Here is a 60948-nt window from a genome sequence, read left to right as displayed (position 1 = left end):
ACTTAAATTTAAACCGCACATTAAAATAGGGTAAAATTGTGTTCAATTATCTGATTTTATAAAACTAAATTTAATCGTTAACGCTAAATTAGGGACAGCTATTGCAGATATCCCTCGTGTAGCTTTGCATAAAATTAAAATCAAATCTTTATTTCAGTGTACTTATATAACTTTTATTTACTAATTTTTATAAAGGCACTTTTTCATACTAGAGGGCAGGATTGGTTGTGATGGCGACTGTCGTTCTGTAACAGGTTTAATTTAGTACGTACGCTTGTTTATACAATTTACAAGGGAACTTTCTCAAACGATAGAAATATGTTTTGTATGATAGATAAAGTTGTAGACGATGGAGTTCAAGAAAAGGCAAGTAATGACAAGAATAGATCATCGAAGGTCAACAAAAAAGGAAAAGGTAGCCCGAAACAGAAAGGTAGGGGTTCCGAGGTCAAGCAGAATGACGACGTGTCAGAGAATGAACCGGACTCCAACGAGCCAACGGATGGGGGTTCGTGCTCCTTACCCAACGGGCCAATTAGTGATAATTTTAAAGAAAAAACCGCGGGTGTAAACGGTATAAGAGAAGATGGCCTTCGTAAGAAAAATAGTGAGCAGGTGAGTTTTAAAATTATGTCGTGAATCAGTTTTGATATCCTAGTTTGGGTATATCAGTATAATTACATGCAATCGTAATCATTATTAGTAATAGTAATTATTCCTACAGTAACAGTACAAATAACTTGTAAAGTTGTATACACAGAGAAAAAAAATAGTCGAAAATGTTAAATATTTGTGTTGAACTATAACTAACTTTTATCCAGTTCAGACACACATACAAGTTTAGTAATGTTCTTTGTTGTAAGAGCAATAACAACAGGTAATCAAATCAAGCCTTGTTTTATAAACATTTATATATTTTTATAGCGGTTCTCTTATTTTATTTATTATTGTAATTGTTTTGAAACACCAGTACAAATCTTTTAGAAAGCTAAGCTACGTGTAATAAATTGATCTTGAAGAAAAAAATATATACTGTAGAAAATTATGTATACACAGTCCGTTTTAAATATTTCACGTTTTTCTTTATTTTCATGAACTTATATATTTTTATAGTACTAATGTTTTAAAAACACATTTTCATACTAAAGGGCATATTTTTAAGCAAATATTTATCAGATGTTAACTTAAACAAGAAAATAAACATAAAGAAAGAAAGCGGGCGGACCTGTAAGTAAGAAATGAACAAGGATGCTAATATTGCGAGAATCTTTAAGATAGAGTTTTATTGGTCTATAATTAATACATGTAATCTATAACTATACAATAAATGGGAATAATAATAAAACGAATTTCAAGTAAATCTGTTATGTTCAACACCATCGATTCTAGTGTAACAGTGAAATGAAACATTCTTAACAGGGAATAAATTTAGCTGTAATCCTGCGAGGAAAAGACTACATTTATAATATAGGTAGTAGTCTTAACACCTTTATGCTAAGTAGTATGTCAGACATTTCTTCCAGTGATTTAGAGATTGTTGTGAAACCTGTTTTTAAGCAGAGAATGGCGAGCGTGGTTTTGGTTAACACGCAGTATGACTGTAAGACACAACTATAAATAATTTTATTTCATAAACGCCTTTTGGTTAAAGTTAAATGTTAATAATCACAACAGTATTTTTGTCGAGTGTTAATCTTACCTTATACGTAATATGACACAAAAGTAATCATAATTTTGTTCGCCCTAGTATTGTGAATTTCTGAAAAAGCCAATCGAACTCCTGGCTTTAATAATGCCACTTAACAGTACCCTATAATCTTGTAAATGAACAAAACAAAATAAGATAAAAACTAGTGTTGGTTGAATTACTTAAGTGATGTGTGTACTTGTATAAAACATTTCTGTATATTTCTGAAAACGCAATTCATGTAATAGTCTTCTTCAAAGTTTACCTGAGGCTAAGTCATCAACAATCAAACGGCCACTGACCCCTTGCAACGCAGCTTGGTGTGTGCGCGTGTGACTTGCAAGGCTACTTTAGTCTTCTGTCTTCTCGAATACGCACTGTACCAGACCTTTCGTTTGAAGTATTTCAGCGAAAACAGTTTTTATTCATTAACTGATATGCTTTCAATGATTATAACAGAGTGGTTGTCAAAATACCAATATTAAATTAAATTGGAGAAACAATTCAATAGTTATTTGAAACGTTTATATGAAAAAAGCTTTTAATGAACTGATTATTCAGTTTTTGATTATCAAATTTCATAATATTCTATATATTTCTGTTAAACTTTAATGTATATATTTAACGTTAGCTCACAATTTAATTATGTTACTTCATTTGTGGAAACCAATTTTATTTAAAATATTGTAATGACCTTAGACATTAGTTAGGATTTTAATATAGCCCATAACCTACAGAATGTTTATGCATTTAAAAAGTTTGGAAAAAATCCCTGTAGAGAAAAAAAATGAATGCCCAACACGAATAAAAATGTAGCCAGGTAAATTAATACAGTTTATGGACACAAACGACAGTTGTTTTCATAAGATAAGTGTGCTATTCACGTGGCTGTTGGTCATTCTCATCACAAAATAAGGGAGTTATACCTGTGAAGGTTAACCTGACATACGAATGGAAAGATCGCTCTCTACTTTGAAATGACACCGTAGGTGGATGACTTAGAACAATTGTTAGCTAGGGCAAAAGGAACTTAGCGATTTTCTTTACATACATTCTACGTTGAAACTACATTCACCTGTATAAATAAAAACAAACATTTATAATGAAGAAAGGGAGTAACAAACACATGATGTACTTGCCTTCTTGAAAATTAAATAATTTGAATTTTACACTTCATGATTTCAATTTGGTAGTCTATGAATTCTCGTTGTATTCTCATATTTTAGAGGTTTCCATTAACCACTATCTTAATTTGGAAACTTTTCACCTTCAACACAGTTCTCGTATTACAGCCTTCCGTCTTATCATAAAAGTAGGCCTACTTTAAGATTATTTTAATTGTCACACTTTTTAAGTTCATTTGCCTTTATGAGTGAAATACTATATACATGAAGCTAGTTTTATTTTGCCAGCTTCTTTGTTTTTTATATAGTTTCTTTCAAAGCACTTAGACACCAAGGCAGTGAAATGCTTTGTTACTATGGTAACGGACTTTTGTTGTTGTTGTTGTTGTCACTTGACCTCTGAGAAGGTGATAGTATGTTCAACATACTACTATTTAACATCTTCTTTATGTATGTTAAATATTAAATAATGTAAGTAATAGTCATTCAAAGAAATAAAAACATAACCCGGAAAGAAACAAATATCATAATTATTTTCTTTTAGTAGTTTTTTTTAATTGTGGAAGATATTTTAGAAAAAACAGATTGTTTTAAGAAAGTTTTATCTCATGAACTGTGACAGTTAAATAGCACTGCATGATTCGATGATGGAGCAGCAGAACGTTTACGAACACATGTAGTAGAGATCCGAGTTAGATTCCTGCGGTAGATAGAGAACAGACAGTTCATCGTGTAGCTTTGCATTAAAACAGGATCATTCTATATTATTGTTATCAAGCCCAAGTACGAGTAAAAATATTTCTCTAACAAAATCATGTATTAATGTCAGCATACAATTAATAATTGCTTTTGATATAAAATATGTGTAATAAAGTTATGTCGTTTGTAATTGATCAAGTACAAACATATCTTTATTTATTCGCTGATAGACTTTATTCACCTTTAATATTTGTTGATTTGTTTTTGAATTTCGCGCAAAGCCACATGAGGGCTATCTGCGATAACAGTCCCTAATTTAGCAGTGTAAGAATAGAGGGAAGGCAGCTAGTCATCACCACCCACCGCCAACTCTTGGGCTCTCTCTCTTGGGATTTGGGTAATCATATGTACCCTGGAGGGTCAGGTGCACTTTGACTTCATCCTCCTTCCTTTACTTTTATGATCATGCAGTGTTTGTTGGTATGGTTACTGCTTTAGGGTCAGAGTGGTCTGAGGTTACTCTGACCCTTTTCAATGTCAGTGTACTAGTTTCATACATTTATAGACATTATTTGTCCTTTCAGTAGGAAGTTTTGTTTGATGGTGTCCTTTTTTTATTCCCTTATGTATATATATAATATATATATTTATTATTTTATTATTATTATGTTTTGTGTGTGTGTGTTTAAAATATATGTTGATCAAGAAGAAATGTTTAGGACTATCTTCATCATTATGCGGTACTTGTCTAGTTCGCATAATAATTCATTTTTCATCCAATATTTATCAAAATACGTTATTGTACCATATATGAGTCTGCCTACTATGGTTGGTATGTTTGAATATTTGTGTATGAATTTTGATAATGTGGTTCTCGGAACTCTGTATACTGTTGTAAGGAATGTGTTTTGTATTGTTTGTAGCTTGGTTTTGATTATTTTGTCACTTACAGTGATCCAAGCTGGAGCTGCATAGTCAATTACTGGTCTAATGTATGTTTTGTAAATATTTATCATATTGTCTGTTGATGCTTCACTGTTCTTACCAGTTAGACTCCTAGCACAGTTGATTTTTCACCAGACTTTACTTTTAATTTCATTTAAGTGGTTAATCCACGTTGATTTTGAGTCACAGGTTAGAGCTAGAAATTTTACCGATGTGGCAGTCTGAAGTAATGTTCCATTCATATATATTTCCGGCTGTACTTTTTTGTGCTTTGTCAGTTTGGTAAATACGACTAATTGTGTTTTTACTGTATTTATTTTTATTATGTATTTTTGACAATATTTACTTATTCTATTTAATTGTGGTTGTATGTTTGTGGCTGCTATTGCTTGGGCTGGAGCACTTTTCCAGACCGCCACATCATCAGCGAACTGTGAGGAGAATCCAAGATTTGGATCCTTCAGTGGTATATTGTTTACATACATGATGAAGAGTATAGGGCTAACCCTCCCTCCCTGAGGGACACCAGCTTCTGGAGTAAAGTACTCAGAAAAGGTTCCCTCTACATTTATTCTGTATTTTCTGTTTTCCAAAAAAGTTAGATAACCAGTGAATAATTCCACGTTGTAGTCCCATTTCATGCATACAGAATCTCAGACCATTATGCCATACAGTGTCAAACGCTTTCTCGATGTCAAGAAAGCAGGTGACAGTGCACTGGTTTTTGTTAAAGCTATTTATTATCTCTTCTCTAAGTCTGACTAAGTGGTCAGTTGTTTGTCTAAATTTTCTGAAGCCATTTTGTTCTTCAGACAATTTAGAAGTTATTTCCAAGTATATGGAGAGTCTATTGCTAATTATGCATTCTAAACTTTTGCCTACACAGCTGGTCAGGCTAATTGGTCGGTAGCTATTAGGTTTATTGGCTGGCTTTCCTTCCTTATGGAACATTAATATGTTAGCGTGCTAACAAGAAACTGGTATGTATCCAGAGGACAGTGATAAGATGAAAAGTGCTTTTGGGTGGTCAAACAATTTCGGAGTGCCCTTTTTTTAGGATGATAGCTTGTATCTCGTCTTCACCCGGAGCTTTGTTTTTGTGTTTTTTATTGTTTCATGGAGTTCATGTATAGATATTTCTTTCGTTAGCATTGTGTCTTCGTAATTTGTTTTGCGTCTTGTATTTGTCTCAAATATACCTATTGGGCTACTCTTTTGGTTTGGTTTGAATTTCGCGAAAAGCTACACGATGGCTATTTGCACTAGCCGTCCCTAATTTAGCAGTGTAAGAGTAGAGGGAAGGCAGCTAGTCATCACCTCCCACCGCCAACTCTTGGGATACTCTTTTACCAACGAATAGTGGGGTTGGCCGTCACATTATAACGCCCCCCACAGCTGAAAAGGCGAGCGTGTTTGGTGTAATGGGGATTCGAACCCGCGGCTACTCTTTTACGAACGACGACTAGTGGGATTGATTGTAACATTATAATAAACGCTCCTCCCCCCGGCTGAAAGGGCGAGCATGTTTGATGTGACAGTGGGGTTGATCGTCACATTATAACGCCCCCACGGCTGAAAAGGCGAGCATGTTTTATGTGACAGTGAATCGAACCCGTTACATACAGATTGCGAGTCGAGTGCCCTAACCACATGATCATATGGTGCCGTCTTTAATGTTTAACATTCAATTTCTGTTTGCTATAAAAAAGTTTTAAAAAGATTTATCACGCTTTTGTAAATTCTGACGAATAACAGTTTCGGTTCGCATGACTTAAACCCTGTTAACCTAGAAACATGTCTCTGACAGACGAGTGGTACGTTTCTACACTTACAGTGCTAAACTCCGTGTTGACAAGAGCGCAAGTAACGTGTTGTTTATTTTTACGCCTTAAACTGACAACAACATCTACCAATCTCGATCAGTGTGCTGTTATTTTACATTAATTTTGGTAACAGCTATTCACTATATAGTTATTTATAGTTGATGTTATTTATGTGTCTTGCGCGGGGGAAGAGTAGATTTGTTGTTTGTTTTGTTTTTTTGAATTTCGCACAAAGCTACTCGAGGGATATCTGTGCTAGCTGTTCCTAATTTAGCAGTGTAAGACTAGAGGGAAAGCAGCTAGTCATCACCACCCACCGCCAACTCTTAGGCTACTCTTTTACCAACGAATAGTGGGATTGATCGAACATTATAACGCTCCCACGGCTGAAAGGGCGAGCATGTTTGGCGCTAGGGGGATGTAAACCCGCGACCCTCAGATTACGAGTCGCACTCCTTAACACACTTGGCCATTCCGGGCCAGGTAGATTTGTTTGTCACTTGTAAACCGTCATGCAAAATAACTTCCGACACACAGCTGTTCCTGATACTGAACTGACAGACGAGAGAAAAGATAGGTAGTTAGGTAACATTACCCATCGCCAACTTTTGGGCTGGTTTTATGCGACCGAATATGAAATTCGACCGCACTTTTATAGCGCATCAACGGGGCTAAATTGCGGAGTGCGTTTTTGCTGCAGAGAACACGAGACTCATTAGGCCACGCCCGTCTCGTGTAGGTAGAGGTATGGTTTGCTTTGAAATTCGCGCAAAGCTACACGAAGGCTATTTGCGCTAGCCGTCCCTAATTTAGCAGTGTAAGACTAGAGGGAAGGCAACCAGTCATCATCACCCACCGTCAACTCTTGGGCTACTCTTTTACCAACGAATTGACTGTCACAATATAACGTCCTCACGGCTGAAAGGGCGATCATGTATGTGAGACGGGGATTTAAACTTGCGACCCTCAGATTACGAGTCGAGTGCACTAACCACCTGGTCAGCTCGTAGTATTCAATGATAAATGCTTTTCATTTATATCACTCACTTGTTAAGTTGCTTATTTGAGGCACTTACGTGTAGAGAAGTGTAAGTAAGACGTGTTCTTAATCTGAACTATGACGTAAGTATCTCCTTTTGAAATATTCCAACTAAAATTTACAAAAGTTCGTGATTAAGAACCCCCCAGAAAAAAGGAAAACAAAAAGAAACCATGACCTGATTGTAGATGGTTCTTGCAAGACAGGTTATTATACTTAACTAAACTAGTTTTGTAGGAAGGAGAAAATATCAGACGTGTTGTTTTTGACACCATTGGAGAGAAAAATTTAAACAGTTAATAATAATTTCATACTGTGTTTTTGTATATATATTTTGCAAGCGGTTATAAGAGCCTTTGCTGTTAAAACATTCGAATGTGTCGCGTTGCGTGAATGACAGTCTCACGAGCATTATCTTATACATACTAATGAATGGTTGTCGTTATTTCTAGTAGCCGATAATTCAAATACCGCACCGTATTCGTCGAATTTTGATCGTTTTATATGTATCTAGGAATAGGATAATTTTAGTTTGGAATAAAACGTATTTTCGTTTTCCATTAAATTTTATGTGAAGAGAAGCATTTGGCATGGAAATATTAGTTCAGTAATATTCACGTTTCTGAGGCAAAATATCGATACATAATGTTAGCTATATAACTGTTCGGTTATATTTATTAACTATCTTCATGCTAGTTTTACCACAAATATTTTCTCTGTGCTCCAGTATAATTAAATACTGTGTGTGTGTTTTTTGTTTTTTTTTATAGCTAAGCCACGTGGGTTATCTGCTGAGCCTACCGAGGGGTATCGAACCCCTAATTTTAGCGTTGTAAATCCGTAGACATACCGCTGTACTAGCGGGGGGCATTAAATACTGAATAACGGTATAAGAAGGTAAAAATTCGCCTCTCTCGTCCGTTTCCCTGGTGGGGACAGCGATAAGTGTACAGACTTATAACGCTAAAATCAGTGGTTCGATTCTCCCCAGTGGACAAGGCAAATAACACGAAGTGATCTTTGCTCTGACGAAACACACATAAACACACTCACCCCTTAACAATTAACCCGTAAAGTAAACCTAAATTAAATACATACAACTCCGGATAGTAAAGGACATGAAAAACATATAACTAAAAGTGTTATGGGAATTGTGAGCCCTTTTTAACTCTCTATACAGTAATCCAAACTAAGTTATGTATCCAAATAATGTTAAGACGCTGTACTTAAACTGCAGCCACAGCACAGGGTGCGGCCAATCAAATAGCACATTAGGTTTTTACGTCACAGATTATGTTTTTATCTTGCCCTTGGCGAAAAACAATCTGTGATATAATACGTTCTGTAGAATAAAATTGTCTATGTAAATATGTAGTTCTAACCTTAATAAATCATTGAATAACAATAAGATATTTAAAAAAAATGTGCGATTAAAAGGAAAAAAAATCTTTCGGGAAGTTTTCAAGTTGAGTATAACTCGATTCTGTACGAAAGAATCTCGACTGTCAGTGGTCGTAGGAAGAAATCACCGTTTAATGGCATGACGTTTGTGTGTAAATTACTGGCTCCCCCTATAAATATTTAAGTTCGCAGTTTCATCATTCATTGTTGAACAGCGGTTTATTGTTTAAAAAAGGCGCCATTTTGAGCAAGTTGCCGCTAACATATTAAATGTAACTTTAAAATTTATTATGCTCTTGGATATTGGAATATTGACCCAAATTCTTGACAATAGTTATTCGTATCGTTAGCAGGTCACATAAAGTGTTATCTTACCAGAGATGACTGCGGCGACGTCACGCCTCCTATGTTTAATGTTCGCCATGCAGGATCAGACAAATATATCTTTCGGAAATAAAAGTATAATAGTTTCACTGTATTATTTTACACACACATAAATATTATCGAAACAGTGAATGGTAATCGCCTCAATGAAGGATATAACATGATATAATGAAAAAATATTTCTCATTAGCGTTAAAACACTTCGAATGAAGTTCAAATCATACTAGAAGTTAGAACCTTTTAAGTTTCCATTGTATGTAAATTAAAATAGGCATACTTGTCACGTACCAGTTACAAATGCCAAAAACTGATAAGCTAAATTTGAAATAGTGTCGTTTAATTAATGTATTCGGTTCTTATTTAGAATCGAAACTACTCGTCGTCTATTTGTAAGCTATTTACATGTTGTTTGTCTGGGTGTGTACACTTGGAGACCGTGCTTTGAGGTACGACTCAGGGCAGCGTCAGTGTAATGGTAAAGAAACGTCAGAAGGTTTATATATTAGTATTTCTGACTGTGAAAGTTGAGTACAAATATACAGAAAAAAGAGAAACAGGGTTATGTATAGTCGTGCAAGTAGTTTTCTAATGAAGTAGCAGTGTGGTTGATAAATATATAGAATTATTAAACAAGAATAACCTAATTTTATTATAGAACACAAATAATACTTTGTTTGCATTTTAGTAATTCATCTTGTAAAAAGGGTTTTATAGCCTTTGAAAACCGTGTTTTGAAGTTACCGCTTTCTTTTAATATAATTTAGATTGAAGTTTTAAGAAGGTCCTTATCATGATTTTATTTAGTTTGTTATAATTTTCCAGAACCAAAAACTGTAACAGCAACATGTATATATGCTGTGAAAGTGTTGTTGACACTGTTAAAGGTTTAATGGATTTTCTTAAATTTTCTTTATTAATGTTAGTAAAAAAAAGGATAATTTTGTTTCAAATTAATTTGTCTCTTCCTATCTTTTCTTCCATCCTTGATTATTCATTTAATTTTTAATTAGTTTTACATGTTGTTTATTACTTGCTTATGTGACAGTTCCTTCTGAATATTAAATTCTTGGAAGTAGTCTGTTTTTTTATTTCATTTTGCATTAATATAAACATTCCAGCCTTGATAACGGTGAATCACTTCCTTGAATATTCGTTTCTTTAAGGCTTGTTTCAATAACTATGTATGTTACCCAAGGGCTAGTTCACAAGTGATTGTGTGTTTCTTTAAGACTTGTTTCAATAACTGTGTGTGTTGCCCAAGTGCTAGTTCACAAGTGATTGTGTATTTCTTTAAGGCTTGTTTCAATAACTATGTATGTTACCCAAGGGCTAGTTCACAAGTGATTGTGTATTTCTTTAAGGCTTGTTTCAATAACTATGTATGTTACCCAAGGGCTAGTTCACAAGTGATTGTGTGTTTCTTTAAGACTTGTTTCAATAACTGTGTGTGTTGCCCAAGTGCTAGTTCACAAGTGTTTGTGTATTTCTTTAAGGCTTGTTTCAATAACTATGTATGTTACCCAAGGGCTAGTTCACAAGTGATTGTGTATTTCTTTAAGGCTTGTTTCAATAGCTGTGTGTGTTGCCCAAGTGCTAGTTCACAAGTGATTGTGTGTTTCTTTAAGGCTTGTTTCAATAACTATGTATGTTACCCAAGGGCTAGTTCACAAGTGATTGTGTATTTCTTTAAGGCTTGTTTCAATAGCTGTGTGTTGCTCAAGTGCTAGTTCACAAGTGATTGTGTGTTTCTTTAAGGCTTGTTTCAATAACTATGTATGTTACCCAAGGGCTAGTTCACAAGTGATTGTGTATTTCTTTAAGGCTTGTTTCAATAACTATGTATGTTACCCAAGGGCTAGTTCACAAGTGATTGTGTGTTTCTTTAAGACTTGTTTCAATAACTGTGTGTGTTGCCCAAGTGCTAGTTCACAAGTGTTTGTGTATTTCTTTAAGGCTTGTTTCAATAACTATGTATGTTACCCAAGGGCTAGTTCACAAGTGATTGTGTATTTCTTTAAGGCTTGTTTCAATAGCTGTGTGTGTTGCCCAAGTGCTAGTTCACAAGTGATTGTGTGTTTCTTTAAGGCTTGTTTCAATAACTATGTATGTTACCCAAGGGCTAGTTCACAAGTGATTGTGTATTTCTTTAAGGCTTGTTTCAATAGCTGTGTGTTGCTCAAGTGCTAGTTCACAAGTGATTGTGTGTTTCTTTAAGGCTTGTTTCAATAACTGTGTGTGTTACCCAAGTGCTAGTTCACAAGTGATTGTGTGTTTCTTTAAGGCTTGTTTCAATAACTATGTGTGTTACCCAAGGGCTAGTTCACAAGTGATTGTGTGTTTCTTTAAGGCTTGTTTCAATAACTATGTATGTTACCCAAGGGCTAGTTCACAAGTGATTGTGTGTTTCTTTAAGGCTTGTTTCAATAACTATGTATGTTACCCAAGGGCTAGTTCACAAGTGATTGTGTGTTTCTTTAAGGCTTGTTTCAATAACTATGTATGTTACCCAAGGGCTAGTTCACAAGTGATTGTGTATTTTTTTAAGACTTGTTTGAATAGCTGTGTGTGTTGTCCAAGTGCTAGTTCACAAATGATTGTGTTTCTTAAGTCTTTTTCACCTGCTCCAAAGTATCAGGTGGTAGGACTAATGGCAAATAAAAAGGAAATATAAGAAAAATGAGTGAAAGCATGTAAAATACATAAGTAGAATTCATAGTTTCAAGAAAACAAAAAATATTTTTGTGGAACTCTGTAAAGTTTGCGCTAACTTTATCAGCATGTTGTTCCACTCTGTTTGTAAGTATCTTAAGATTTTATGTACTGTATGAAAACAGTTATAAAATAAACAATGCAGAGTAGTCACTCAGAAGCATATGTTATTGCATTGTAGGTGTTTATTGGTTATTTTTTGTGATCATGTGAATTACATTTAATATCATTCACTATTGGTGTGGCCCATATATTGCATCATATTTAATTTCTTTGTGTTTTTTCCTGTTACAGCACCCAGTGTAAAGAACTAACCTGAGCAATTGGGCGAAATCAATTATTTTATGTTTAAAATATACAGGGTACCTCAGCCGTAAATGCTGTGATTATTTTTAGCACTAATAGTACTTTTTGTTTGATGTTTTTTTTCATTCATATGGTTTTATCATCCTGTAACAATCAAAGTGATGGACTGATGAACAATCATCTTGGTTTAAAAGTAGATTAGGAAAAATATGTTTCAAGAAAACTGATGAAATCCATGTCTACTGTCTTGGTAATTCTATGAATTAGTAAACTGAGGTTAAACAATGTTATTACTTAAATTGTTTTTCAATTTCTGTATATATGTTTTTATTTATATACATTAAACACTTTGAAATTTTTTACACAGACACTGTTAAACCTGGAGTCAGTGAGAATTCACTATAAGCAGTGATTGCTGTAGAAGCTAGTAGATACGAAACGCTATAATTCCAAACTTTTGTGTGATTTAGTAAGTCACTGGTCAGTCTTAATTTTGTTAATGGAATATGGTGTGGTTTTGGTCCAGTGCATTTATGTTTTGAATTTAAAATTATGTTGTTAGAAAAGATATGTAACTTAAAAAACTTTTAAGAATGGATCAAAATCACAAAGATTATTCAAAAGATTTTTGTTATTGAACAAGTGAACAATTAGAAAACGTGTAACTATGTTTATTCAGTTAATACATTTTTTTCACTTGTTCTTATTTGAATGGTTTGTGTTTGTTTCAGGAAGATGAAAGCTCAACTTCTGAATCTCACTCCAGTGATGATCAGGAATACTTTTCCACGTCGTGGCTGGGTGGTGATAGTAAGCCACCTACTTTTACATTTGAGGTTGACGCTTTAGCATTGGTAATGTTTTTCATTGCTGTAGCAACACGAATGTGGAGGCTTGAGGAACCAAGAGGAATTGTGTAAGTTAAACTCTATAGGTATACAGAATTTATACTTTGCATTTACCAAAAGTAGTTTGTTACTGTCTCACTTGGCTACTTTCTCTAGTTTACTCAGATTAGGCTTACCATATTGATATATTGTTTGAAGACTAGATATTATAAAATAGTGTAAAAATCTTCTGAAAAGTGTGGAAAAAAGTTTAAAAGAGTAACTACTACATTAGAATTATGAGGGGGTCCTTTAACCTTTCAACATAATGTGGGGTTTTTATTCTGGTACTTTAGAACACAGTCTGTCTTGCAGGTATAGTAATGTTTAGTTTGTCTATTAAACAAAATAGCATTGGGTTAATTTATATATTCTTTGGCTAGTTGTCACATTTGGAAAGTAGAAGTTGTGTTTATATTTTGTTGTAGACTAGTTTTTTTAGTAGATGTGCTTAGTTTTATCTTGATGTCTGTGCACTCTATGGTTACACAGATTTGATGAACTCCATTACGGAAAGTTTGCCATTCTGTACATGAAGAGAACGTTCTTCTTTGATGGTCATCCTCCACTGGGAAAACAACTTATTGCACTAGCTGGTAGGTGTTTATATGTATATTTGTGCTTCTATGCAGTAGCTGGTAGGTCTTTGGCTATGTATTTCTGCTGCTATGCACCAACTGGTAGGTCTTTGTCTCTGTATTTCTGCTGCTGTGCACCAACTGGTAGGTCTTTGTCTCTGTATTTCTGCTGCTGTGCACCAACTGATAGGTCTTTGTCTCTCTATTTCTGCTGCTATGCACCAACTGGTAGGTTTTTGTCTGTGGAGGCCCGGCATGGTCAGGTGGGTTAAGGCATTTGACTCGTAATCTGAGGGTCATGGGTTTGAATACCTGTTGCACCAAACCTGCTCGGCCTTTCAGCCTTGAAGGCATTATAATGTGACAGTCAATCCCACTATTTGTTGGTAAAAGAGTAGCCCAAGAGTCAGTGGTGGGTTGTAATGACTAGCTGCTTTCCCTCTATCTTACACTGCTAAATTAGGAACGGCTAGTGCAGATAGCCCTCGTGTAGCTTTGCACAAAATTAAAAAAAAAAGAAAAAACTTTATCTTGTGTATTTCTGCTTCTGTTAAAGAATAAAGGAATATTAAGTAATCATGAAATAGAAATACATAGCATACTTGTATGTATATTTATTTAACATAAATGTAGCTGCTGTCTATTAATCATTCAACCTATCAAATAACAGTAAAAATTATAACTTATAGAATGCAGACTTCATATCTAGTGAAACATTTTAAATTAATTTCTGTATGAAAAGCATATGATTTTCTTGTTTATCTAGTGTTTAGTCCCCCCCCCATGTTGTTTGTGAACTTCAGGATAGATTTATTGTTTGCTTAATTATGGTTGATGATGTGGAACAGTTTTTCTTTCCACTTAAATTTCTCAAGGTGGTGGGGTTATCTAGGAAACTGTATTAGTGAGGGTGTTATCCAGGACCCTGTGTTAGTGAGAAAGGCATCCTGGATCCTTAGTGGGGGAAATGTCCAGAACCTTTAATAAAAGGGGGGTATTCAGAATCTTGTATTAATATTCTGTGATAGTTGTTTCATTTTGACAAGACAGTAATAATGTTTATACTAGTATGAAGGACATTCATTATTTGGTCTAGATTTCATTTATACACACACTTTGAAGCTAGGTTGGTTACTGTGTGAGCAAACACATTTAATGTTTTAAGCCGTACTACTATTTTGTACTCAGGACATGAGTGCTAAATTTATCTGGAAAGCTATTTTGCTATGAAATAATATAGTATATTCTGAATAAATGAAATGTGTACTAGACTGTTTCCCACATTTAAAGACAAATAAAGGTCATTTAATTAATGTTCCTTATTACTGACATATTTTAGTTGGTCAGATGATGTCTGATACAGCTTGAAACTATAGTACTTAACTAATCATTAAAACAGAATCAGTGAGAAGATATGTTTCATATTTCAGAGCATTCATTGTGATGGAGAACATAAAATGTTAACAACATTTACGTCTTTTGGTTATGTTAATTCATTTTTCCTGAACACTTCATAAAGATTAATGTTTAATTGAAGTAACGTTTCGTATTTGTGTTGTGAGTTAATGAAGTGATAAGTTGTGCTCTGAATTCTTGAAGTAGAAATACATACTCATGTTCTCAGTTAGTGAAGTAATAATTTTTGCTTGTGTTCTGAACTAATGAAGTATTAATTTGTAACGGTTCTGAATTTGTAAGATGTAAGTTGTATAACAAAACTTAAAAAAAGAACTTGAGAACATTTGTCAGTCATGTATACAGTTTCATTTATTAGAATATCAGGTGAAAATTAAACCACAAAATAGATGAGTACTACATTTTTAGATGTGATTAGCCATGTGCTTAAAGACTGTAAAATGTTTTACAGTTATGTGTTTGTACAAGACTTTAATAGGTGTAATATTTTATTTCAGGCTACCTTGCAGGATTTGATGGTAATGTCCAGTTTGACAGAATTGGAAGCAGTAAGTAATTAATTGATTAATTTGCGTATAAAGTGTATCGAAGTCACTATTATATCTATTTTACTGTTTTGTAAGATGTTTCAAACCTTTCAGTATTTATGTAATTTTCTCTACCTTTGGTGTTTCACAGTATTATAACTTTCATGAGATAAGGAAAGTCATTTAACTAACTGTTCCACAAATATAGACCATGTGTTATAATCTCTTAAAGTTTTAAGAAGATTTAGTAATAATATTCTGTTTCTACCTTTTGTATGACACACTGGTCCTGGACATCTTTTGTAATATTTCTTATCTGTCATGTGTGTATGTACACTGTCTTTGTACTGTTATTACTGTAACCAATAAAAATATATACTTAATGATGAATTACATAAATAATGGTCCCTTGTTGGTAACATTAAGTAATTACGTAAATAATGGTCCCCTGTTGGTAAAATTAAATAATTACATAAATAATGGTCCCCTATTGTTAAAATTAAGTAATCATACAGAGGTTTTGTAAAACTAGTATATTTCTTTAATAAAACAACTATGAAATAGTCTTAACATCTGATGATGTCATAGTCTGTATTTGAAATTTGTTGAGATTTGGAAATTTTTGCAAAGAAGAAATTATTTTAATTTTGCGTGATAAATTGATTGTTTAGTGTAAGATGTAACTAAACTGTGAGACCTAAAATATAATAACTTGAACTGATCTTATCTTTAATAATGAGGATACTTAAACTTAGGATACAGTGAGCAATGCTGAATGTTAGGTATTTGAAATCTTTGTTATATTGGAATAATTTGGGGAATTAGTTTTTTTTTAGTTGTAATAGTTGAGTTTTTTGTGACCATCCATGAAGGAAGTGTTACAATTAACGTCTTCATTGATAATACGTTTTACCACAATTTATTTGAAACTGTATGCTTGTCATCTGAACAGTATAACGTATAGTACTTGTTTTCTCAGCTGTGTGGGTTTGTACTATTGTAACACCACAGTACAACCATTGATTGAAATACAAGAAAGTGAGATCTTACATTTAACTTGTGCAGAAATATGAGACAGTAATGAGTGTAGTGTTGTGAAGCCGACTTATGTTTGCAGCATTTCATTGTCTCTTGCACAGATAGCCCTCAAGTAGCTTTGCACGAAATTCAAAACAAACAAAACAGTCATTGTTTCTTTCTACAGGGTGTGACTGATGGTCATTAAAATCTTTGAAGAATCATATAAGTTTAAAATAATTTTTCCAGAATTTTCAATCCTGAAAAAAAAAAGGGCTTTTAGGATAAAAGTCATGGAAGTTTTGAGTCACCAATGAAAAGTAGCTTGCAGAGATTAACAGTAAACTGGCAGAATTGAAATCAGATATTGTGTTTAACATTGATATATATATATATTTGTTAACACTTTGTCAACACTTTATTTGTTGTATGACTAAAAAAGTAGAATAATTTATCATATTATAATCATAATACTCATAACTCATAAAATATCATATGAAATTTTACTCAATGTAAAGTGATTAAGAATTTGAAATTAAATTTTGTTAAACTATACTCTGCCCTTTACCTGAATGTGTCTAAAAGTATTTTGATGGCTGAAATATGTCAGGAAATTTGAAGTTAATATTGTGGGAGTATCATGGCATTTATTTTTCAAAATGATGTACAAATCCTGCATCTGACATCCAGAATCTCACCCTTTGATAATCATCTGGTGGGTTAGGGCTGTGCTCAGGTTAGTTTTAAGGCTTAGGTTAAAGAGGTCAATTAAGAATTTGAAACATCAGTACTAGAAACCTGTTAAATTTCCGCTTCTGTTCTGTTATATTTAACATGTGCATTTTATGTGTGATTATAACAGTCTAAAAATATTTCAGTGTTTTGTTAAAAGTCTGATAGTGAAAGAATTAACTTTTGATTACCTTCTGACAGAGTACCCTAATGGCTTCCCAGTGTGGTCTCTTCGTGCAGTGCCTGCTTTCTTTGGAAGTCTTCTTGTTCCAGTAGTCTATCATCTTATTGTTGAGTTAGGGTTAACACATAGGACAGCTGTTTTAGCAGCAGTGCTTGTCATTTTAGGTAAGGTATGCATTGGTAAATCTGAACAGAGTAACTGACAACCTCATAAAATAAGCCACTATATTAATTCCATCACAACTATGCTGTTAGAATATCATTCTCTACTTCACTGATAAAGTAAAGGCAGCAACCACGGAAGGTCCTTGTTGATATTCAAGGGAACGAGACTACGGAAGAATGAAGTACATATGTTGTACCTTGAAGTATGGCAAATAAATAAGACAGTATACAGCCAATAAATTGAATCTCTTCTGTTTCCCATGAGGCAGTCAGCCTCCACACAAAGGGCTAGTGTCTGTCAGCACAACCCCTGGGATTGTCTCTTATTGCTAAACTGAACTTCTAAAGTGTAATATGTTACATTATGTTTTAAAATGTAAATCTTGTTAAGACTAACATCTGTATCTTGCATTTAATGTTAAAATACATACTACAGAGTGTCAATGAACAAATGAAAGATTGTTGGTTGAAAATTAAAGGAGTTTGCTTTAAAAACAAACGCGTAAATAGAAAAACATTTGATTTTACAAATGAAGTTTATTCCTTTCTTTAGAAAACTCTCTTCTAACGTAATCCAGGTTTATTCTCATGGAAAGCATGCTGCTGTTTTTCTCCTTTTATGGAATCTTAGCTCTATTAAAGTTCAGAAAACTAAAAAACAAGTAAGTTTATAAACTATTTGTTTGTCTAAACTGAATATATAATGTTTATTTTCTTTTCAAATAGATTTTTCTAATTATTTCTTCACTAACTACATTTTTGTTTCACAGAAAGTTTTTAAGTGCATTATTTTGTTCTATTCTAGTTATAAATCTACTTTCAATACTGCAATTCATTTCGAAGAAACTGATATTATTGTAAAGCACAAGTTATGTTCTTTGTTTTGGATAAAGCATCAGTGTTTAAGTATAGCTTAAATTAGGCAGCAAATCATTCATTAAGCCATGTGACCTAACAATTCAAACGTGTATATCCTGAACTCTTTGACAATTCAGTCTTTGTATTTTGGAAATGTTTGGGTGGTAGCAGACAGTTTGAATCAAAGAATTTTGGCCATAGGAGAAGTAACTACATATATTTAAATAAATTAAGTTTTTTTTCATTAATGCTGTAATTACATACATCATGGTTTATTTTTGCATCCTTTACAAGACATTTTTCCAATGTTTTTAATGTTACATTTTCTATAAATTTATAAACAGATTTAATTTCAAAATATAAAGATATATATACATGAATTATACAGCTGAAATAATTTATCCTTATCTGAAAGAAATATCACTGTATGTGACTATGAATATGCTATCAGGGACATTTTTTTGATTTCTTGATATAAAAGGTTTTCCTTCATATTGTGGGTGTAGAATGCAGCTGGAAATTAGAAATTACAGACTATATCTTATGAAAAACAAGCATATGCAGATTTTTTTTTTTTTCATGTAGGTCATTCTCACCAGCTTGGTGGTTTTGGTTGTTTATGATGGGTTCATCATTGACGTGTGCAATTTGGTAAGTCTTCTTTCTTATGTTTTCATACACATAATCGAAAGTTGTTTTTAACTGGGGCGACACCAGCATGTCACATGTGATGCAGTGTTTCATAAATATGTGGTTCTTCAATGTCTTGGCTACTATTCAATAATATATTTGACAATGACATTTCATTTAGACATGCTCCTGGTGCTGACAGAACTGGCTTTACTGGGAGACAAAATGTAGAAGAAAAAAAAATATTAGTAAGAAGGAAACACATAAAAATAAATGTTGAGAATGTGAAATGTGAATGAAAAGATGTGAAGAAGAGTGAAAGGATATTAGATATTAATCCTAAGAGCATTAATTAAAGTTAATATAAACATAGTTAGAAAAATGTGTAGTGTCAAAGCTGAGAGATGCACTGTACTTTAGTACTTCAATATTTATTATTGTTCCTTAGCTGCAGTCTGGATTTTATTATTATTTTATCTTGTTCAAGAGCAGGCTGATGCACAGCAAATGCAGCACGTGTAAGACAACCAGTATCAAAATAAAGAACTATCTCGCCCTTTTTACCAGAAGAACCTAAATCCGGATGATTCAATAAGGGTTTATTTTTGTTGTATAAATGGGTGTGGCTGAAATTATTGATAATTCTCTTGCTGTTATGAAAATTCTCTTGTTACAAACAAAACTACAAGGAGTAAGCTGTGTTTGGCCCAAAGGAAATATTGAAACCAGATTTTAGCATAAGTTTTTTTGTTTGCTTCATATTTGTTAAACTTTGGGCCAACATGGCCTGGTGATTCTGAACAAAAATAGAAATAACCCGTGATTTGATGATCTCGGGTTCAATTTGTATTGCCACTACATCAGCTCACACTATTTTTATAACAACAAAGCGACTTATGCCATCTGCCACTGTTACTAACTTTGAACTGCTAACCATATGGAAGGCTACTGTCTGGCAGCAACCACTGTCAGCCCTTGGGCTACCTTTTTGTGCATATACAAGTGAACAAGGAACATAGTTTGAGGAAAACTGTATTAGTTGATCAGTTACATCAAGTTGAGGTACTGTTTAACTGTTTCTGGTAGCAGGGAGAAGGGATGAATTGAAATTCGAGAAAATGGAAAATGCTTTTCTTCTGTGTTTGTTATTTTGTACAGGGTGAATTTCATGTACAACCCAAAATTCAACGCTAGCACCAGGCAATTTAAATTAACAATAAAGATGAATGTGTTTTGCAAAGGCATCTGTTTCAATATGCATACTTAAGGTTTTTCTGTACCACGTAACCTACTGTAATGAAAGTTAAAGTGTATCCTATAAAAAAAAAGTTATTTTTGTTTTATTTTTTCTTTATTCAATGTAGTGTGAAATACATTGGGATTTTCTCTGCAGTCTTAGCAGGAATTATTATAACTTGGGATTATTGGCATATGATTGCTGACAAGACAATATCAGACGTAAGTAAAGTGAGGTTTCTTTTGGTTGGGCTCCATGACGTGGTCATGTTTTAATAAGAGGCCACCTGAAGATGTACTCACTTCTGTTTTGAATAACATAGTGTATATGCCTATTTATATATTTGGTTACAGAAATTAAACATGCCAGAAAGGCACTTATAAAATATAATTTTTATATATAAATAATAAAATATTTCCATATGGAGATTAATCTGTGTGCCAACAGGTGTCATTTTGTGATATATTTCTTCAATTTCTTTCTTCATATATCTTTTTACATTGTTTTACATCTAAGAATTTTAACATTTCTGTCAAATATAGCACCTACTGTTATATTTTCAGCAAACATCCAATTTGCTTCATATTTGATTTTTACTGTTGTGTAATAACCCATCTTGTCATTATTAATACTAAATACACCTGGCTTCTCTTTGTTTGTAAAGTTCATTTATCTTGTATGCTGAAATGGGATTACTAAGTTTACAGTGCCTGCTATGTCATGTCATGCAAGGTTTGCCACTTGTGTCTCTTTTTTTTCTAGTTTGTACTGATATTTCTGATCTGTGCCAGCTATCAGAATTTTTTTCGTATTCATGATGAGATTTAAGTTTTTGTACGTGAATGGTGTAACTTGTATATTGTTATTATACCTTTTCTATGTTTTATTTGTTAAATGTTTCTTTAAGAGGATATTTATACATAACTGCTGTTATAGAGGCCAAAGGGGAGGGAAGTGTTAGTGTGTTTAGATATTATTTGGTAACAAGTGTTGATTATTAAAATGTGTTTTACTTCTTAATCTGTAGGTTATCAGAGATAATCCTCTTTGTAACTTTCATGACAGTTTAGTGGAACAGTCATTGAGAGAGTGGTTGAAATATATAAGTACTTTAATGTTAACCGAGTGTAAGTTCAAGATCTTCTGTTACGTTTTTTCGTACCTTAACTAAATTATTTTTTATAACTTGTTAAGCTTACTTGACTCTTATTTCAACTGTTCTTCATAAAAATTTCTTTTTCTTTATAAGGCAAGTCACTTTGTCAACCTTTTTTTTTAAATTGTTACACTATAACTACTAAATTAATTTAAAGTAATGTTTTCTCAACCTTTTGTTTTTAAGCTGCAGATTACATTTGACTTGTATGTTTTATGTTTTCTTACAGAAAACGTTGGTGACACATTTTGTTGCAAGATTTTTAATGCTGGTTGCTCTACCAGTTTGTTTATATCTGCTGACATTTTATATTCACTTAAGCCTTCTGACCAAGGCTGGACCCCATGACAACATCATGACTAGTGCATTCCAAGCCAGTTTAGAGGTAGGTGGAAAGCAAATGAAGAAATATAAGAAAATGAAAACTTTTTTTTTTAATTTTGTGATGAACCAAGTTTTATGCCATTGGCTGCTCAAAGTGGTTGAACATTTCTCTTTAAAGTAAATATTTCCTTAAAGTTCTAGAAACAGCATACAGTTGAGAAGGTTTGGTTTGTTTTGAATTTTGCACAAAGCTACACTAGGGCTAATCTGTGCTAGCCATCTCTAATTTAGCAGTGTAAGGCTAGAGGGAAGGTAGCTAGTCATCAGCTCCCACTGCCAACTCTTGGGCTACTCTTTTACCAACGAATAGTGGGATTGACCGTCACATTATAACACCCCCACAGCTGAAAGGGCGAGCATGTTTGGCGCAATGGGGATTCAAACCCGTGATCCTCAGATTATGAGTCGAGGGCCTTAGCCACCTGGCCATACCTGGCCCCAGTTTAGAAGGAAAAGTAAAACTTTTTATAGATCAAACTTGTATGTTTAATAATAATCATATGTATTGGTGTTTCCCAAGGAAATAAAACAGATTGCAAACAAAGTTAAAAAAAAACAACCATTACGCTTCAGATAATTAAAAGAGAACTTTTATTTGTAGAATTATACACACTTTTCTCTAAGTAAAAAGACTTTTTTTTTTGCAAGTTTTCAGCTGTCTTTTATCGTTGCCCAATGAAAGCTTTGATAAGAGGGCTGTACGAAACCTGTCTGTGTATAATTCCTCATGTTCATTTACCTGTATTATGAAGTCTTGAACGTACTAACTCTGAGGAAGCTGCAAAGGAGAATCAGTGGTTAAAATAAAAGTATTTGTTAATTATTTTGTCTGTAAAGCTGACATCACCTAGTGGTTAGGGCATTCAACTTGTACTCAGTGGGTTCGAAGTTTGAATCTCTTCAATAAACATGTTGTTTCAGTTTTGAAAACATTATAATGTGATGCTAAATCCCAATATTTGCTGATAAAGAAAAAGTACCCATCAGTGTGTCGATGAAACTAATTAGTCTCTCCAACTAGTCTCTCACTTTAAAATCAGGGACAGTTAGTGGAGGTAGTTGTTGGATAGCTTTGTGTGAAATGTAAATGCAAGAAATGAAGTGAGTATTATTTTTGAGGCCAATACCATGTCTATGCTGTGGCATAGGCAGTCTCTTTGTTACCTAAAAAAGTGATAGTATAATGTTGTAATGTATTAATAACAATACTTCAACTTTAACCAGCATTTATAATACTGAACTTCTATCATTTCTATAAAATTCTTTTAATTGAGAAATATATTTTAATTTTTTAATTTTACTTGTGTGAAATAAAATATATAAATCTTGAACTGACACTAATATTTTTAAAAGCTTGATTTATGCAATTCAACTGCAATAGGTGTAAATTACAAGTAAATCTAATTCTACAAAAATTTAATAAAAATCGTTTTTATATGAGACATTTAATTTCTGAGGATACTGTGTGTTTGTGTTATAATTTTTATTAGTGTACTAAAGGTTATTGAAATATCTCGATTTCTAAGGTCATGAAAAGTAATTCCTGGTTGTTACTTTATGCTAAAGTAGTATCGTTTAAATTATCTTAATACAGACATGCACAACAAAGAGGTACATTTACGTACTTGAACTTTAAACTATCTTAATACAGACACGCAAAACAAAGAGGTACATTTACATACTTGAACTTTAAACTATCTTAATACAGACATGCACAACAAAGAGATACATTTACATACTTGAACTTTAAACTATCTTAATACAGACATGCACAACAAAGAGATACATTTACGTACTTGAACTTTAAACTATCTTAATACAGACACGCACAACAAAGAGGTACATTTACATACTTGAACTTTAAACTATCTTCATACAGACATGCACAACAAAGAGATACATTTACATACTTGAACTTTAAACTATCTTAATACAGACACGCAAAACAAAGACGTACATTTACATACTTGAACTTTAAACTATCTTAATACAGACACACAAAACAAAGACGTACATTTACATACATGAACTTTAAACTATCTTAATACAGACATGCAAAACAAAGACGTACATTTATATACTTGAACTTTAAACTATCTTAATACAGACATGCACAACAAAGAGGTACATTTACATACTTGAACTTTAAACTATCTTAATACAGACACGCACAACAAAGAGATACATTTACATACTTGAACTTTAAACTATCTTAATACAGACATGCACAACAAAGAGGTACATTTACATACTTGAACTTTAAACTATCTTAATACAGACACGCACAACAAAGAGGTACATTTACATACTTGAACTTTAAACTATCTTAATACAGACATGCACAACAAAGAGATACATTTACATACTTGAACTTTAAACTATCTTAATACAGACATGCACAACAAAGAGATACATTTACATACTTGAACTTTAAACTATCTTAATACAGACATGCACAACAAAGACGTACATTTACATACTTGAACTTTAAACTATCTTAATACAGACATGCACAACAAAGAGGTACATTTACGTACTTGAACTTTAAACTATCTTAATACAGACACGCAAAACAAAGAGGTACATTTACATACTTGAACTTTAAACTAACTTAATACAGACACGCAAAACAAAGACGTACATTTACGTACTTGAACTTTAAACTATCTTAATACAGACACGCAAAACAAAGACGTACATTTACATACTTGAACTTTAAACTATCTTAATACAGACACGCACAACAAAGAGGTACATTTACATACTTGAACTTTAAACTATCTTAATACAGACATGCACAACAAAGAGGTACATTTACATACTTGAACTTTAAACTATCTTAATACAGACACGCACAACAAAGAGATACATTTACATACTTGAACTTTAAACTATCTTAATACAGACATGCACAACAAAGAGGTACATTTACATACTTGAACTTTAAACTATCTCAATACAGACACGCAAAACAAAGACGTACATTTACATACTTGAACTTTAAACTATCTTAATACAGACACGCACAACAAAGAGGTACATTTACATACTTGAACTTTAAACTATCTTAATACAGACATGCACAACAAAGAGGTACATTTACATACTTGAACTTTAAACTATCTTAATACAGACACGCAAAACAAAGACGTACATTTACATACTTGAACTTTAAACTATCTTAATACAGACACGCACAACAAAGAGGTACATTTATGTACTTGAACTTTAAACTATCTTAATACAGACACGCACAACAAAGAGATACATTTACATACTTGAACTTTAAACTATCTTAATACAGACATGCACAACAAAGAGATACATTTACATACTTGAACTTTAAACTATCTTAATACAGACATGCACAACAAAGAGATACATTTACATACTTAAACTATAAACTATCTTAATACAGACATGCACAACAAAGACATACATTTACATACTTGAACTTTAAACTATCTTAATACAGACACGCAAAACAAAGACGTACATTTACATACTTGAACTTTAAACTATCTTAATACAGACACGCACAACAAAGAGGTACATTTATGTACTTGAACTTTAAACTATCTTAATACAGACACGCACAACAAAGAGGTACATTTACATACTTGAACTTTAAACTATCTTAATACAGACGTGCACAACAAAGAGATACATTTACATACTTGAACTTTAAACTAACTTAATACAGACACGCAAAACAAAGACGTACATTTACATACTTGAACTTTAAACTATCTTAATACAGACACGCAAAACAAAGAGGTACATTTATATACTTGAACTTTAAACTATCTTAATACAGACACGCACAACAAAGAGGTACATTTATGTACTTGAACTTTAAACTATCTTAATACAGACACGCACAAGAAAGAGGTACATTTACATACTTGAACTTTAAACTATCTTAATACAGACATGCACAACAAAGAGATACATTTACATACTTGAACTTTAAACTATCTTAATACAGACATGCACAACAAAGAGATACATTTACATACTTGAACTTTAAACTATCTTAATACAGACATGCACAACAAAGAGATACATTTACATACTTGAACTTTAAACTAACTTAATACAGACACGCAAAACAAAGACGTACATTTACATACTTGAACTTTAAACTATCTTAATACAGACACGCAAAACAAAGACGTACATTTACATACTTGAACTTTAAACTATCTTAATACAGACACGCACAACAAAGAGGTACATTTATGTACTTGAACTTTAAACTATCTTAATACAGACACGCAAAACAAAGAGGTACATTTACATACTTGAACGTTTTATATAATATTTTCTTCCCATAAAATTTATATATTGGGTTAACAAATTACAATTCTTATAAGAAATAACTTCTTGAATAATTAAACATGGTGAACATTTATTAAGAAATAAAAATATGATTTGGATGCATGGTGCATGCATGCTGGCAGTTAAAGAGTTAAGCTTGTTTTAATATTTAAGGTAATATTTTTTAAAAGCCTTTGTTTTGGGACATGAAACTGAGAGTTTGTAATTATTATAAAAACTTTCTTCTTGTTACAGGGTGGTCTGGCTTCAATTACCAAAGGTCAACCATTAGAGGTTAGTCATGGGTCACAAATAACATTGCGTCACACGCATGGCCGTGCCTGTTGGCTACATTCGCATCCTCACGTGTACCCTTTACGATACCCAGATAAACGAGGCAGCTCACATCAGCAACAAGTAAGGCTGTAATAGGTATTCTTCTGAAGATAGATAAATATCTCATGTGAAATATTGTATTTTCAAAGTTCTCAAATAAATCTTGAAGGAAAACAACTTCTTGCTGCAACCAAGCGTGTGGTGTACCATTGATTCTTCGAGTAATATAAAGGTGTTTGAGAGGTAAACATTTAATATTACACGTATCAGTGATGACAGACTTTCTGAATTATTCAGTGATGTAGTTGGACATTATTTTTTTTCATTTGCTTCCTTCTCTAGTTTTCTCACATCAACAATATGAGAATGTTTGTTTTTTATAGCAAATCCACATCAGGATATCTGTTGTGCTCACCAAGGGAAGTCAAACCCTTTATTTTAACATTGTAAATCTGTAGACTTACTATTGTTCCACAAGGGGTGAGGTGTTCTTATATGAATCTTTAAAAAAGTTCACCATGGAATTTTTTTTTGTTCATGAAGAAAGTTCCTAAATGTTTTTTTTTCTTCTAAACATGTTGAATTAAGGTTTTGTGTACAATTTAAGTTTTTTTTTGTGTTTTGATTAAGGCCTTAAAAACTATTTATCATCAGACAGTTCTACTTAACTAATGGCAAAGTCTTGGTGTGGAAAAGTGTCAGTTGTAAAACAAAGACTCTCAACTAAATAAATACACAAAAATATCTGAGATAAGGATTTTAACAATAATATAAATGTAAAAATTATTGTGTGCAAATGTATAATGTTTAAGCTAACATCTGAAGTAGACAATTATCTCCATTCAGACACACTGTTAGTATAATTTTGTCTTGTGGACAGTTAGTTATAACAAAGGACACAAGTTAACTGTGTTAAGTACCCTTTGAACTATTACATAGTAATATTGTATGTCTGAAGAATAAACTCAGGTTTTAAAACACATCAAAATTGTCCCTGTCTGGTGACATGGTAAATTTAATCTTATGATAACAAAATATATTTTTTAAAATATTTTCACTACTTATTTATGATCCCATGTCATTAGATGAAGAACTTTCGTTTCACAAAGCCCTAAAAACACCTAATAAATGACTTTTAAATTAAATAAGTATTTTCTAATTGTGTTACGTATGAAATTAAATCACTGGTGTTTTATTCAAACTGGTTTATTTGTTAGATCTTCCTCACTTATAGTCCTGCAAAGTAAATACTACAATATGTGTGTTATTACACTGATCTGATAGTTGTTGTATCATTGTGGTCCCAACAACTTCTGCAAATTTGTCTAACGATAAGGTCTGTAACATTATCATATAATTCCAGTGATATCACGGCTTGTGAAAACTCATAGTAAATGGAACAAACTGTCCCAAGTCGTGATATTAGAGAAACTAGTTTGACTCTTCCAGTGCACTTCCTTCAGTTTCACATTGTTTTTTTGACTGATATTCGTTACCGTTTGACTGTTTGCTTATTTTGATTACAAGTTAATATTTATGACACTCAAAGAGTTTGTAAGTAAAATGAAATTTATTTAGAGATATTTAAAAAAAATTGTTTCCTGCTCTGATAAACTTTTGATAAACAAAATTAAGGAAAAATGAACAAAAGATATAAAAAGATAGAAGTAACGGGTCAGAATTCAAGGAGACTAAGTTGATATCTAATATTTTTCTTTGTAGGTGACTTGTTACAGTTTTAAAGATGTTAATAACTGGTGGATTGTGAAACGTCCAAGAAGGTAAGTCAGCTTTAGTTTCAACTAGTTTCACTGGAGTGTTATGTTGTTAAGTTAGTTATGTTTCTAAATAACTTTACAACTGATACTATTTTGATGTAGGTGTAAATGATATTGTCATGAAGATATAATTTTCCATACCTAAATGTTCATTCATGTCTTTTTCTCCAAAGTATTTAATGAAAAGACAAATAGGATAGTTGTGAAATGATAATGTTTAAATTGTAGTCCATTTTAGATATGACCAACGTATCTGCCACAGTAAAAAGGTCATGCCTAGCACATTTGAAGTCATTATTATAAGGATAACAAATGACCAAGCTTGCATCATCCCAGTTGCTGTTCCCAGGGGTTGAGCATAATGGTTTATATACTGTATAAGTGGTCAGCAAAGTGATACACTATAATAAGAGTTATGGTGGATAACAGTTCAATAATAATAACTCAAAGTTGATTTGTTTGTATTTTACATAAGATAATTTATTCTTTGATCACTTTTAATTGTTAAACATCCATGTATTACATTTTTATTACAGACTAACACAAAATGTATTTCTTAAAAAATTGTCCATCTTTATTTCTTTTGCACATTTATTGGAGTCACTGAATATTTAAGAGTCAGACAGTTACATCGAGAAGTGTTTCATTGTTAGTTTTCAGTGCACAATTTTAATATCAGTTTATAAAATCATGTGTAATAAATGTTCAAAATCCTACATCAGACTAACATGAAGAAAATTAAAAACCAAATTCACCAAGCATAATAAAAAAATATCTCATATTTACTACCATTGTAATTCAAAAAAATCCACAATATATCTGTAAAAACACACTGTAATTTAAACAAAGAAATAAACATTGATGACTATATATATTAATTGAAGAAAACAGCCCCACCCTAAACCAGAAGTTTACCTTAAAACCTGGATCCTTTAATCATAACTATGAAAAAGGATCATTTTTCAAACTTAAAAGAACCAGTAAAGAATTGAGAATAAATATCTGAACTAAATTATTGCTCGGCTCTATCCAGTACTTAATAAAGTAATTCTCTCTGAATAAAAATACTACATAAAATGTAATAAGTTGCATTGAAACAATCTCAAGTTGACTAGAAATTCTCTCATTACCATGTTTAGTTTATTTTGTTGCTTTTGTTATAAATTTGGTATGTTTATCAACATCCAAAACTTGTTTTTATATCAACACTTTGAGCCTGTTCTCACTTTGAGATACTCACAGCTTTCCCAGATGCCTTGAGGGATTTCCAGATTATTTGAGTCTGTCACTCAAAAATTTGTGAGCTAATTGTCTTCATGCTCCACTAGTAAATCCTAATCAAGTTACTTAATATTTAGCTCATGAGCTCAATATCTGTTACATTGACTAAAAGAATAAAATCTTCATTCCTCAAGTGAGGGGAAGACACAACAGTTTCTGACTGCCTCTGATTATATTTGAGGACTTTAAGTGTTTTGAACCAAAATATCTACATGCATGTAACAAAGAGTTTGACTCCAACACCCTAGGGTATCAAGGTACATATACTAAGCTGTGAAGCAATTTCCAGTGAATGACCTCTTTATGCCATAATTTATACACAGTAATAATTTTTTGATTTGCTGCTTATGCCGCAACATACTAATTTTGCCAAATTCGTGACTCATCCATTCTACAATCTGCCTCTTTTTGTTTTAGTTATTCTGCTTTTTATTTCTCAGTATTCTTTTAAAGTAGCTTTTGTTTGTTTAAAAAAAACAACAAAAAATAGTCCCTTTTTGTTGTTGAGCCTACAGTGGCTACTCTTCAGGACTTAATCATTATATAGTTTGCTAGTCCTACTAATTTGATATTTTAAACTTAAACTACACACTCTTGCAGGAATGATCTGGTGGTGTCTGAACCCGTGGACAAGATACGTCATGGGGATATTATCCAATTAGTTCATGGAATGACTAGCCGAGCACTCAACAGGTAAGGAGTCATAATTTTAGAATAAATATTTATTAATAATTTTTATAGTAATTTTTCTAGTTTTTTATTTTTGTGTAACCACAAATTAATTTCAAAAACGATTCAAATTTTTATTCTTCTAATATATAAGAAAGCAATAGTAATTGTTCAAAATTACGGACCTAAATGATTAATAGATAAGTGATTACAATTACTTATACTACAAATTTAATATTTTTTTTTTATTAAAGAGTAGATAATTAATTTGTAGTCTAGTAGTTTGTATTGTTTATATCAAAGTAATACAGAGCTGTTTCTGTAACTTTATATTTGAATCATGGGACTAGAAACATTTTAGTAAGTTGTACTTAATAACTTGAATCTGACTCTTAAGTAAGGCAGCAAACACAGAGAATGTTAGTACAGTTACCTCATGGAGGGTCTGGCATGGTCAGGTTGTTAGGGTGCTAATCTTGCAATCTGAGGGTCGCATGTTTGAATCCTTGTTACACCAAACGTACTCACCCTTTTAGCCATGGGGGTATTTATAATGCAACAGTCAATCCCACTATTTATTGGTGAAAGAGTAGCCCAAGAGTTGGCAGTGGGTGGTGATGACCAGCTGCCTTCCTTCTAGTCTTGCATTGTTAAATAAGGGACAGCTAGTGCAGATAGCCCTCATGTAGCTTTGTGTGAAATCCAAAAACAAAATACGTCGTAAAGCAAAATTTAAATTTATCTCCATTAGGTAAATAAAATTTGTGAAGTTAAGTATTGCTTTATTGGATAAAATGTTTCTTGTATTAATACTTTCTTAAAAAAAAAAAAGAGTTATTTCTAAACTTTTCATAACCAACCTTGAACATGGAACTTTGTTCAGTGGACATGACCAACCTAGTTATTTTAAAAATTAATTACCAAATTTAAGTAAAAAAAACACATTTTCAGTTTTAAAATCAGCAAAAAAATAATATATTTCAATATATTTTTGAACAGTAATTGATTTTTAGTAAATAAATAAATTTAAGTAAAAAACATTTTCAGTTTTAAGAGCACCAATAAATAATATATTTTAATATATTTTTGAGCTGTAATTGAGTTTTAATAAATAAAATTTACTGATGTTTTAGGATTGTGTTAGAACAGTATCAGACACTCTGGCTGATGAAGAATCTCATTTGATAATTTAATAGAAAGTTTCTATGATAACCATGTAAAATACTGGACTTTCATTGCAGTTTAGTCTTTGGAAAACATTTTCGACCATGAACAGCACTCTTTAGCCCTAATTAATTTTAGTAAATGAAAGTTTTACTTTCTTTTGTGTCAGGGAAGTTTTACAGAAAACATGTTCTGATGTTTCCCTGAGGGTAGTCTTGTGTGCCCAGTTCAGGAACCATTGGGCTAGAAGATAAAAACATTTACATGTTTGGTTTTGATACAGAGCATTTAATCATACAGTGTGTGACTAAAAAAAAAGTATTGGTAGATGAGATAGGCCTAACTTAATTCACTGTGATTGTTCTGTTCAATTCTTAGCAGAGACCATGTGCACTGGTTCACTATCATTTAAAATGTTGACACTTAAAAAGTATGATTAAGAAAAATGTTTGTACACATTTCTTTTATTGTTACTGTGTGTTGGAACATGGAAAATAAATCTTAGTTTGACAAACAAACTGGTTGAAGTTTACACAGTGTAATGTAACATTTTAGCACTAATGTGATTGTGATGTGACTTGGTCTTAGGAAGGTTAACATTTTATTTGATTCAGAATGAAGAAAATTGAGCCTTAAATGTTTTAAATGAATTCTATACATTGAGGTAGAATGAACAGAGTTTCTACTCAAACTTGGAATTAACAAGAAGAGAACCAGCAATGTACACGTCCCATCTGTTTTGAAAATGCTAATTTTTTTTTATTAAACTTTGTTATTTTGTCTCTCAAGTAATCACTTGTGTTTTTGTTGTAAACTGAAAGAAAAATTGAGACATCTTTTCTTTAATGTTACGTAGGACATGAAGAGCACAGTATGAATGTGAGTCATGAATTTCTGGCATTACGAATAAATCACTTGGTAATGCAATACTGGAATGAGATCATCCATATACTTTGTTTCTTTTTTACAAGTTGGATCCGAATTGTGAAAGTTGTATTTTAATACAGTTGACAAAGAAGTACAACTTGGATATTATCAGTTTTATTTGTTATTATTTCTACATCTTCTTACTTGTTATTATCTGGTTATTTCAGTCATGATGTTGCAGCTCCTATGTCTCCTCAGCATCAGGAAGTGTCCTGTTATATTGACTATAATATTTCTTTTCCTGCACAGAACCTGTGGAAAGTGGTAAGTAAGATCTGAATAAAGAATGTCGAGTTAATCTGAAGAAGCGTCTGGATGCAGGATTGTCGTAGTTAAACGTGACTAAAATTGTATCTGATTAACAACTTTTGTCAACGTATTTTTACAGTTCAAACTGTTTCTGGAAGTAGAAAGTATGTATTACGGTATGGGAAATTTGATTGTTTGCATGATATAATCAGAAAAGGGAATTAGGGCTATGTAAACGAAATTTAATTTATTTTTCTAGAATGTTTTATTAGGTGTGAATAGATAAATGCTTACGTAATGCAAGTCACATTCTTAAAAAGTAGATGAGAAACTCGTAAAAGAATTTGAAATGAAAGGATTGCAACAGATTTTTTGGGTTTTGTGCACAAAGAAAAGAACAAATGATTGGGTTTTGGAAAAAGCAGGAGCTCGGCAGGAATTTCTACCGGAAGTCAGAAGACGCATGTTGTCCTTTTTTGGCCATGTTGTACAGAAGCCAGAGCCTTGCCTAGAGAAAGATATTATTCAAGAAACGATACCAGGACAGAGGAGAAAAGGATGACCGAGAACATCATGGATAGATAACATCAAAGCTTAGACAGGAATGACACAAGAACAGGCACTTCGAGCTGCAAAAGATCGACAAAGATGGAGAAGACTGGGTTCATTATTCGGCCAACTCTCAGATCGAGAATGGTTAAAGAGAGCGAGAGAATGCAAATTGCAACCTGTAAAGTTCAATTATTGATATTAACTCTTTCACAAAGGGGTTTGGTGTAATATAGATGAGTTCATGTACACATTTGCACACACTAAGTATTTGCTCTATAACTTTTGATACAAACTTTTAATAAAGATTACATGTTTTTTGTACACAAAAAATCTGATTTTTTAATGAAATATTTTACGAACGATTTGTTTGTGAAAATATCTAGTATGTTTGGTTACTAGTCTGAGTGTGAAGTGATTTCGTGTTGTGATTTCGAAAAACTGTTCTTTGTCCCAGAAATCTCAAATGTTATTTATGTAATGTCTAAAACGTCCTAAATACATTTCAAATGTTTGTTTTCAGTAAGATTTTATATCTTATGTCATTTTCTATACTCTAACTATGTGGGGTTATAGCAAAATAATTAACCCTTTCATGCTGGGTCACAGGTCAAAAGGTTGTGTCATCACATTTGTCGACTTGTATTAAAAATTTTATTGAACTACTGTTTTATGAATTTATATCAGTAAGTCTGGAATCAAACTGTAGATTATAATTCAAATTTTAATATTATATGCGAATTAATTTCTTAATTTAAAAGAACAAATTCAAATACAGATTTTAGTGAGTCTTGGTATGTTGAATGCAGCATTGTTTAAAATTAGATGTTTGTGATGTCAAATTACTAAGTCTGTAATTTCATAAAAATTAGGAACTCTGATTACTAATACTGACAAGCTAGAATATAAAATAAAAACCTCATATCTTTTTATTTTGCTGAGATATGGTTTATGTTCTGAATCAAACACAGTGGCCCAATTCACCTCTTTCTGTTTTTAGAAACAGTCCCTTACATATACTTACTTCAATATATGACATGTGAATGAGCAATTGACAGCTCAGAATATTCCTCTAGTGGTTTTTTTTTGATGAAGCTACAATGTTCTTTTGATCCAAAATTTCAAAGAAGTAGGTTGTGTCTTTAGTCTGTTTGAAGTTTCACACTTTCTTTAGACCTAAATACAGCTTTGTTACTAAGCTTAATAAATTATAGTGGAAGTCTATGGTATCAGTATAGTTATTTATGGTTTTTTGGTTATTCAACTGTAAGTATATAAGACCTAAAAAAAATTTTGTTTGATATGTTCCATGTGTAAAATTTCAAAAAGCTTAGCAACCTATATCCAACAGCAACTGAGTTCAAAGGTTGTAGTTAGAAGAAATAATTATTTGTTTTACTTTGTTTATTGTTCTATATTTTAAGAAAAATAAGTTTTATAACTTGTTTATAAATAGTAATAATCCATTTAATTTATTTTACTGTATATATGTATATGGATTATTACTATTTATTAAATAAGTTATGAAATAACTGGATATTTAGCACTGGATACGATAACATAATTGCATGTGCACCACTTCATTGCAAGTTATATAACGTCAGCTAGGCATTAATAGAAAATCAATATAATAAAAATTTATAAAAGTATAATGTTATAAGACTTAACTAAACATTTCTATTTTCATGTTATAATATGTAGTCCTTCTAGCACACACAAAAAAAAAAAACAATTTATATTTCTTTTATGATTGTTACGAGGTTGGTCATGTGACCAACGATGAAATATTAAAAACAAACAAGTAATTACATTCCTAGTTAATAATTTTGATCGTTGTTCGTTACTTTTAATTATAGCCTTAATGAAAAAATTTACTATAGAAATTGAAAATATATATTTTTTCATTGACTCACAATTTAAATGACAGAAAACGTGACTTTTATTGTGAGAATAGATTAAAATATATTATTAAAAGAACAATAAGATCATACCTCTAATATATTAAAAGTATTATCTTTAACTCTAGGAAATAGTGAATAAAGACACTGAAGGAGCTGTGTGGCATACCATTCATTCTCATGTTCGGCTTATCCACGTCAACTCAACACAAGCCTTAAAAGTATGTTTAACTCCCATATTTTCCTTGAAAATGTGGTATTAAACTCATTTAAAACAAGTAAAACAATTTGTACTACTTTAATAAGTATGTGTTCTTATTATGAAAACACCTTGTTAATAAGTATGTGTTCTTATTTGGTTTCCTGATTTTTTGAATGGTACAAGTAATGATGGATGTGAGTTTTTGTCTTAGTTTTCAATATTTTTAGTTTAAAAGTATAAACTAACTAACAAAGATTTGAACCTTAGGACAAAGTTATATAAATATCTACTGTAATCGGTAAGTTCTTATGAATTTTTTTAGTGAAGAGATTTCCTGAAACTGCCTATTAAAACTAAGTCACTTTTCTTAATATTTGCCTACATTTCATATGTAGATTTAGTTAAAGAATCTTTAGATTTTTTGATAACATAGTAGAGATGTGTTTTGTCTATAACAACATTTGCTTCAGTTAGACACAGTTCTTTGATATCTTGAATCCTAAGTTTGAAAGTACTAATTTTTGATATTATATATACTATAGTTTTAGTAGTAAAGGACATGGAACCTTTACTATAGTTTTAGTAGTAAAGGACATGGAACCCAGTATGTTTAATGTGAATTTAAATGTGTTAATTTTTTACCATTTTACATGTCACTAGTTTAGTGGAAAACAGCTGCCTGAATGGGGATTTAACCAGCATGAAATTGTGACTGACAGAGTCATTAAACAGGATGACACTGTGTGGAATGTGGAAGAGCATCGTTATACAAAGAGTATGTTTTAATATTTTATCACTTACAGTTTAGTATGGCCAGGTGGTTAGGGAGCTTGACTTGAAGCTACAGATCATTGGTTTGCATCCCAATCCCCCCAAACATGCTCACCCTTTCTGCCATTGGGTCCTTATAGTGTAATAGTCAATCCCACTATTCATTGATAAAAGAGTAGTTCAAGTGGGTGGTGATGACTAACTGCCTTCCCTCTGGTCTTTCACTGCTAAATTGGGAATGGTTGTTACAGATAACCCTTATGTAGCTTTCAAACCAAATGAAAGTATTTTGTATTCAGATGTTGCAGTAATTGTCTCAGCTCCTTGCTCTTTTAGCCATGGGGGCATTATAATGTAACTGTCAATCAAACTATTCGTTAGTAAAAGAGTAGCCCAAGAGTCAACAGTGGGTGGTGATGACTAGCTGCCTTTCCTTTATCTAGTCTTTAACTTGTAAATTAGGAATGACTAGTGCAGATAGCCCTCTTATAGCTTTGCACATAATTCAAACCAAACTGTTTCATATTCAGATATTGCAGTAATTATCTTAGCTGCTAATTAACAGTTTGACTAATTTGTCTTAATGGTACAAAAGTTTGTTAATGTATACTCTTTAGGAGGAAAATTTATTATTTTCTGCAATTATTTAATATTTGTAAAAATTTTTTACAGATTGTGTTGTTTATACGTTTTAAATTTGGACAGATAATTTGAATTTTGAAAACATACACCAATTTAGATGCTGACCAAAAGGAGAGAGAGCGAGAAATGGGAATGGCCGAATTTGTTCCTCTTCAGCCAACTCAGTTGTCATTTTTTGAAAAAATGTGGGAGTTACAGGTGAAGTAATTACTGGTGTTGGAATATGTAATTTATTATTGTTTAAGATGTTTTGCAAGTTTCTGTTATTTCATGTTAAAAAACAACAACAGCTAATAGCTTCATTTTCAGAATTTCTAAAGAGCACGTTAGAGGTAAATATTTACTTTGAAATATCAGAATTTCTAAAGAGCAAGTTAGAGGTAAATATTTACTTTGAAATATCAGAATTTCTAAAGAGCAAGTTAGAGGTAAATATTTACTTTGAAATATCAGAATTTCTAAAGAGCAAGTTAGAGGTAAATATTTACTTTGAAATATCAGAATTACTAAGGAGCAAGTTAGAAGTAAATATTTACTTTGCAATATCAGAATGTCTAAAGAGCAAGTTAGGGATAGATATTTACTTTGAAATAAATCAAAAGAATCTTGTTGTTTACTGCTAAAAGAAATTAAAATTTGCCATCTGTCTTGGGTGAAACAGAATCGGTAACTTTGGTCTTTTATGTTGCTCTGATTATCAAAGAAGATTCTACTTTTTCTCAAAAGTTTTCTATAACAGTTTATTTCATCAACAGTAAATTTAGAAATCTGGAATATTTTGTTACAAAAGTCATAATTTTATTTTTACAAAAGTTCTACTTGTTAATTATCCCTGTATCTGTCAGAAATGTGTTTATGAATTCCCTTTTCTTGACTGTTCACACATTGAGAGATAATGAGAACTTGTTTGGAAATAAAACTCATAAACTCATATTTTATCAAGTAAAAAACAAGCACAGAATATTGAGAGGCAGTTTTTTGAGGAGTTAGAATTTCAAGCTGATTTTCATATGCCAACTAGATGTTAGCTAGTCAGTTGCTGACTACTTATTTCCAGCAATAGGACAAAAGGATTTAGAAACTATCAGTACATTGTATGATGAATGAAACAAATTGACTGGCATATCCCAGTCAGATATATTTATAACATGAAGTTAAGAAAAGCTGGTCAAACTAAATAGTTTTACATAAAACTACCATTCTGATATAAAAGGCAAGTAATTGAAATTTAATAAAACCCAGTAAAAATATTTTTCTAATTAAGATTTCCCAACCTATTTTGATACTCTTGAGTTAAAAACTTTACTACAATTTGAAAAATCATGTTATCATTGTATTTAACTTATAAAGCATATCATTATCTCAATGAAATAAAAGCTCAAACATGGTCAGAAAATGGGACTTGAAAGATTATATTTTGTTAGACCTTAAAATCATAGTATTAAGACTAGTTATTACCCTCTTAAAAAACAACAACTAAATTCTCACAAAAGGTTGAGCATTTTTGTTCTAATTAAAAGTTATTGTTCATTTTCATTCTTTTAATTTTATTTTCAAAACTTTTATTAAGACACAGTTGTGTAGCTAGGGTTTTCAGTGCCTGGGGACAAAGTCAGTTTTCATGCCCCCTCGTGACAAAGTGTAAGCCATAATTCCTAATTATATAACATCAATTTGGTGCCCCCACCCTCGATGCTGCACCTGGGGACAGATGTGTACTCCCTTTTTCCTCCTAGCTATGCCACTGTTAAGACATTTTAGTGCTCAAAAATTGGAAACCCTGTTTGATAAATCATAAGATAAATTGTTTTGTACATTTTAAATTTCTAAATTCAGAGCAAAGTAAGATGGTGGCAATGATATCTTTAAGCTGTGCTTGAAAGAATGTATTATTTAAAAATAAAACTCTAAGAAAAAAGTGTTTTGGGTTAAGTTGCATGAACTTGGATGTGTGTTTGTTTATGATTATTTTACGCTAACGTTGCTTGTGGATTTGTTTTTCAAATCTCATTTAGAGCAACAAATGATATTCTGTAATCATTTTGATTGGCACATGATTTTGATGATTTTTATTTAATTTGTGGCTACAAACAATATATCAAGGCTACAAATTAACTGTATAAAACTGACAAATTGCTCATTAGTTGTAAGTTAGTTAATAAAACACAGAGGGTGCTAGAAAAAATTGTTAGTACACTTTAATAAGGAAAGCTTATATTCTTACTATAAAGTTTTGAAATACCATTAATTTATGCAGGTCAGTTATTTTACATTGCAAGAAATTGAATATAAAAGATTACTCCAATTTTCTGCTTTATGCATCAGTGCCATGGCAGTTTATCAATCCTCATTTGAGCTGTATGGCTAATCAAGGAATGAGGATGACAAGGCTACAACTTCAACTCATTCGATTGGTTGCTAAAGCAATTAGCAAGCGAACCAGCTGGTTAGACTCGCACCATCTAATTTCTGCAATGCAGTTTTAACCACTAGCATGGTGGGTGTGTTCTTCCACATTATTTTTTAATAGTCAGTGATGACAGGCCTATTGGCTTCTGTGATTTGTTAGCTTTTGATGTTTAAATTTTCACTTTTAATAATAAAATATGTTGATTCAGTATAGCATGATCACCAGTAGTGGGATACTGTAGAATTTATCAATCCAGATGTTCATGGCCTAGTTACTTTAGTACCTCCCTGACACCAGCATTCTTTATGAAGTAATTAAAATTAAAAACTTTGTTACATGCAAGTAAATCGAGTTTTGGTATTCAAAACATTTGAGAGAGAAACGGAGCACAGAAGATTTATTACACATTAATAGGATATGTAGATTTATATTTATTAACATTTATTTTATAAAATAGTTAATAATGATGCAGTTATAGAAAAAATAATGTTGTTACTAGTATGTCCTGAATCATCCAGTGAGAAATAGAAGAACTAGCAATAGTTTGCTAGTGCCTTCAAAAGCTAAGGTCAAGGCCTGTATACTGTACTAATTTTGGTTATCTGCACCATTAGATCTTTATCTCAGGTGGTGTATGCATCTTGAAAAAACCAGAAGAGATAATACTGGAAAAACTGTTTTTCTCTTGTAGAATGCCTTGGTATAAATTTTCCATAATTATCACACAAACTTATTATAATTAGTTTTTCTATCAATCATATGCAGTATTTAATACTTTGTAATTACATAATGTTTTATTTTAGGTTAAAATGTTAACAGTGAACCAAGAAAACGTTCAAGATCACATGTATAGTAGTGATCCAATGGAGTGGCCATTTCTTAGCCGGGGTATTGCCTACTGGATTAGCCCACACAGCAATGTAAGTTGCTTTAAAGCATGCCAGGCTTTTTAACCGTATGGTGTTTTAGCTTCTGACTCTTTCTGAGACACAGAATATGATTATTTTACTTAATTAATATTCTTTGACATGTGATAAACATAATAAAGTTTTTCATGTGTTATATCTTCATGCAAGTTTAACCTGAGTTGGTTAATATACTTCATTAATGAGTGTGAAATTATTATTAATTTTTACAATTTATGGACATAAAATTTCAGGTATACTAATATATTTTAGCACAAAATGTTTCTCCTTATCATATCATGAGTGTAAGTTAATATTTATATCCAAAAATGGGTCAGTGATAAGTTTACAGACTTAGAACAAAGTACAAATCTAAGCTAAAACAACGACAGTTACCGATATTTATATAAATGATAGTTTTAAAGTCTTAAAGTTATTATGCACATTGTTGTATTAGAAGCTCATTTTATCTGTTTAGACTGGTGTAGTTCTGCAAACTATAAAATTTTTTTTAAAGTATTCACTGTGTGTGTATATATATATATATATATATATATATTATAGGGTGTCCAGAATATATGTTAACAATCTACTAATATTTAGTTTTTGGATATACTGAAACTTGTTTCAGCCATCATATTTATTGTTCTAATACAACCCTAGCAACCATTGTGGTTAAGGTTTAGAGTCACTGTTTCTGATACATAATACCTGAACTGCTATTTATTTACATTTATATAACTAACAAGAATTTATGATTTTTGTGAGCTTAAGCCTACAGACGATAAAACTTGACTTAATTTAACATAAGCCACAATTGTACCAATTAATCTCATTACATAATTGTTATTAAGCTAATGATTATCTGATTAGCATAAATAGAATGGTACTGTTCTAATATCACAGTTTAATTAGCTTAATCAGTAATTATAAGTTCTTCAAATTAAATGTGTATTATATGTATATACAACGTTTTTCTTCCTCAAAAGGCACAGATTCATCTGATAGGAAATGTAGTGATATGGTATTCAGCAACGTTGGGAATAGTCTTATACCTGACAATATTTCACTTCTACCTACTTAGACGTCGACGGGCATGTTACGACATCCCTGAAGGTCTGGACTTGTCTTGATCATATTTAGAACATATATATCTTTTCCATTAAGATTTATTATAATTTTGTAATTCTCACACTTAAACATTTTGATTCAGTTTCTTTTTGGTAAGGTCATTTTATTTTTTTGTTACATAATTGCATACTTTGTAATCATAACTAATTTTTTGTGGGAATTGTATTCAAATAATATCATGAAATTTCATTGCTTACTCCATATTTTTTGAACTTGTAAAACATAAAATGTATCTTAATAATTTTACATAGGAAATATATAATTTAACAGAATACGTGTAGCAATAATATTTGATGTTTTATTTACATTTGTATACATTTTTATCAAACTTTTTTCTTCAGTCTTAATGCACAAAATATTAACGAATTATTTTTTTTAATCTTTCAGATATGTGGGAAAAGTTCTGTGTAATTGGGAAGCTATTTCTGATTGGTTATCTTCTTCACTTCCTGCCCTATTTTTTTGCCGATCGTACACTCTTTCTGCACCATTACCTTCCAGCATTTTTGTACAAACTGTTACTGTTTGTTGGCCTTATAGAACACCTGATTTTCTTGTTCAAGTAAGCGAATAAAACTTTTAAAGAACCTTACTTGTTTACCATTCTACAGAGGGTTGAATGTGTTGTATTTAAATTATTTTGAACACACAGATCACCGAGTAACATGACAACACAGATAATGTAAAGTCATGATAGAACAGGATGCCTCAGAACTGCAGTTTGACATTGTTTGGTGTTTTCTAGGTAGTAAGGTGCCATCAGAAAGAGGAGTTGAGGTCAAATATTTCGAATTTTTTAAGATGAGATATATTTTTTACTTAGTGACATTGAAAAACAAATGAAGACAGATTAACTTGATATCTTCCAGTAAGAGACCTACAACAAGCTGTAATAAACAAAATGCTTTACCATTTAACAAGTGAGGATTTACACACACACAATTTTGTGGTTACATGGGTTTCTTCTGCAGTATATCCATTAAATCATTGCATACCTTAAGCAGGTATAGAATGAAATGGGTATTCACATTAAGGCATACAAACTCACACTGATGAAGTTGCTGGATGCAGCACTTGTGGATCTGCATGAAGTTGTATCGTAGTAATAGGTATTTGGAAACCTTCATCAACAGATACTATATGGATTATAGAAAGCAAGCAGAAAGGTGTAGTGCACTTTGAACATGTCAGCATTAAAAATGGTCTTTTTTCAAAGGAAAATATGCTGCAGGGCTGTTGTCGAGATGCACAGTTGTCAAATAGTACATGACTAGACATCATGACAACATAGTAACATTGTGGTGAGGTACCAAAATTGTTTTAACATATTAGGTTGAGGAATAATTCGTGAGCATTTTTAAATAATTTCATTCAAGCATTACATGCAAGACTATACAATACTTCAATGCATGAACACATTACACCCAAAACATTTATTATGATACTTTATTTCATGTAATACCTAGGTATATAGTATGCATTGTTTTAAACGAAATTGCAAGAAATTAAATGCGAAAAGCAGATGGTGTCGAAAATGCTCGATTTTGTCCACTTGACAGTCCATTTAATGAGCTGAAAATGAAAGCAAAAATTAAAGACATATGAAAATCAAACACACCATCTATTAGAGCAAAAAATTATCTACCAAATGACATGAAATATTTTGTGAAAGCGTTTCATTTATGAATATATTTTTTAACTTGAAAAAACACTCACGAATTATTCCTCAACCCAATAACATACACAATCTTTATATATATAAAGAATAAGTGTTATCTGTCTGCCTTTTTTTTCATATCTAAACTTTTTATTTTATCTTCCCATAATACTTGGATTAGATTTGTTTTCCAACCCCCCCCCCCTAAAGCCTACGAGTTTTTTTGGTGTTGAACAGGAATATTAGCGAGTAAGAATATAAATTCAGCAGTATTAATTCAACAGAAGTAAAATTATATTTAACAGTTGTTTATTTATGAAAGGTGTGCCACAAGGTTATGTTATACAAGTAATGTTGTAACTAAGTTTATGTGGTTACTTTTTCAAAAAAGAATAATATGTTTAGTACTCCATCCAATTGAAGTACCAACCAGTGATTATTGTGAACTTGTAGTCATTTAGTATTTGTAGCTAATTAGTGTTAAAGAGCATGTAAATCTGTTAAGAAGGTTTGTTTTATCACCACTATCTTGTAATCAACTGCTATGGGAAAAAATTATTTGTAGCAGTGATATGTGAAGGAAACTAATGTATCGAAAAACCTGACCAACTGGATAATAGAGCTGGCTATTTGGTAACTGATTAACCAATAAGCTCATTAGTAAATCACGTGATTAGTACAGTTTTTGTTCAACCATGGTACAGGTTCTCCAATAAGTGACAACAAAAGAGTAACCCAAGAGTTCATGGTAAGTGCTGCCAGACAGTGTCTGTGCCTCTAGTCAGTAGTTCAAAATTAGTGACAAGGCAGAACTTTGTTGCAGAAAAGACAGGATGGTAAAGTTTAGTGAAAGTGGGGAATCAAATTCTTGAAACTCGAATTATGAGGCAACTCCCTTGTGATTCTGGTTAGAATCCTTTCTGACTTAAATCACCAGGCTGTGCATGAGTAAAACTGGGTTTCAATAATTGCAGAGGGCAGAGCACAGATAACCCATTATGTAGCTTTGTGCTCAACAAAAAACAAACATAATAGCAATAATTCCTTTATAATGCAACAATCAAAAATAGTAATAAACAGTAAGACCAACTGTGATTCATTTCATGACAGTTGATCAGTCAGTTAGTTCACATGATGTCAATTAACTCTTCCATGAAGGGTCACAAGTCAAAGGTCATGTCATTGCATTTGTTGACTTGCATTCAACATTTTATTGAACTACTATTTATTACATTTATGTCAATAAGTTTGGAATCAAATTGTAGATTATAATTCAAACTTTAATATTACATATGAGTTAATTTCCTAATTTAAAAGTAAATATTAAAAGAACACACCTAAATATAAATTTTAGTGAGTCATGTGGTATGTTAAATGCAGCACAGGTTAGGATTAGATGTTTGTGATGTGAAAATACTAAGTCTGTAATTTTGTACAACTTAGGAACTCAGATTACTAATAGTGACAAGCTAGAATATAAAATAAGAACCTCTTATCTTTTTATTTTGCTGAGATATGGTTTATGTTCTGAATCAAACACAGTGGCCCACTTCTTTACAATTTTGGAAATGGACCCTTATATACATATGACATGTGAATAACCAATCAACAGCTTAGAATGTCTCAAGAGTGGTTTTCCCTGCCATTTTAATTTTTGAAAATGCTACAACATTCTTTTGATTCAAGATTTCAATGAGGTGAGTGTTGTCTTTAGTCTGCTCGAAGTTTCATATTTTTTTAAATCTAAATACATCTTAGTAAGTAAACTTAAATAAATTATAGTGGAATTCTGTTATCAGTGTAGTTGTTTATGAATTTTTTTGTTATTTAACTGTTTATATAAAACCTAAAAAAATTTTGTTTGATATCCTTCATGTGCAAAATTTTAAAAGACTTAGCAACCTCTGTTGTCCAGCAGCAACAGAGTACAAATATCATAACAAGACAGATTATTATTTGTCTTACGTCATTTTTCTATATATAAAAACAGTAAGTTTAATAATTTATTTCTAAATAGTAATAATCTATATACATATATATAGTGCATAATTAGTGAAATGTGACTGTATATTGCAAGATACTAGTCCACTAAAACACAGCCAAGATAGAAGACTAAAGGCCAGTTTTATATTACTGGATACGTAACATGAGTGCATGTGCACCACACAAATGCAAGTTATGTAATGTTAGGTAGGTATGACTGGAAGGTCAATATAATAAAAAATATATATGTTAATGTCTAGCATTAAGAAACTTAAGCGACTTAGACTAAACATTTCTGTTTTTGTGTTATAACATGTCATTGTAGCATGAAAAAAGCATAATTTATATTTATTTCCTATTTTGTATGACAGTTATGAAGTTGATCATGTGACAAACCACACATAGAGTATATAAAATATAAAGTATTACTGAAAACAAACATTTGAAATGTATTTAGGAGATTTTAGAGATTACACCAATGAGATTTTGGGGACAAGGAATAATTCTTTTAATCATAACATGAAATCACTTTGCATTCAGACTTGTAACAAAACAGACTCTACTTTAACTAAGAAATCTTTAGTAAAAGTATTTCATTAAAAAAAATCAGAATTTGGTATACAATGTTCTTGTAATATTTACTAAATGTTTACCAAATTTTATGAAGATACACGTGTTGTATCAAACGTGTAGATGAACACTTGTATATTATAATAAGCCTATAGCAAAAGGGTTAATGTTCATGGATAATTGTTCTGGTTAACTTATGTTTATAGTTTTAAATCAATAAGAAACCTGTATATTTGTTTTCACTGTGAATAGTTGTAATATTTTTTATTCTTTTGTAATGAAACCTTGCTATGTTGGGTATCTTTTATGAACTGTTTTAATATATTTTAGCTACACCGTCAAGTCAAGAATGCTAAGAAGATTGTTTTACATCACCATATTTGCATGGTTATTCAGTGCTTTGCATGTGTTCTGGAACTTCAGTGTTTTCAGCTATGGAAGGACTCCACTATCAGCTCAACAAGTTGTGGATCTGAAATGGAAGGACACTTGGGATTTCATCATCCATCGCAGTTGAGATTATGCTGGTTTTCAATTTTTGTTTTCTGATAATATTTTTAAGTATCTTACATTATAAAAAAGAATTTAAATGTGTAGGGTATTGGAAAAATAATATATTCCCTACCTGGTCATTGACATCTGTCAGGAAGCAGATGTGTTTTTCACTGACTTTCTGTTTGCTGTGAAACCCATTCATATACTTAATATAGTTTGTTTTCTGTTACATTTACTAGAACTTTTTCTGCTGCCAAACAATACGTTAACTACTCCTGTGTCACCTGAATATAAATATTACAAAGACAGGGAGGTATTGTATGTTGGATTCTGTGTTCCACATTTTCGTACACGTACAATGTTTAGTGGTGTAAACATGGGGTTGTGTCGTGTGTTTTTTTTTACTCTGTCTTTAAATTCTCCATACACATACAATGTGTCACTGAATTTAGGTATAATCTTTTGCAGTATTGGGTATTAGCCTGAAATGTGCATAAGAATGAATTTTGTGAAGATTTTCTTGTTAATAGATATATATTTTTAAGTATTTTTTTTTCTATTCATTCACCACATAAAGATTGCACTTCACATTTTTGCTTTCATTATGCAAAGTTAATCTGGTTCTCAAGCTTACAGCAGTTGTTTAAAAATGCTAAGAACAGAAACATTTATAATTGAAATTAATAATTTTTTTATGTTTAAGTGTTGCGAAAATAATGTCCATGACTGGATGTTTGAGAGTGCTAAACAGTGGGGAAAAAAAGTTTTCCTGAGTAATACTTCCATAAAGGAACAAATTAAGTGACCTCACACTTGCTTGTTTAATTTACATTTTGAAACATTTGAAATTATCTTTATAAAGTATCTTTAAATACTTCAAAGATAGAAGCTTGAAATGATTACTAAACAGCATTTATTTATATTTATGCTGGCTATGCATAGAAGTATTATGTTGTTTAGCTTTATTTGTTGTTTCCAGAAGTGTTTATTTTGTCCATTTATCTATAATACTTGCAAACAACTTAGGTATTTTAGAACTTACTGAAACATACAGAAAAAAGTATATCGTTACCAACAAAGATGGTTATATTAAAGTGACATGAGAACCAGATGGTTAACTTTGCAGTACTCAACCACATTTTTTAATGTTGTATTTTATACAAATTTGTATCTTTTATAGTGTTTAGCTGTACAATATTCTGTAAACAGTCAGTATTGAAAATAATATACATTAAATTAATGACCTATTGAGATGCAGGTTTCTTTTTATGAGGTATTGTTTAGAAGCTGTTTTGGTATTTGTGTGTAATGTTTAACATCATTGGAGGAATCTCTGTTTCGATTCGTATCATTGTTTAATTATAGTTACAATCCATCCCTTTTGAAGGTGTAGCCGTGGTTAAGATATATCTAGGTGTTTGAATATGCCAAATGTTCTACTTACTGCAGTAGCTAGAACCCAATAAAGTATTTTATATCTTATGTTATTCTGACTTTGATTTGTAATAGTAATAATAAAATTTCAATATTTGATACTTTGGGGCATCTTATAGTTGAACTAAGTGAATGTTTTCTGCAGCATGACTCTTGAAGTTTCTGAAGTAATACTCTGGAATCTGTGATGCTTTACTTATGTACAGAGTAAAATCACTATTCAGAAAATAAAATTAGTTGATGCTATTTGTTTAATATTATACATATCTGTACTGATTTAATATGCTTTGGGACAGAAGTGTATCAGAAGATTGTGAGAAGATATAAAAATGTCTTGTTCTTTCAAGATAATGAAACCACAATCTTAGACTGAACCTCTCACTTTCAGGTTCAGCCACAGTAATAAAATATAGGTTTGAACCTATGGAAACAGCCTGCATATAAAACTAATTTTTTTCTGTATACAAGGAAAAATTGTTTTCCTAACAGTAATAAATTAAAATTAATTAAAAGATTGTTCTTATTTTTTATTTAACTGAATCTTTTCAGTTACTAAAGGTACCTTTGAGGAACCTCAATTTGTGGATGACCCATCATGTAGGGGAACTTGGAGTTTGTTTGTTTCTTACTCAATTCTACTCTCTTTCTTGTGAACAAGTCAAATATTCACTTGTTTGTCTATCAAAAAATTCAGAGGAAGCAGCTGTTTTGGAAAGGTCGTTCAATTTTGGAAATTCATAGAGCATTGGACAAACAAATGTTTATTTTGTGATAGCTATACGTTTGTGGAGTTATTTAAAATACAGTGTGTTTTGATTATGTGGAATAATATGTTGGGTATATTTATATATATAACTTTTGTATGGCTAATTAGCTATGGTATGTGTGGTATTAATAAGTTGTTCTGAAATTTATATATATTTTTTTCTTTCAACAATATTTTATTTTTCTTCTTAACAAATAAACTGTAATTTATTTATTTCACGTTAGTGAACAATTTCCACAAAGATGACAAAAAACATTATACGGCTGGTCTGACGACCTGCCTGTATGACAGTGAAAACTTTGTTAGAGACTGCCTTAGCCTTTCTGTAACCTAACTCTTTCTTAATGTACGGTGAAGGTATTACATGTGCTAGGTGAAGAATGTATTTTGTGAACTTTTGTCAGATTTTAGAAATCAAAGTACAAACGTATTTCTCATACCGTGGGTCTAGGCTGATCAAAGTTATCAATAAGTGGCTTAATTTAACATGGAATCTCAAAAGATAAGAAATTAATACATGCATACTCATTTTCCTTGAAATATTTACAAATTTTTATAACCAGTTTAAAAGTGGTGTAGTGCTCATTAATATGAAGAAAGAAATGGACAGTTTGATAACACATACAGTGAAAGTAGAATTGTTGGAGTAAAAGGCCTAAAGCATACTACTCTAATGGTTTTGACAATGGTTTATGTGGACATTTTAAACTTTGACACCTGAATTTTATGGTATAAAAATGAAGCATGAGATTTGAATATGTATTATAAAAATTAATCTTGATGTAAAATTTAAAACTTGGTTTATAAAGATGTTATCAAATGAAAAAAAGAAAATTGGATTTTCAAATTTTGTTAGGAGTTTACCAGTGATAATTATTTCTGTTTAGTTGACCTGTTTCTGTGTATGTGCCAAACTATCAGTGTAGTAATAATCTTCGTTACACTTACAAGTAAACATGCAGTGTGAGTAACCGTAAAAAAATTATGGTTCATTTAATTGTGGAAAGTCCTAGGAGGGATCAGCCTGATAGTTTCTTAGGGAATATATAGTATAACTGGCTATAAAGGAGTTGAAACAAGGGAACTAATAAGAGATGGTAGAAGTAACAAAAATTAAACGATGTCATTGTTTGTTTTTCCAAAAAAATGTTTCAGAGGTGATGGTGGTGGAAAATAAATTATTTACTAAACATAAGAAATGTACGTTTGTCTTACTGTGTGGGCAATTCTGTATTAGCATGAAATATCGAGACCAAATCATCTATATGGATGTAATATTAATATACAGTGTATTGAAAATACATGAAGTCCAATCGGGACATATTCCATCGAGAAACCTAATATCGACTAATAAATTATACAGATGAAACAGATCCCGCTGTAACAAACATATAGAGACGAAACGAGGCCCGCTATGTACGTAATATCATCATACAACACATACGAAACAGGGGCTGCTATACATTTAAAACATTATGAAACAAACAAAGACGAATAGTTCCCAATATGGACGGAATATCAACAGATCCCGCTATGAATGTAATACATCATGTAATAAAAACTACGCAATCCAGTCAAAGTGAATCGGATCCGTTTAACTAGTGTATTAAATATTGTTAAAAGATTTTCATTGTAACACTTGTAGTGTGCGTTAATAAAGCAAAAAAAAAAAGGTTCTGAAACGCGAAACTTTGTGATAAAATTTTATGAAATATTTCTCTAATTCAGAATTACCCCTTACCCTAACCCTAGTATAAACCGGAAATGCTATAAATCAAAAGATAGCGGGAAACTAAAACAATATAATTATTCTTCCCATTGTATCTGTATATTTTAGTTATTGTGAGAAATAAGTCAAAATGCTGAATACTTTACGACTGATTTATAGAAGTTTCTTGTGGCGTGAGTTATGCTCAAAGTCGACTGTTTCAATCGCCACTGCAGAACAGTAATAATATAAATAATATGGTTTATTCTATAAAATATCTTAATATATGAAAAACTTTAACATGAATTTAGTTTGCTGCTAGGTGGATTAGAATTTTAAATATATTTCTTCTTTAACCTTATCACAAAACGAGCATTATTATACTTTCTTCACTGAAACCATAATTGTGTTACAGTATCATGAAAATATTTTTACTTCAATCGCCTAGATGGAGCTGCTACCTTTCTGGGGATCCCTGGCCTATTTTTAGGCATTATGTGAAATACCTTTGTACCGGGATCGATCCAAACGAAGTCGGACGAATATTAACATCTCAGTGGACCTACCTTTTTGTCATCACTAAAATATTAATCTCAAGTCACGTTATTTATCTACATTGATTAATACGTACATTCCAAGAATGATAAAATCAAAAACTTGTCTTCATTTAGAGTACTTTGTTTAATGTTACACGTTTGCAACAGTATCTTTATTTTAAAAAAAATCACATCTGAAACTTATAAACTGGAAATAAAATAGGCATAAGTTTTTGGAACAGGTGAGTTAGAATTTGTATGAAGCACTGGTTAGAACCACTGCAAAGTTCTGACCCTGTATACATTGGTATGAAGTTTTATAACATCTCCCTGGGTGATGACTGGAACGTGCTTTTAGTAACTAACCAACTTGTGTAAATCAATATATATTCTTCCTGTTAGTACTAGCATCTGAAATAGAACAAATGTAAGCGTTAGAGAGGTAATATCAATGTATTTAGACTGTGTTTTAAATATTTCCAGAATAAATAATTATTTTACAATTTAGTACGCACAGTAACACTCCACAAACATACACGATTTGTCGTTTATAATTAAGCACCAAACTAATTACACTCTTTACGGGTATCGAAACCCGTAAGTCCGCAAACATAACTGTTGTGTCACTGAAGAAATGAGAGGGGGCTCTCTTGAAGGCTTCAGTAAAATGAATCCTCACTAAAACTGTTATTTAATCATAAGAAATCAGAAGTATTTATACACTATGGCCCCTATTAACATTTATCACTCATTTCACCTAATAATTCTGAAACATGTTGAATAGAAGGAAAACTCTGAAAATCTGTGTTTACCATTTGAAGTTAATATCAAGTAATATTTGGGGGATAACATAGTTTTGAGTGTTTTCAATAAAATAGGACCACTGTCCTTTTTGATATGGCCAGGTGGTTAAGGCTGATTGATTTTGATTTAGTGTTTTATGGCACAAAGCAGCGAGGCTAGATGGCGCAGATACCCTCGCTGCTTTGTGCCATAAAACACTAAATCAAAATCAATCAGCCTTAACCAAGGCACTCGACTCGTAATCTGAGAGTCGTGGCTTCGAATCCCCGTCCCGCCAAACATGTTCGCCCTTTCACTCGTGAGGGCATTATAATGTCACGGTCAATCTTACTATTCGTTGGTAAAAGAGTAGCCCAAGAGTTGAAAGTGAGTGGTGATGACTAGCTGCCTTCCCTCTCGTCTTACACTGCTAAATTAGGGACGGCTAGCGCAGGTAGCCCTTGAGTAGCTTTGCGCGAAATTCAAAACAAACCTTTTTGGAACATAGGATCGCATTACAAGCTTTTGGCTTTGCTCTTCAATTGACTAATACTGGCAGTTCTCGATTTAAGCAATAGTTACGTTCCAGGAATTGGTCGTGTAAATCAGACACTATTTCCCGTAAAGTATACACGACTCGGGCAATCCCAGTGGGAATGTCATTAGTCAAACCTCAATACACTGCAGGAGTGCCACCTTATGCTCACGTAGTCAATATATCAACTGATTTTAATGTCACCAAACAGACTCCGCGACCATCTGGCTACTGTACAGATAACCGTAACGTTACTTTTGTTGTAACGTCACTTCCACATATTTGTGCGTCGCGTTATCCCGGATGTTATCATAATAAAGAGTCTACATCGGCTGAACCTTCAAGCACTGAGTAAATGCTTCTATTTGTATCGTTACAATACACAAATTGCGTTGATCCGAATTCGCAAGCGCGATAATCGAGAATCGTTGTTATTCTATCGATCGCGTTAATCGAAAAACGCTTGCAACGAATGCGCGTAAATGGAGAACTACTTGCATGTATATCCTTGTAATGTGTCCCAAATGTCTTGCTTTTTTATATATGGCATTTTTTGAACCATAAGTCGTTTTCGACTAGTTCACACATACTGATCAAAAGGTTAATCTGAGGATCATGATTTTGATTCCGATTTGAACCAAGGACATTCCCAGTACCAAACACACTCCCCCCCTGTGTCATAAGACGTCACTAAGGTTCGGACAGAGGAAAATACCAGTTCTTTGTATGGACAATGAACATGGATTGCAACAGCCTGATGAAAGAACTAGAACTCTTCGCATGATAATGTAGTTCGTTGTTAGTGAAGAGAAGATCTCGGAACAAAACAGTTACAAGAAAAAAAGCAGTTTGGAACGACATTCCGGGTAACACCCTAACTGACCTATAAACGTTGTTTCCTAGGGCTTCTCTCATTACTTTTATGTTTTATTTTTTTAGTCTACAGCGTATATCAAAACAATAGAGTAGAAAAAAACCCAGCGGAGAACGACATTTCTGGCGCCTCCATAACTCTTTCTTTGTTTGAAGTTAAGCACAAAGCTACAGAATGGACTATCTGTGCTATGACTCCCCCCCCCCCAACTGGTATCGAAAACCGGTTTCTAGCGCTGTAGGTCCACAGACATTCCGCTGTGCCACTGGTGGGGGACGTTCCCGAACTGGCCTGAAAACGTCTACTACCGTTTTATCTTAATTCTTTTGTTGTTGTTAGGTCTACCCAGCAACTGTTTCAGAAGAGTTCCAGTGCTTTCAACATACCAGTATGTATTGTTTCATTGCTAGAAAATGTCTACAAACAAACAACATAAGCCTTTGAGAATGAGAATCTGGTAAGGAATAGTAACACAAGCTCAGTCACTACGTAAGTTTAGGCACCGAGATAAGCCCATAAGGAATAGTAAACACAAGCTCAATCACTACGTAAGTCTAGACACAGAGATAAACCCATAAGGAATAGTAACACAAGCTCAGTCACTACGTAAGGTTAGGCACAGATATAAACCCATAAGGAATGGTAAACACAAGCTCAGTCACTACGTACGTTTAAGCACCGAGATAAGCCCATAAGGAATAGTAAACACAAGCTCAGTCACTACGTAAGTTTAAGCACCGAGATAAGCCCATAAGGAATAGTAAACACAAGCTCAGTCACTACGTAAGTTTAGGCACGGAGATAAGCCCATAAGGAATAGTAAACACAAGCTCAGTCACTACGTAAGTTTAAGCACCGAGATAAGCCCATAAGGAATAGTAAACACAAGCTCAGTCACTACGTAAGTTTAGGCACAGAGATAAGCCCATAAGAAATAGTAACACAAGCTCAGTCACTACGTAAGGTGAGGCACAGATATAAACCCACAAGGAATGGTAAACACAAGCTCAGTCACTAAGTATAGGCACAGAGATAAGCTCATAAGGAATAGTAAACACAAGCTCAGTCACTACGTAAGTTTAGGCACAGAGATAAGCCCATAAGGAAGAGTAACACAAGCTCAGTCACTACGTAAGTCTAAGCACCGAGATAAGCCCATAAGGAATAGTAAACACAAGCTCAGTCACTACGTAAGTTTAGGCACAGAGATAAGCCCATAAGAAATAGTAACACAAGTTCAGTCACTACGTAAGGTTAGGCACAGATATAAACCCATAAGGAATGGTAAACACAAGCTCAGTCACTAAGTATAGGCACAGAGATAAGCCCATAAGGAATAGTAAACACAAGCTCAGTCACTACGTAAGGTTAGGCACAGATATAAACCCATAAGAAATGGTAAACACAAGCTCAGTCACTACGTACGTTTAAGCACCGAGATAAGCCCATAAGGAATAGTAAACACAAGCTCAGTCACTACGTAAGTTTAAGCACCGAGATAAGCCCATAAGGAATAGTAACACAAGCTCAGTCACGACGTAAGTTTAGGCACCGAGATATGCCCATAAGGAATAGTAAACACAAGCTCAGTCACTACGTAGGTTTAGGCACAGAGATAAGCCCATAAGGAACAGTAACACAAGCTCAGTCACTACGTAAGGTTAGGCACAGATATAAACCCATAAGGAATAGTAACACAAGCTCAGTCACTACGTAAGTTTAGGCACCGAGATAAGCCCATAAGGAATAGTAACACAAGCTCAGTCACGACGTAAGTTTAGGCACCGAGATATGCCCATAAGGAATAGTAAACACAAGCTCAGTCACTACGTAGGTTTAGGCACAGAGATAAGCCCATAAGGAACAGTAACACAAGCTCAGTCACTACGTAAGGTTAGGCACAGATATAAACCCATAAGGAATGGTAAACACAAGCTCAGTCACTACGTAAGTATAGGCACCGAGATAAGCCCATAAGGAATAGTAACACAAGCTCAGTCACGACGTAAGTTTAGGCACAGAGATAAGCCCATAAGGAATAGTAACACAAGCTCAGTCACTACGTAAGGTTAGGCACCGAGATAAGCCCATAAGGAATAGTAAACACAAGCTCAGTCACTACGTAAGTTTAGGCACAGAGATAAGCCCATAAGGAATAGTAACACAAGCTCAGTCACTACGAAAGTTTAGGCACAGAGATAAGCCCATAAGGAATAGTAAACACAAGCTCAGTCACTAAGTAAATCTAGGCACAGAGATAAGTCCACCGAAGGATTGAATGTTACGATTTTCTACTTGAATTGTTTGTAATTAAACAAAGCTACCTGAGCTCTGCCCACCACGGGTATCGAAACCCGGATTCTAACGTTGTAAGTCCGCAGACATACCGCTGTGCCTTAGACGGCATTCTACTTAAGACTTACCCGGTGACGTAACAACAAACGATCCCCCCCTAACATAAAAAGTACCTTACATTTATTTCCATATAATTATAGTTACGACTCGCTCTCCTCTCTCCGTAATTTCGAAGACTACGGAGGCACACTTACACCACTGGTCTTACCTTCACATATCAAACGTTATTTTAATTGTTCAACCAACGAAAACTGTAAACTCATTTGGTGGTAAGCTTTGATGAAATGTTTTCGTAGGTAATCTACTGCAAAATGTTGGAACTTATCCAGAGATAATATACTTACCATCGAAAGCCCAGTCAGGTACCCTATCTTCGCAGTCCACTGTAGTCACGTGAACACACACCTTATTGTAGCTGTTATACACGGTGTTATTTGGGCACAAAATTCTCGTGGCTACTTGGTTGATGCATATATAGAAAGCGGCACAGTTGGTTGGATCGGGGTAGATACCCCATCGTCGCTGACAAATACCGTCTTTCACTGTAATTTCTGGAATTTAGTTTTGTTAATAACTTCGATTAATTATATTGTGTAGAAATAACTACGCTTGATTAAATCTACTTACTAACAAATTCGTAACACTCATTACTATACCATAAATAATGATAAATTTTTAATCAATCTTTGTTTGGCGCAGAGCTTTACAGCTGTCTGCTCTGCTGATTAGTTATTTAAGCCCCAATTTTTATGTTATAAGCCTTCAAACTGCCACTGAGCTACCGGTATCACACTTTAAATTCAGTGGTGTAGAAACGGTCCTAAAGTCCCTAGGGTAAAGTACTCTCGAGGGGGCACATACTACCCAGGAATTCTTCTCTTGCAGTGGTAAAACGTCTAATCGTTTTCTCTTCATTGCTAAGACCCTCAACTGTTTAGAAATACCTAACACTAAACCAAACTAAAGTTTTAAAGCTTACATTACTGAGTTATAATTAACAGAAATAAATTATATTGTCAAGAAGCAACAAAAATAATGGGAGTGAAAAACAGGTGTATGTATAGAGAGTAATGTTACATTCACTTCACTTGGAACAACGCTAACCCTAACTGGATGAAGACTCTCATTATACACTTCAAACACACAAAGGAAGTAATTAGGTTTGATTGATTAAACGTAAATATTTTATTTATTTTAGTCTCGTTGTCTCGAATGGACCGTTACTAGGCTCTTCACAACACTGTCAAATCTTTTGTTGTAATTGGTAATGTGGATATACTAATTGTCCGAGTTCTGGAACATTTGCCCTACTTTCTTCCTGTGCTACTAATTGGTCAGATCTCCAAGGTATATATACATACAAGATTTCTTTTAATCATAAACTTAACTTACGGAATGTTAGTCAGTCACAGTAAAGAAGTGTTCTGAGATTGAAAACAGTGTAGATGAACGAAATACAATTTATGTGAATATGTCAGAAATTTCCTTTCCTTTTGGAAACATAATGAATATATATTTATATGAATGTGTTTGTGTGGAAAGGAAGTTAATATTTAAACAGACTAGCAAAACAAAATCAAGGGGAAGAACTGCGTTAAAAACAGCAAATCTAAACCTGTGATAAATGACATTTAAATGAACAATACAAGCGTAAAGAAAAATTAAACACGCTGCGTAAATTATAGCCCATACTCTGGGGATCATTTTAATTTTGTTTGGGGTTATTTTGTTCATTTATATTTAAGAATATATATTAAAATTTAAAATTATAAAATATTCTCTTGCGGAATTTGTTGTTGTTTTCTTACAGTTTAATCACACAATGAGTTTTTGTTTACACTCTGTCCGCAGATTTTAGTGTTTTACATTTCTAAATTTACAGCTGACCTGCCGGGGGACTTTATAAAAGTTATTAAAAATGCTTTCGCGTGGTATGTTAAATAAAACAACTTAGGGACGGCTAGCGCAGATAGCCCTCGTGTAGCTTTGCGCGAAATTCAAAAAACACAAAAACACACTAATTGACGTTGGTATTTGGAGTCAATCAGTAGTACCCACCGCTACAGAGGTTTTGCCTTGCTTTTAAGCCAAACCTTTCATTTATAGATACATCCAGAGCGGAGACGTTCAGCAGAATCGCGGTGCGAACTTTGGCAACCCCCACGCTCTCCCGCAATCCACCCCTTCTGACTTAATAATGTCTTTCTTCGCTTCGTTAATATACTACGTTATAAGACTAAAACAATCTTAGGTTTTTTGAGGAAACTGAAAAAAAAATCACAAATGACAAAGATAGTTTGTTTTTTTATTTCGCGCAAAGCTACACGAGCTCTATCTGCGCTAGCCGTCCCGAATTTAGCAGTGTAAGACTAGAGAGAAGGAAGCTAGTCATCATCACCCACCGTCAACTCTTGAGCTACTGCTTTACCAACAAACAGTGAGATTGACCGTCACATTACAACGCCCTCACGGCTGAAAAGGCAAGCATGTTTGGTGCGACGGGGATTCGAACCCGCCATTCTCCAATTACGAGTCGAACGCCTTAACCCACTTGGCCATGCCGGGCCTACACATGACAAAGAATCATATAACAGCAAAAAGTACCTTATAAATTTATTTTGTATGTACCTGCCGATCATCCTAAATATTTAGGCTTAATTAACCAAGAATATAAAGGTTGGTGTACGGGAGTATTCACTTTACAAACATTTCATGTATGATCAATTATTATAATTATCTGGCTGCCAGCTAGGTTTATCTTGGAGTAGAGAATCGAATCCTTGTCCCAGTTTCTTCGCCTCCAGTTTATTCAGTTAAGGGTCAAAGCAAGTTCATCATAACCCGTCTAAAAAACAAAACGAGCTCTGTTTAATTCTCCTGTTTCTGTTTGTTTCTTTCTTTCATATTACGTGTTTGAATCATAAGTCGTTTTTACAAGATCTTGTTTGTTTAATTCACTGAAAACAAGGATAGTTCCACGAACTGAATATTTGTTTAATTGTTTTGCTAAATTTTACGTAAAGTTACTCTAGGGTTACCTGCACCAGTTGTCTCCAATTTAGAAATGATAGACTATAGGAAAGGCGGCTAATCAACAAAATGAAAACGAACTTTCGGGCTACTTTTAACTAATTACAAGTAGGATTGATTGTAAAGATATAATGCCCCCACGGCTGAAAGAGCGAGGATGTTCGGTGACGGAATTCGAATACATGGTCTTAGATAGTGAGTTGAGTGCCATAAGTACCACGTCATCATGTCAGACCAAGTGAACATTTTTGTTGCAAATGAATAGTGAGAACAAATGAATGGTTGGAATAAGTAAAACAATAGAAGATACGTCAAACACCTACGAGTGACACTAATTAGAAAACCAGTGCCTTGTTTCTATTCTCTGTTGAAATCTTCTAACCTGTTTGACGCGCAAAGTATTTTTGGTTTAAAGTTAATTCAATTAACTGAATCAAATAGATTAGGATGTTACATGTAACGATGCGTGTGAGAATATTTAAAAATCTAAACCGATACTTAATAATTAAAAATAAAACCTGTTAGATCATAAATACAGGAAGTATTGTCGTAGTAACAATTTGCTATCAAAATATTTCCTCTTTGCTAACCTATTTGTCATCGAAATTAGTTTTTCACATTGTAATGAATTCACTAAGTCAAGGGCACATAGTAGACATATTATGCTTCACAATTTCTCATGATTATGTTTATCACAGTCTTTCCTTCTGTAACAAAAATGTCGGTAGGAATAAGACTATTTGTTTTACGTTTATTCCAGCTGAGGGTGTCGCTCATTCTAGCTCTAGGTTTGTTCGACTCATGGTGTCTCTCATTCTAGCTCAAGGTTTGTTCGACTCATGGTGTCTCTCATTTCAGCTCTAGGTTTGTTAGACTCATGATGTCTCTCATTCTAGCTCTAGGTTTGTTAGACTCATGATGTCTCTCATTCCAGCTCAAGGTTTGTTAGACTCATGGTGTCTCTCATTCCAGCTCAAGGTTTGTTAGACTCATGATGTCTCTCATTCTAGCTCTAGGTTTGTTAGACTCATGGTGTCTCTCATTCTAGCTCTAGGTTTGTTAGACTCATGGCGTCTCTCATTCCAGCTCAAGGTTTGTTAGACTCATGATGTCTCTCATTCTAGCTCTAGGTTTGTTAGACTCATGGTGTCTCTCATTCTAGCTCTAGGTTTGTTCGACTCATGGTGTCTCTCATTCCAGCTCTAGGTTTGTTAGACTCATGGTGTCTCTCATTCTAGCTCTAGGTTTGTTCGACTCATGGTGTCTCTCATTCTAGCTCTAGGTTTGTTCGACTCATGGTGTCTCTCATTCTAGCTCTAGGTTTGTTAGACTCATGGTGTCTCTCATTCTAGCTCTAGGTTTGTTAGACTCATGGTGTCTCTCATTCTAGCTCTAGGTTTGTTCGACTCATGGTGTCTCTCATTCTAGCTCTAGGTTTGTTCGACTCATGGTGTCTCTCATTCTAGCTCTAGGTTTGTTCGACTCATGATGTCTCTCATTCTAGCTCTAGGTTTGTTAGACTCATGATGTCTCTCATTCTAGCTCTAGGTTTGTTAGACTCATGATGTCTCTCATTCTAGCTCTAGGTTTGTTAGACTCATGATGTCTCTCATTCTAGCTCTAGGTTTGTTCGACACATGGTGTCTCTCATTCCAGCTCTAGGTTTGCTAGACTCATGGTGTCTCTCATTCTAGCTCTAGGTTTGTTCAACTCATGGTGTCTCTCATTCTAGCTCTAGGTTTGTTCGACTCATGGTGTCTCTCATTCTAGCTCTAGGTTTGTTCGACTCATGGTGTCTCTCATTCTAGCTCTAGGTTTGTTCGACTCATGGTGTCTCTCATTCTAGCTCTAGGTTTGTTCGACTCATGGTGTCTCTCATTCTAGCTCTAGGTTTGTTAGACTCATGATGTCTCTCATTCTAGCTCTAGGTTTGTTAGACTCATGATGTCTCTCATTCTAGCTCTAGGTTTGTTAGACTCATGATGTCTCTCATTCTAGCTCTAGGTTTGTTAGACTCATGATGTCTCTCATTCTAGCTCTAGGTTTGTTCGACTCATGGTGTCTCTCATTCTAGCTCTAGGTTTGTTAGACTCATGATGTCTCTCATTCTAGCTCTAGGTTTGTTCGACTCATGGTGTCTCTCATTACAGCTCTAGGTTTGCAAGACTCATGGTGTCTCTCATTCTAGCTCTAGGTTTGTTCGACTCATGGTGTCTCTCATTCCAGCTCTAGGTTTGTTCGACTCATGGTGTCTCTCATTCTAGCTCTAGGTTTGTTCGACTCATGGTGTCTCTCATTCCAGCTCTAGGTTTGTTAGACTCATGGTGTCTCTCATTCTAGCTCTAGGTTTGTTCGACTCATGGTGTCTCTCATTCTAGCTCTAGGTTTGTTCGACTCATGGTGTCTCTCATTCCAGCTCTAGGTTTGTTAGACTCATGGTGTCTCTCATTCTAGCTCTAGGTTTGTTCGACTCATGGTGTCTCTCATTCTAGCTCTAGGTTTGTTCGACTCATGGTGTCTCTCATTCTAGCTCTAGGTTTGTTAGACTCATGATGTCTCTCATTCTAGCTCTAGGTTTGTTAGACTCATGATGTCTCTCATTCTAGCTCTAGGTTTGTTCGACTCATGGTGTCTCTCATTCCAGCTCTAGGTTTGCCAGACTCATGGAGTCTCTCATTCTAGCTCTAGGTTTGTTCGACTCATGGTGTCTCTCATTCTAGCTCTAGGTTTGTTCGACTCATGGTGTCTCTCATTCTAGCTCTAGGTTTGTTAGACTCATGATGTCTCTCATTCTAGCTCTAGGTTTGTTAGACTCATGGTGTCTCTCATTCTAGCTCTAGGTTTGTTAGACTCATGATGTCTCTCATTCTAGCTCTAGGTTTGTTCGACTCATGGTGTCTCTCATTCAGCTCTAGGTTTGCAAGACTCATGGTGTCTCTCATTCTAGCTCTAGGTTTGTTCGACTCATGGTGTCTCTCATTCCAGCTCTAAATTTGTTCGACTCATGGTGTCTCTCATTCTAGCTCTAGGTTTGTTCGACTCATGGTGTCTCTCATTCCAGCTCTAGGTTTGTTAGACTCATGGTGTCTCTCATTCTAGCTCT

The 60948-nt window shown here is 33.0% G+C and overlaps 1 protein-coding gene and 1 long non-coding RNA gene across 2 annotated transcripts; one reads left to right on the top strand and one right to left on the bottom strand.

Annotated features, from left to right (window-relative positions):
* The first annotated feature begins 216 nt into the window (after positions 1-216).
* On the top strand, positions 217-49223 carry rt (Protein O-mannosyltransferase rt). The gene is given in 20 exon segments (XM_076460321.1): positions 217-615; positions 12849-13033; positions 13497-13600; positions 15496-15546; positions 17476-17622; positions 18176-18284; positions 19066-19131; positions 20475-20568; positions 21733-21888; positions 26463-26624; positions 28266-28324; positions 30203-30295; positions 32530-32626; positions 35187-35279; positions 35921-36035; positions 36771-36871; positions 39887-40003; positions 40978-41104; positions 41507-41681; positions 45660-49223. Coding segments are annotated over 20 exon segments (2535 nt in total). The 5' UTR covers positions 217-318; the 3' UTR covers positions 45847-49223.
* Positions 49224-50453: 1230 nt separating this feature from the next.
* Positions 50454-55299, bottom strand: LOC143228889 (uncharacterized). The gene is made up of 2 exons (XR_013015488.1): positions 55160-55299; positions 50454-50679 (listed from the first exon to the last, which is right to left on the bottom strand). It is a non-coding gene; the product is annotated as an uncharacterized LOC143228889 (long non-coding RNA).
* Positions 55300-60948: the final 5649 nt, after the last annotated feature.

The sequence above is a fragment of the Tachypleus tridentatus genome, chromosome 10, assembly GCF_004210375.1.
Source record: "Tachypleus tridentatus isolate NWPU-2018 chromosome 10, ASM421037v1, whole genome shotgun sequence".
Lineage (NCBI taxonomy): Eukaryota > Metazoa > Arthropoda > Merostomata > Xiphosura > Limulidae > Tachypleus > Tachypleus tridentatus.
This window is presented reverse-complemented; position numbering and strand designations above follow the sequence as displayed.